Raw genomic sequence first — 67337 nt, 5'->3', positions numbered from 1 at the left:
TAATAACATGCTATCAGTAGGAATAACTTTTGCAAGACTCAATTTTCCATCCATAAAAATGAGAAATGTTATTTTTTTGCCTTGCAGTATGTGTCTTCCCATGTTAGCAATTCCCCCCTATCAAAAGGGAAAGTGGTCTGGTCCTCTAGCTGAGAGAGAGAGGGAAAGAAGGCTGCAGGAGGGCAGACAACTTCTAGGCTGTGTTCGAAATCGCCCCCTATACACTCATTCACGATTCCCTACATTAGTCCACTAATGTAGTCTACTTGACAGAGTGAATGAACACGAGTGAGTTAATTCGGAAACTGAATGCACCGGAAGGGCTGTTCATTAGGCACTCGATTCTCACAGTGCATTATGGGTATTCTCTAGCCGCTGAGCATACATCAGTTGTACACTCGTTATTGCGGTGCATCATGGGATTGAATGAGTGCACTTGATAATGTCCACTATGGTTCCGGACACCACTACAAATGAGTGTTCCCTCAAATAAGAAGCGTAAATGTTTGTGCATCCCTTTGCCTTAGTGTTTTAGTTTTGTTAAAATTATCGTTACTTTCGTACAAAGTGGGTACTGAAATTGTAAAAGATACCAGCTGATAGATGGCTGCATTCAAATGGTCCCATGCATATTCTTGTTTGCGCTTTGAAAGGAGTGCAAAACATAGGCTAACATTTACAAATTTCGATTTTTTTTTAAAGCAATTATTGCTTAATTAAAAATATTTGAAGGCCCCATTATAATGTTTAATGCATTATTTACTTGTAAATAAAAGTGAAAATAAAGCAGTCTTGGGTTTTTGGTGTGGTGAGGGGCCCACCCCTTGGTTCTGTGACCGGGGCCAACATCTTGGTGCTACATGCCTGGGTTTGTTGCATCAGGATTGGATCTGAACTCTCCAGGAAGGCAGATCTCCAGGAACAGGACTGGGCACCCCTGCCTTATGTCCACAAGGTCCACATTAGTGTCCTCAGTTGCTATATGTATTCATTCTCCTTGTTCTGTTCAGTCCGTGTCCTGTGTTTGCTATTGGTTTAAACACTTTTGTTGTTATCACCATCTCCTTCTTAGCACACTTTCTAAGCCACCCTGAATGGTTACAGAATAACCTGTCTACTCAAGAACAAGTAAAGAAAACAAACAATGGACTCCCTGAGAGCCAGAAGTTTTTGGGGTATTTGGCCTGGATGCTCTGGAACAGAAGCCTCTCCCTCACAGCCATTGAGCCCGAGGTACCCATGAAGCTCGTCCAGGAACCAGAGCCAGATAACACCAAAACCCCAGAGTCAACGCATGCAGGTCAGTCCATCTCAGGAGCAGACCTAGACCTGATAGATCTGTGGTCCGCGGATCCAGTTGCCACCCAATACCACCCTCAAGTCTTCATTTCTTTGCCGGTCCTGTCCGGAAATTATCTGCCGATATATCCCTACCTGTCTTCCTGGTCCCATCTCTATCGCTGGTCATGGCCAGTCCCCTGGATCCCTCGGCACCACTAGTGTTGTCCAGCTCCTTGGCTCGGCCCTGCTGCTCACTCCGTGCTTCTCATCTTCCTCACCTCAGGCTTCCCCTCCACCAGCTTGGCATGAGGCAGAGTCCCTGGCTGCACCTCGGGCCTCCAGCCCCATGTCTCCACCTCTGCTGTCAGCCCATCGCCATCTCCTCGGCTCACTGCTCCCTCGTCACCTCCGCGGCCTGTCTACCCTGAGACTCCGCTGGGCTCCCTCGTCACTCAAGGTCATCCTCCGGAGGTCGGCACCCAGCTTCTGCCATGGACTTCAGGGATTCCAGCTGTGCCTACAACCTGCAACCTTATGGCGTCATTGGGCTCCTCCGTTCCTCGGACCTTCCTGTCGTCCTTGCCCCATCTTCACCCGGTCATCCGAGTCCTCGTTGCTGTCTCAGTCCTGCGAACCAGCAGCTAAGCCTCAGGCTTCCAAGCCTTCGATGTCGCCCAGGTCTGTCAGCCTCTCTGCTCCTCCTTTCACCATGGTTCCGCCTCCACCGATCGGTCCCAGGGTTCTGTCCGCCCCCTCAGTTAGGACTCTGTCATGGATCCTGCCACCGTCAGCTCTACCTGTGGCCATCTACCCCAGGTTCCCCAGGTCACCAACTCCACACCTTCCACCAAAGCCTCCACCCTCTTTCCTCCTCCTAAACTTTATATCACATTGCAAGGTCACGCCTTCTGGAGGAGCAGGGGGGAGGGGAGGGCTTATATCACATGTGTGTTCAGTTTGGTTAATTTTCGGTCATGTCTACATTAGTTCTCATCAGTTGCTATGGTGTCTCATTAGTTCATCTCTGTCCAGCCATGCTTTTTTAGTGTCCTCAGTTGCTATGTGTATTTATACTCCCTGTTCTGTTCAGCCCATGTCAGTTATTGTTTGTGTGAACAGTGTCTTACTCTTCTGTGTTTGCTATCGGATTAAAGACTTTTGTTGTCATCAACATCTCCTTCATTGTGCACTTTCTAAGTCACCCTGAACTGTTACAAGAACGTACTTTTTTTAGCAGTTGTGAAGTAATTACTTGTTCAAAATAAGTACCTACTCAAGAGAGTATGCGATTTCGGATGCAGCCTCTTTGCTGGTCAAGACACAGTAGCAGCTATAGGAGTGTTCACACCATGTTGTAATTAGAGTAATACGAGATTAATTACAGCTCGAAAGATGGGAATTTTCTGAGAGCTCCTACCTGTACCATGTGACCGCTGCAGATTCATTTAGGCATTGATAGTGTTGCCATAGAAACACATAAGTGAACAGCTCTGAATAGAATGTGGCATGTCATCACGAAACTACAGTTACGTAATTATGACATGGCGTGAATGCAGCATAAAGTATATATCCTTTGAGTTATTCTTTAATCTGAATATCCTTCCTGCAGTATACTGTAATCGGCCTATCATTTTTCCTCATTTGATCTCCCACCTCATCTGTGGGTTTTGAGTTTCTTGACTTCGGGCTCCTCAGTGGGTGTTGTGTCTCCACAGAAACTTTAATCATTTAAAAGACACATTTTTTTTGAGTTTTGTTTTGTTGCCCGTTTTCTTTGGAGTCTTTGTACAGCTTATTTCTTTACCCACCTTTTTCAGTATGCTCTATGCAGGAACAACCAAAGTGCGGGTTGGAGCAAACAATCAAACTACTTCATACTGTGATGTGACTTTTACAGGCTGGAACGGGAGAACGAACTCACAAGTCTCACTCGAGAATTTAGGCACATTTTTAACAACAAATGCATTTATAGGAATGTGACAAATGTAATTAGTAGTGGCAAAATATGCTAATCTTTGAAGTTGATAAAATTAAAAAAATAAACATTTTTATAAACAAATTTATAAGTGGTAATATCATTTTAGGCTATCCATTACATTTACATTTTTACATTTGCATTTAGTCATTTAGCAGACGCTTTTCTCCAAAGCGACTTACAAATGAGAATAGTAGAATCAATCAAATCAATATGAGAACAACAGTATGTAAGTGCTGTGTGAAGTCACAGTTTTCGTTTTTTTTTTTTTTTTTTTAAATAAATAAATACACAAATAGATGGAAGAAGAATAGAAATCAAGGTAAGTGCTATTTTTACTGGGTTAAGTAATATATATTTTATATATTATATAAAAAATATATAAAAATAAGATAAGTGACGTTAGCATCGAAAAATGAAATGCCTGGTATGTAAAGAACAAGTGCACTGTAAACCCTAATGCTCAAAATACTTAATTCGTTTGAGTAGGACAAACTTAAATTAAACAAATTAGTTCAGTTAAATTAACAGTTATGAGTATTTAAAACTTTCTTTTACTTTTGAGTTCACAGCACTGACATATTTCAAGTAAACTAAACTGTTTTAGTTGCAGCAGATTTCTAATTCCCAGCATGCTTTGCATCAGACTGTCTAAATGTTGAAATAAAGTGTTATTTTGTGTGTTTTTGCATAAGATTAACATAGGGAGACATAAGTTAGTGTTTAATGTTGTGTTATGTTGGGATTGACAGGGGGTTCTGTTATGTTAGTTTTGTAGGGTTACCATTCTGGTGAAGAGTAGACCGTGTGGTTAGGTTGAGGATGGGATGCAAAAGTTTTAAGACCACATATACTGTATGTTGTTTGATTACATACATGCATGTATATATTGACAGTCTCTTTGATAATTATAATAGCATGTGTTTTTTGCTAACTAACATTTAACCAAGATTTGAATGTGATGTTTATGTAAATTAACTGTATGTACTTGAGTAGGGCGAGGCTGAGAACTGTGGGAGCGAAGGAATGCCAGTGATGTGATTGTTAATGAGAGACACCTGTGCACCACATTAGCATTGCTCCACTTCCATGGCTCTCGGCCCCGCCCCACTTGTCACAAAAAAATTAAGTTCTACTAACTTAAAAAAAATAAGTTAGTTAACTTAAATGTTTTGAGGTAATAAGTTTCCTCAAATGTTTTGAGTATTCTGAACTTATTGAGTTTTACAGTGTGGTAGGATATAGGCTAGCCTATAAAAACAAGTTAATATGTAGACATTTTAAAAGGAATAACTCGCCAATGGTTCACGAAACCGCTGAGAGTTGCGCACGTGCGTTCTCGTTAGCATGACTCTGTTAGTCCCTGCTGGTTGATCCTGTAATTACACCATTTGACAGCAAAAAAACATCTTTCTCCAGTGACAGCCACTCAAATAAAAACATTTTGCAAGCAATTCAAAATGCAAATTTTTGCAGATATAAATATGGAAGATTGGGAATTCCCAAAAAAATTGAGAAGACTTTTTTTTTTTTTTTTTTTTTTTTTTTTCTCTAGATCATAGATGGCACACAAAATCACATCTCAGCACATTTAATGAATCTCTATGCTTTTCTTAATTTTGCCATTTCATCTGATTATCAACATTTGTAAGATTTAGTCAGTCAAACCAATTTTGAAATTAATTGATTTTAATTTTGTGTATCTGGACGTACGTATATACATAGGTTTTGCTCTACTTATTAGATGAATGACTCTGTGAACTGGCACCGCAGTGTGTGCGCCGCTGAATACTGCGAGTGTGTCATGCTGTGTTGTAGTGCAATATTGGATTTCTGGCTGCAGTCTTGTTCATTTCTTCAGGTGTTCTGCTGACTCCGTGTTCCCTCAGGACACAAGCACACACATTTACACTCCCGTACGTTGAGTGAAAGCCGCCAGCGTCCATCACAGTTAAACAGCACATCTAATGAGCTGTGAAAAGCAATTGAGACAGAGCTGTGCTTTAAATCCATCCAGCTCTGGCTCATATCAGCACTCTCAGGCACATGGGCGATGCTGCATGCACTGCATTTAACAGCATTTCATTCAGACATTTAAAAGAAAAGCAACCTTGGCAGCAGACGTCCTTTAACGGAAGCTCTTCAGAAGTCAGAAGGAGAAGAACAGAACTAGTGGAGATGCTCTCAGTGCTCATATTCCGGCTTGTTTACTATATTTTTCTGACTGGGTTATTACTTCTTGTATGTTTGAATCATTGGCTTTCATACCATGTTTTCTTTCAGAGATTAAAGCACCAAGTGCCTGGAAGGACCATCTTACGTATAATGCATTATTTATTACGTGTCAAAGCAACAACGGTGACAATGAATATTTATAATTTTAGCCTAGTGAAACAACCTTCTAAACGTCAAAAGCCACAGCAGTGTTGACAGTACAGCACATGGTGGAACATGGCATAACATTGCAAAATAATTAATATCAAAGACGATTGCAATTGCATAATGCATTGCAATATGATTTAATTTCAAAGACAAATAGAATTGTAATAATTGTGACATGTTGTTGGTCACTGCATGCAGAACTGATCTGAAAAAAATTCTGAGACAAAAGCCTTATTTATGAAATCTAATTTTATTTATGTTTTTCAGAAAGGACAAGACTGTGGTCAACACATCACAATAAACACTGTTATATGCTGGCAGAGGAATGCAATGCAATATTTTTTTTTTATTCATGTGCCCTCATAATCTTTAATTAAAATAACTTTCCCTCCCTCTTGCGGTGACATCTCTTCTCTGATGATGTGTTTACTGGCGTGAGGGCGGGGCAACCTGTCACTCATGTGAGATCCACCAGTAGTAAACCACAACCATCCAATCAATTCTCCATGGAGAAAATCAAGCCCCGCCCTACATATTTTCTTGTTTGAGAAGCTGTTTCACAATATGGAAGAAAAGACTATCACAACTTCTGTTTCATGCTGACTTTAAAAATAGAAATGGCCAAAAATGATGAAATTAAAAAAACATGCACATTAAAATTGCAACAAAAAAAAAAAACTAATTTTCTAAAGGGTAGTCTTTAGCTCCGTTGTGTCCAATTCAGATTAATTTGGCTTTAAGTTATATATGAAATAATTTGAGTCATTAATTAAGTCTTCAGCTATGACATCATCTGCCTTGTGTCATTAATAAAGAACACACGCCTCATCTTCATTCTGCTCTTCATATCCTCTTATGACAGATGCTCTTGAGCAGCAATCACATATGCCTGTCAAAGCCTTCTGTAATAACTGTGTCACTTCTCAAGCATGTATAAATGTAGCATTTCAGCGACAGGCCATGAATACTTAGTTTATGAGCAACAGACTCTGAATAGGTTGACCTTTCCCTGCACCCAACAGAGAGGGAAAGAGAGCAGCTCACTCCTCTAATTGCTATCGTTCTGACAAAAGTCCCCCTCCCACAAGATATAGTCGAGTAATAGGACTTAAACTGTTCAGAAAATGCATGTTTATTTTGCTTCTTGCAGAATAGATCCTGTGTTTATTGCTTTTCATTTTTATTTAATGAGCAGGGTCATGACATTTTAAAAACAAATGCAAGACCCAGTGTCTCCTCAAAAAAAAAAAAAAAAAAAAAAAAAACTGGATGAGAAAATAATCGATATTACAAAACATACAAAAACAAACAATGCAAATAATACAAAATATGACATTAAAAGGTGTAAAAGTCACTCGTTTTTAAAAAGTAACAGTGTCCAACAGCGACACCCACAGGTGAAGTTACAACATCTCTCTTGCCTCCCTTGAACCCATTTACTTTAAACAGACCCCTAAAGCGTGCACTGGGTTTGTTGCGGGGTAACTGAAAATATTCTATCGCGCTATGATTGGTTATGATCAGTTATGATTGGTTTGAATGAATCCCGCCTCTTGTTTTCGTGTGTGTTTTCAAATCGGCCCGAATGAAGACAATGATGGCGTTAATGGGAAGACTAATTAATAAGCGAGTAAACAACTCAGCCACTAATATATCACTGCTAATGTCATGTCGAAATCAAACTTGAAATGCCCTGAAAACATGATGACTGTGGGGGTTTTAGTGAGCAATCAACTTGGGGAAATGAAAACTTCATCTTTGTGTCTGTGTCTGTGAACAGTGTGTACAAGCTTGATGACTGCTGAAAATAAATTGACTATTAAAAAGAAAAGCTGAACATTAGTTCACAAATAATCTATATGGTTTAAATTGTTACTGCCTTCAGTTATTACTTTAGAATAAAAAAAATAAAAATGCGTAAAAATACTCTAACATGATGAACATGATGGTCTGTTTATTTAATCAGGAAAAGTAACGGGGTCATAAATTTACTATATATATATATATACACATATAAATTTCAAGACTTTGCCTCAATATATATATATATATATATATATATATATATATATATATATATATATATATATATATATATATATATATATATATATATATATATATATATATTTATTATTATTATTATTATTATTATTATTATTATAAAAAAAATAGACCCTATACAGGTGAAATGAAAAGTGGTTGTGAAATGTTAGAAACAAATGAGAACAGCCACACAAACTTAGATGCAATTCTCATCACATCCCAGCACAGTAGGTGGCGGTATGAACTTAGTACTAGTTAAGTTGGTTCACAACCCACAGTAAATCCAGTAAAGAAGAAAAATTATAAAATATAAAATAGAGAACATAAAAAGCCTAAAATTAAGGTCAATAAAAATTAATAAATAACTAAAAATAGTCTTTACTTATTAATGTTGTGCTATTTATAGAAACATTGGTGTATTGACTGTTGTAATATTGTTGATTGAGGCCATAACCTTGATAACAGTGACAGCAGCTGCCATGTTGCTTTGAAATGTTCTATTCAGTCAAAAATTGAGATATTGTCTGTGAAGGAATGAAAATGTATTGTGAATAAACAGAAATTAAAGTTGTTTTAAAAACCTTATGCATGAGCTTACAAAATATGTATTCTAAACTATGATATATACAGTAAGTATACCTACAGTAGGTATGCTTTCTTTTTATTTAAAATAGCAGAATGAAAATAAAGTCCTTTCATACTTCTGGTGTGTCTGGCACAAATTGATTCATCCTGTATAACTTCTGAAATTCCTCATCAGGGACTAATGAGAAGATAAGCGTGCTAAACTCTGAGGAGGCACACAGAGAGGTATTAAACTCAAAGGCTTTTATCCGCGCTTCACTGTTCTAGTTTAATCAGCGCAGAGACTCGCGGCTGTATCAGATTGACTAAAAAGTAAACGTGTTGTAAAGCTCTTTTTGCTGCTTATTTACTTCAGTGTTCTTGTGGTTATAGGATGAGATGTCCTCACTCCTGAGGCCTCGGTTCCTTTCTAGGTTCAACTGATTCTTTTTTTTTCACCAAATTAAGTATATTTGTCAATTTTAAATTCAAATTGTGATTAGGTTTGTTAAATAAAGAGTGTTTCCGATTCAGAAGCATTATAAATGTTAAAATGTCATTAAAATCAACATGAAATCAAAATTGAAAGTAACAAAGCATAAAATATTAAAACAAAAGGCCTCATCAGACATCTTGTAAATGTGTTGTTTCATTTAGAAATGCTTATGAGTACAGCAGTAAAATGTGTCCCGGTAGACCCACGTACGTGATGAAAGATGGCAAAATCGTTGTCCAAAGATCCAAAACCTTTGGCCATTTTTGGTCCGCATGAGGAAAACAGCTTATAAATCTTACTAAGTGTTTTTTTGAAAATGTAAAAATTCAGAAACAATGTATAAAAGTCATTATGTCTATGGAATGTCCTCATATATCATAAAAACCCGCATGTGTGTGTGTGTGGGCGAGCTTTGTGGTTGAGGTTCAGATCGTTGCTGTGGTGAATAGATAATTTGACCTTGTTATCTTTTTGCATATCATTAAGAAAGATTAATTACATCTTTTATCCCTTCTCTTCTGGTCTTTCCTCTCCCCAATCAGAATTTAACAGAGAGCTTATATGTGACCTTAAAGACTGCCAATTTGCTAAAGTGTTTAATGAAGCGCTACAGTTCGGTTCTGGACGTAAAAATTCTTTTCATTTTCTCAATAGAGATAAAGATTTTAAGCACACAGTCTTTTGTGGTTCAGATGAAATGGTTAATCTCAGAGCAGGTTTGTTCATGGATTAGAACCTTTTTATTGAAGTTACAAAAATGTATCACATTTCCAATTATTCAAATGTATAAAAAAATGGTGCTACTGTATATAGTACTAAAAGTGGTTCTTTGGCTCGTAATCATAGGGGAACCACTTTAAGTGCTGTATAGCACCAAATCTTGGTGCTTCAGTGGTTCTACACCGGTTCTTTGGGATGACTGAGGTCCTATATAGCACCGCTACTAGGGCTGTGTATTGGCAAGAATCTGGCGATATGATACGTATCACGATATAGGGGTCACGATACGATATGTTGTGAGATATTGCGATACTGTAAGAAAGGCGATATATTTGCGATATTTCTTGTTTTTTTTTATTTTAGAAAGGGGATCTAATTTTAGAAAAAAAAAAAAAAACAGTCATAAAGAACACACCACCATATACATAAAACCTGAAAACAACTTTATTTTATTTAATCAATACAGTATCATTTGCATTTATATCACTAATCACTATTTTGTGCAATCTAAGGGAAAATAGTAAAGTGACTGCAGGATTTTTTAGCTGTATATGTTTTAAAGTTCACAGCAGTTTTTAATTTCTAAACTATAGTCAATTTTATACTGTAGCTGCTTGCTTTAAAGCAGTCCACTACCGTATACAGAACCCTGTATGATTCTTCAGCGGTTCTTTGGGGTGGTTAAGGTGCTATAGAGCACCACTGCTGTACAAAGGACCCGTTAAGAAGTTCTTTACGAGCCAAAGAACCACTCTTGGTGCTGTTTAGCACCTTTTTTGTTGAAAATGGTGCTAAACCTTTGTTTCTACCTTCAATTAAACTGCTAACAGTGATTGTAAATTAAATTGCCTAAATTATTACATTATTATTAGCTAACTGCATTCTCTAAATTGTAATGTTGACATGCATTCTCTGTAAAGCTGCTTTGAAACGATATGTAAAGCGCTATACAAATAAATGTGAATTGAATTGAACATATTATATGACGTAAGACGTTAGATGGATGTATTGACAGCATCTTAAACGTAAAGTATTTATGTGCACACATATTTATTTGTGGAAGTAAAATAATGACAAATGTATTTAAAACAAAAAAGCATGCTGAATTGCACTAACAGTACTTGCATTTTAATGCATTTTCTTTTCAGGGCGAATATGGTTTATACATTTTTTTTAACAATGAAAATGTGTGTGAAATATTTTTAAATTAAATAATTACAGCTTAAATAGACAACAATGCTGAAGCCCTTAAAATGCAAGCCCTGAAAATACAATGCAATAAAATGCAAGTACTGTTAATTTAATGGATTTTTTATTTTTTTTTAAATTCAACATGCTTTTTTGTTTAAAAAACTTTGTCATTATTTTGCTTCCGTAAATTTAGAAGTAAAAAAATCTTTATGAGAGCAACAATTGGTTTTGTGTCAGATGTTATCACAATTTGGCGATCTGATTGTTGAGATATGAGAGAAAACAAGTCTCGCAATGTTTATTATTATAAATGAACATATAGTTATTTGAGATATTTTTGAGCCCTAACTACTTCTCAACTGTATAGAAAACGTAATAAGTGGATGAATGTAGAGATTTTAGTCAAAATATACAGAAATTTTGAATACATAAATAATTACATTTGTATGCACAAATGTATAAAACATATGTGTGCTAGAATCCCTACATAAACTTACTGTATGATCTTCTCATTAGTAATCGTATGATATTCTGATCTTCAATGTATAAGTTTTTTTTTTTTTTTATCTCTTTGGTCATCCAACAGGTGAAAATTTGAAATGCTTTGAAATCTTTCTTTAATTGATTCAAAAGCAGAACATCAAAGTTGACACTCTATTGATTGTAAAAGATGCAGACTGAATGAGCAATTCAAGTCTTTGCTAAATTAAAAAAGAAATGTAGTAATGGCGACATCTAAATTTCTCTTAAATTAAACAAAGTTTTAAATGAAACAAAATGTTATGAATCCAGGTTGAAACTCAGGTGTGAGAGCAGAAGGTCAAAGAAAACATCTTCTCTTCTACCTGAAAGCTACACAAATTTTTATAACAGATTGTGTGACTCATTCATGCAGCCTTCATGCATTTCAAATGAAAAGCTCCTAAATTGAGCTGATTACCTGAGTGTTCCTGCATGCTGACGGGATCAGCACTTGGCATTTCAATTACTTCTCTAGTGGCAAATCATAATCAATTAAAGGTGCATTTAAATGGGCCACCAAAGCACCTGAGCTCTAAAGCAAAACAAAACTTGAGATTTGCCAAAGATTAGTCCTCCAGCATTGCCTCCGAGCGCAACAATTGGTTTAGTGTCAGATGTGATCACAATTTGCCAATGCCATTTCCTCCTACTGATTCTTGAGATGTAAGAGAAAACAAGTCCCGTTTCACCTACCATTTATTTTTGTGTAATTTAAAACATTTCCACTTTGGAATGAATCTGAGAAAACATAAAAATCAGTTTTCATCTTCTTTTTGTTCTGAGTATCAATACCACTTGGAATCTGACAGGTTTATAGTCTATGATTTTTGATAATTCTGCTTATTTTCTGTCAAAGCATGGTTTGTCAAAACTGTTCTGTAAATTGTTTGCGATTTTTAGATGCCTTCCATCATTTTGAAGTCACCATAAAATCAAAATGTACTTCTTATTTTATTATGGAATATTGCAGTATTTATTATAAATGTTTATTCCATGCACATTATCATATTTTTTAATTCATGTGCCCAGTAATCGTTAATCAAAATAACTTCCCCTCCCTCTTGCAGTGACATCTCTTCTCTTGTCTGATGATGTGTTTACTGGCATGTGGGCAGGGCAACCTGTCACTCACATCAGATCCACCAATAGCAAACCACAACCATCCAATCAATTCTCCATGGAGAAAATCAAGCCCTGCCCTATCCACCTGTTTCCGCGGGGCGCTACTGTAAAAGAGAACGTGGGTACAACTTCCGGTGAGGCGGCGGAAGTAACATACCAATGGTATTTTGTGTGCTAATTAGCGAAGAGGCTAAGTGGTTTTTGGATCATTGTTTACTTTGTAAAGTTGCAAATCTTTATGAGAGATGTCGTTACGGTGCTCAGGGACAACATCTCAGTTTACTACATTATTAGTTAATATCACAATACAATAAACAGTTTTCGTGCCCTTAATTGCTCTTTACTTTACTGACCTTCCACAAAAGTGCTGCTGCATGACTAGAGCATCCTGATCCTGCAATACCTGATGCACCAAAGCCTTATGATGTTATATTTCACTCCTAACGTATCGTGCGTGCCAGAGCCAGTCGCGTTTCCACTGTATGTGATGCTAAAGGCTTCTTATGCTAACCATTGCGATAATAATTACACACGTTTATGGAAAATATCAGAGACTGCTTGAGGAATGAAGACAATTCTTATGTGATTATAATCGTGTATTTATTTGGTTTAATGTTTAAAAAAAAGTCGAGATAAAATGTTGAGAATAAACTCATTAAATTACGAGAAAAAAAATCATTAGATTATGAGAACTAATTAGTTAAATTATGAGAAAAAAAGTCGTTAAATTTTGAGAAAAAAAGTCGAGATAAAATGTTGAGAATAAAGTCATTAAATTACGAGAAAAAAGTCAAAATAAAATGTTGAGAATAAACTCATTAAATTACGAGAAAAAACTCGTTAAATTCAGAGAAAAAATTCATTAGATTATGAGAACAAATTAGTTAAATTATGAGAAAAAAGTAATTAAATTAAAAAAAAAAAAGTCCAGATAAAATGTTGAGAATAAAGTCATAAAATTACGAGAAATAAGTCGTTACATTATAAGAACAAATACGTAATTTAACGAGTTTATTCTCAACATTTTATCTTGACTTTTTTCTTGAAATTTAACGAGTTTTTTCTCGTAATTGAATGAGTTTATTCTCAACATTTTATCTCAACTTTTTTCTCGAAATTTAATGAGTTTATTCTCAACATTTTATCTCGACTTTTTTCTTGAAATTTAACTAGTTTTTTCTCGTAATTGAATGAGTTTATTCTCAACATTTTATCTCGACTTTTTTCTCGAAATTTAATGAGTTTATTCTCAACATTTTATCTCAACTTTTTTCTCGAAATTTAATGAGTTTATTCTCAACATTTTATCTCAACTTTTTTCTCGAAATTTAATGAGTTTATTCTCAACATTTTATCTCAACTTTTTTCTCGAAATTTAATGAGTTTATTCTCAACATTTTATCTCGACTTTTTTCTTGAAATTTAACGAGTTTTTTCTCGTAATTGAATGAGTTTATTCTCAACATTTTATCTCGACTTTTTTCTCGAAATTTAATGAGTTTATTCTCAACATTTTATCTCGACTTTTTTCTTGAAATTTAACGAGTTTTTTCTCGTAATTGAATGAGTTTATTCTCAACATTTTATCTCAACTTTTTTCTCGAAATTTAATGAGTTTATTCTCAACATTTTATCTCAACTTTTTTCTCGAAATTTAATGAGTTTATTCTCAACATTTTATCTCGACTTTTTTCTTGAAATTTAACGAGTTTTTTCTCGTAATTGAATGAGTTTATTCTCAACATTTTATCTCGACTTTTTTCTCGAAATTTAATGAGTTTATTCTCAACATTTTATCTCAACTTTTTTCTCGAAATTTAATGAGTTTATTCTCAACATTTTATCTCAACTTTTTTCTCGAAATTTAATGAGTTTATTCTCAACATTTTATCTCGACTTTTTTCTTGAAATTTAACGAGTTTTTTCTCGTAATTGAATGAGTTTATTCTCAACATTTTATCTCGACTTTTTTCTCGAAATTTAATGAGTTTATTCTCAACATTTTATCTCAACTTTTTTCTCGAAATTTAATGAGTTTATTCTCAACATTTTATCTCAACTTTTTTCTCGAAATTTAATGAGTTTATTCTCAACATTTTATCTCGACTTTTTTCTTGAAATTTAACGAGTTTTTTCTCGTAATTGAATGAGTTTATTCTCAACATTTTATCTCGACTTTTTTCTCGAAATTTAATGAGTTTATTCTCAACATTTTATCTAAACTTTTTTCTCGAAATTTAATGAGTTTATTCTCAACATTTTATCTCAACTTTTTTCTCGTAATTGAATGAGTTTATTCTCAACATTTTATCTCAACTTTTTTCTCGAAATTTAATGAGTTTATTCTCAACATTTTATCTCAACTTTTTTCTCGAAATTTAATGAGTTTATTCTCAACATTTTATCTCGACTTTTTTCTTGAAATTTAACGAGTTTTTTCTCGTAATTGAATGAGTTTATTCTCAACATTTTATCTCGACTTTTTTCTCGAAATTTAATGAGTTTATTCTCAACATTTTATCTCGACTTTTTTCTTGAAATTTAACGAGTTTTTTCTCGTAATTGAATGAGTTTATTCTCAACATTTTATCTCGACTTTTTTCTCGAAATTTAATGAGTTTATTCTCGAAATTTAATCTTGAGATGGTTTTATTTTTTATTTTTTTTGCTTGGCCCTAATCCTCTTCCGAAGTATGTAGGCTATAGTAGTGCCATCAGCTGTTTAAAATCTGAGCTCAGAATCTATTCTCGAGAGAATCGCGATACATAATGAAATATCAGAATTGCTCCAGATTCTTCGTATCGTGAATCGGGATTCGATGTATTGTCCCAGACTAAATAAAAATAGAAAAAAATGCCAGATTAAAATTTCATGTTTTAAGGATGGGGTAAGCCATATTTCAAAAACACTGTTAGGAAGTTAGTGGACCGACACCAACAAGAAATGTGTAACCAATCAGCATTAGGGGGTGTATGACTGTCGAGGAGAGAGAACGAGCAAGAGGGAGATTTGGAAAAAGAAAAAAAAAGATGGCTCAAAACAAAAGAGCTCAAAAGAATATCTCTGTAATGAAGATTTATGACTGGGCAAACACTTTAGGACCCACGTTAATATTAGAAAAGCTTTCCAGTGCTAGAGAGAGCTAAGCGGGAAGACCTGAAAACAGATGTGAGTAACACTGGGTTTCAGTCTCATTGATTGTAAATGCAACATTTTGCATTTAATAAAGTTGACGAAAAATTAAAAAGAAAAATGGCTACTACATTTAATATACATCATATCGAGAATGTGTATACTTCAACATCGTCAGATTCTTAATTAGTGAGTTGAAAGGGATGTTTGTTGCTGTTTCTGTTTTGCTTCATATCAGTCTCTTATGAGGTATCATCATTTCAGTTCAGATGCTCCCTTAGAAGCCAGTCGTTTGGAACAGAGCTAATAAGACCTCTAAAATATATACTTGGTTATGACAGACGTCGCAGCATGCAGGAGGTGGATAAAGAGGTTCAAGGAAATTCAAGGTCCCTGCTGATTAGTGCGTGTGTTGGTGTGTGTGTATACATTTCTCAGCCTTTGGTGTATTATCTCATAGAAGCGATATACATTACATAATATTGAAGGTGCTTCTGTCCTTCCCCCTCAGAGACACACTAATGTATTAATAATGAAAGAATTACAATATGTAACCATAACGAATATGACATCAGATGAAAGATGAGAGCATTTTGGGGTGAAATTTGTTCCAGCATAGATTTCATAGTAACACACAGAGTAAGTAATAAATGTTGATATTTTTATATTATCATACTAATTTCTGAAATTTGATCAAACTGCTAATTCTTACTATGCATGCTTGTTTCTGCCATGAAATAAAAAAAGAAAAAGCTAATTGCAACTTTTATCAGTTTATATACCACAATCACAACTTTTTTTCTTAGAATTGTTTTTAGTGAGAATTGTGAAAAAAAAAAAAGAGAGAGTTAAAGAAACACCTGTAATATTTCTTTTGCGGCACCCTGATTTTCATCTTTAAAAAATGTTTGGTTGATATTTTCAGTGTATTTATGCATATAATGGGACATGAACATCTACTACTGCATAGATCCAGGATGTTTAGATTCTTGGCCTGGAAATGCAAATGGAAAAAGGACAAAGAATAATATTCCCAGAGTGTGTTGTCCTTTCATCTGTCAGTGTGATTATGCAATGCTGATTCCCGCCCGATAAGAACAAGACAGCCCCCTACTGTCCTTGATATTGAGAAGATCCAATTATACTTGTTCAGAGTTTCAAAAGCCCATGGTCTAATGCGTGAATCTTCTGGCACTTTGATAGGCTTCCCCTTGGAATGAGGTAACATGCATTGAGTCTGGCCTCTGTTAACACTGTTTAGTCAGCTGGAAAATTAAGAATATTGGTCAGAGACTTTGCCGGGTTGTTGGAGTTGAGCTGCTCTTCTGAAGGTCAGTTTACACTTTCATACATTCACTCCAGCTGAAAGCAGTACTTGTGTGTGTCCTCAAAATCAACCTGTGTGCCGTGTTAAAAGTAATCTGTTATTTAATTAATGTCATGTAATAGTTTAAGATGCAGTTTTATTATTTAAAGGTTCAGTGTGTACGTTTTAGTGGTGAGGTTGCGAATTGCAATACTGAGAAGCTATGGTGGCCAACACAGGACAAAGAAGTCGTTGTCTGAGACAGCAGAGAATAGCCAGCCAAGCAAATACACTCTGTAGAGCAGTTTGTCCATTTAGGGCTACTGTAGAAATGTGCAAAATGTCGGTGTTGATGGCCTCATGGGCAGCGCGCCGACATGAAGCGCCAATGCTCTTCGGGCGAACCAAGTTCGAGGCCCGGCTCGTGGTCCTTTCCCGTTCCCGTCCCCCTCTTTCTCTCCCACTTCGCTTCTTGTCTAATCACTGTCCTATCATAATAAAGGCACAAATGCCAAAAATAAATCTTTAAAAAGAAGTGTGCAAGATGGCGATATAACATGTTAAGGGGACCCGTAATGTATGTAGATAGAAATGGCTCATTCTAAGGTAATAAAAACATAACGGTTCATTATGAAAGGTCTTTATGCACCACTGAAAACATAGTTATGTATATTATATTGCTTTTCTGTCAATAGATCCTCATAAAATGTATACATTGCACCTTTAAGCTATCTGTATGTTGATTCAAAACCAATCCTCACAACACTGCAACACTGCCTCAACCAATGGCGTGAGTGTAGGGCGGGGCTATTTCTTTGGCTGACCAATGGGATAGAGGGGGAGTGTTCAAGAAATGCAAATATTTGCATTTCCATTTGGTGATACTTATTACATAATTCAGCTTTAGCTTTAAGGCAGGAATACACCAAGACGACGGTCGGCTGTCGGGCAGTTTTTCTTCGTCGGCCGACTACGTTTTCTCAGTGTGTTGCACACCCTCGGCTTTTTTCCGGCCGATTCGAAATGTTGAATCGCCGTCGAAGCTCGTCGGTCCGTCTGATCATTCTGATTGGCTGTTCAGATACTGCCACCTGCTGGTACGGAAAGGCATTTCATCTCACGCAGGCGCAGAACTGACGTGCTACTTGGCCGTCGGCTGTTTAGCGTTGGTTTGGTGTGCCAACCCCGCAGCCTGCTTTCGTCGCCACTAGTTCGTCGCCGTCGGCTTGGTGTGTTCTGGCCTTTAGAGGTTCTAAAATTGTGGGACACCACAAAAATCGATAAATAAATACTTTTATATGACAAAAAGGTTTTGTATTGTGTTTGGTCACCCTTGATATCCAATGTAAAACCTGAACCAAAACCAGTTGAGAACCACTGACATATTATGCTATCAGTATTTCTTTTTGAATTATTAATATTTTAAAGGGCCTCATTGGTCTCTCTCCTCTCATCTGCAGACTGCAGAGGTCTCAAACATATAATTCATATTAACGGTCACATTACACAGTGAAGTGATGTCATAGCGCATCATACCCTTATGAGCACTACAAGTCATTTCTGTGCATGCTTTTTATGTGTATGAATGCTCTCTGAAGTCCTCCACATTTGTGACAGTCGGCAAAATCCATACCTAACCCAGAGCAGCCGTATGCTAACAAGAGTTTAGAGCAATGCTGAGTGAACAGTAGTACGATATTGATTTGTCAGGAGCAATGAAATTGACTTCACTAGGTGGCAAGAGTTGCGTCTGACATTGATGTTAGTGGTGCAAACATAAACCATTGGCCAGAGTTCCCTGAAGGTTCATGCAAGGTTCAACTAATAATCTAATGAAAACATTTCAGCCTAGGTATAGGATTTCCATATTAATGCTATTATCAGAAATTGTTATGCATGATATGCATGGCATCTGATGTTTATGAATTCATGTTGTCTTAGAGACACCACCATAATTTAACAGCAACATTATTTTTATGGCCAAGTGTCAATGCTATAAATCAAACTGTGGTTTGTTTTATGAAGGAACAGTAAATAAGCACCAAATAGCACAGCAAATTAAGCCATAGGCAAGGTCAGTATGGTTATACTTAGAATATAGATATGTAGAAATTATGCATTGCAATTTATATGTTGGTCTATACTATAGAAATCCTTTAAGTAAATGCAGTTTTAAAGGGTTAGTTTGCCCAAAAATTACTCACCCTCATGTCGTTCCACACCCGTAAGACCTTCGTTCATCTTCGGAACACAAATTAAGATATTTTTGATCAAATCCGATGGCTCAGTGAGGCCTGCATAGACAGCAAGATAATTCACACTTTCAATGCCCAGAAAGCTACTAAAGACATATTTAAAACAGTTCATGTGACTACAGTGGTTCAACCTTAATATTGTGAAGTGATGAAAATACTTTTTGTGCGCCAAAAAACAAAATAACAACTTTATTCAGCAATATCTAGTGATGGGCGATTTCAAAACACTGCTTCATGAAGCTTTACAAATCTTTTGTTACGAATCAGTGGATCCTAGCGCATATCAAACTGCCAAAGTCACGCAATTTCAGTAAACGAAGAACTGTTTTTTTTTTTAACTGTTTTAAGTCTTTAGTAGCTTTCTGGGCATCTGAAAGTGTTAATTATCTTGCTGGCAATGGAGGCCTCACTGAGCCATCTGATTTCATCAAAAATATCTTAATTTGTGTTCTGAAGATGAACGAAGGTCTTACGGGTGTAGAATGACATGAACGTGAGTAATTAATGACAGAATTTTAATTTTTGGGTAAACTAGCCCTTTAAGGTTTTTTGTTTGTTTGTTTTACTTATTTAGTTATTGTTTTTAATATCAGGTCTACCAATAATGTCCATATATTGATGCACATTCAGTAGGTAAATTCATTTTTAATGCAGTTTTCTACCAAATTAGTTCTTGTTTTTAATATAAATGGGTCCATTTTTTATTTATTGAGTCTCTGCAGAATAGCACACAAACAGCAACAGCTAATCAAGTTTAATTAAATGCATTTTTTGTGTTATTTGCATAATTTTTTTATGTCTTTGTACATAACAGTGTTCATCCATCTACCTTTGCAATGCAAAATGTTGTTGTTGAGTCCAAATCTCAGCTATCTTTATCGTTATCGACCATAAAAAATATTAAATGTCGGTATTTCATTTCATTTTATTTATTTTTTTTTATTTTATTTATTTATTTATTTTTTTAAATTCTGTTTCATGCATTTTTTTTAAGTTTATTCAATGGCAGATTTTCACTGTGACAACTTACCCCGTATAGTGTGTTTAAATTGACTGACAACTATCCCCATTCTCCCCTATTTTATTTGGCAGATCGAGGCTCCAAGGATGCGCTTCACAACTTCTTTACTTTGCATTAGTTTTCTTTTCCATTTTAACATGTATGCGTCCCCAGTCACCACGAATCGAACATGCATAGGTCTGTCAGAAGAGCGAGAGAGAGCAGCGTTATCCTAATGCAGTGTTTGCGATCTGCCCGACGCGTTTCCCGCATGGCTGAGCCACTGACGCGTCACGTTGCGCGTTCTATTAAATGTATAATTCGATTTCATTCCCGTTGTCAATTCCTCAATCTGTATCCACGCGCTCGCAAATGTTCTTAAGGTGAAATTACGTCATTCTAGGTGGAAACAAAGACGAGTTGAGCTCTCTGAGCTCCATCAGATGGAGAGAGAGCAGCTCCCTCGCCAAACTCCCCCTGCAATCCGGATGGGATACAGATGAAGAGAGGCCATTCCATAGCATTCCCAATGGTCAGGAGGACGCGGGGATATGATGTTGATGCATGTGCCGTGCAACTGCAAAGAAATGTCTGTGGATTAATAATGCACTTCTGAGTTAAACGTCCCTGTCCAGTTTTTTTTTTTTTTTTTTTTTTCACTGTCGATCCAGAGGACAGCAGATGGGACCGTTGAATAGGTGTGTTTGCTTTTTATTCTTCTTGATAATTTGTTATAAATCTAAAATATTGTATTTTCAAAATGTTGTGGGATGTTTTTAGACCCCCTTCTTTCAGCATAGTCTTGTGATTGTGAATGTCCATGTGTTCATTTATGCCGCTTTTTTACCATCGATTTTTACGAGGTTTGGAGACAGGGTTTTTTATACATGCATACTTGCACTGCAAATTGATATACAGTCCTATTATGTAACTGAAACTGCATGGTTGCATGTGTAAAACAACAGTTTCTTTATGCACTGGATAATGAATTTAATTCAGTAGTTCAGGTTACCATTACAAATAATTACCTGTTTCTTTTCTTTTATAATCAAGACTGGAGGGACCAGTGCAGTGGGGCACAAACACATAGGTAAGAAAAATGACAAATGTGATTTCTTTCATATCTCAGTTGTTTCTCCTCGACAGCAATGAGGTCAAATGGAGAGCAAATGGAGACATTTGCTTTAAAAAAGTATAATGTTCTCCTGTGAAAGATAATTTCATGTCTTCTGTAGAGTTTCAGAACAGATATCAACAATATCTGAAACTGTGCTCATTTTGCTAATGGTACCAAAGTCTGTGAATCTCAATATGAACTCAAATGTTTCTCATCAAATTTTCTCAAGATCAGTTGATCTGAGCTATTAAATCATTATGGTTTTTAATTAGAAACTCTATATAGTACTATTTCTGTACGTAAACTGAACATTGCATATGCATTTTTTAAATGTATGTATTTTCCAGAATTGTTTTGATGACAGTAACTTGAGCTGGCATAGACTGTACATGGTTACCCAGCATGATTTGAGTTGCAAAGAGCATCTTGTATTTTAATTAAAGCATGCAAATCTGATCTTTTGCATAAGAGAGTCACATAATTAATTTCACAAATGTACTTATTTGAATGCAGAATTAAAAATTGTGCACAATCTTAAGTATTTCATATTAATTTTGTCTCTTTTTTTTTTTTTCAAAATCCTTGAATGTGGTCTCAGACTTTTTGAACTCTCAGTAAAAGTTTGAAAATTAGTAACTGAAATCCCCATATTGATCAATCAGAATTCTGACTATGTCCCTGATGGTTATGGTCCTGCATCCTGATATTATTTTTATGGTAGTTTGGCAGATGGCTCACATTTCTTCAGTCACTAATCATTCATCTGTCCCCTGCAGGCTGTCCTTTCTTCACAAAATCAAGAATCAAAACAGCAATGGATGCCATGCCAGAGTATTCCCTCTTTCTTGTGAGGATTTTGGAGGAGTTGGATACCAAGTACAGTACAGTTTCGTACCAAGACCTTTGCAAGTCCTTGTGTGCCAGGTTTGACTTGGTCCATTTGGCTAAGCTGAGGAGTTTGCTATTCTACACAGCATGTTTGGATCCAGCTTTCCCTGCAACCTTATTCAAAGACAAGATGAGGTGCTCGGTGGAGGACCAACAGTCCAAGAAGCTCATGGTTGCTGCAGACATTGTCACCATGTTTAATCTTATCCAGATGAATGGAGGAATGGCCAAAGACAAGCTGCCAATGGGTCCGAGACCCAAGTTTCACAAGAACCAATCCTTTGAGTCCTGTCGATCTGACACAGATGTGTATAAATTCAACGACAATGACAGGGCGTACAACCTCTTGGACACCAGGGGTCATCACATCTCACGCAAGTCACCCTGCCCAAAGTCTGACTGCAACAACTGCCAGCAGTTTATACCAACCTCAGACCCCAACTTCCTCTTGGGAGTCACCAAGGATTTGAAATGTAGGGCAGCATCTCTAGATAAACTACAGCATCTGCCACAGTACGCCAGCGTCAGTCCTCCTCCGTGCGAGATGCAGAGCACTTACTTCCCCATGGACATCGACAGCGAGTCTACAACGGACCAGGAATCTCTCCATGTCAACCCAGGGATAGAGCCTTTCACCGTGCACTCGTGTGTGAAAAAGCGGAATATCTTCAAAGAGGATTTTCACAACCTTGTTGCCTTTTCGCCCCATGTGATCACCACGGAGTGCAGAGCGAATCCCAAAGCTGGTGGCAATTACCACCACAGGAGGGAGCTGAGCAAGCCTCCCACTTTCTTCAATCACAGTTTTGAGCTGCCGTACAGCAACCCATACTTTGAACCCATCAGCTCACCCATCCAGAACAAAGGGCGGGTGAAGCATGAGAGCCTGGACGACTTGCAAGCATCCACCTACTTTGGACCTACAACAGTTTCTGAATGCGTGAGCAGCAGGAGGACTTCTAGCAAGCATGGCAAACAACCAGCCTGGCCTGTCAAGAGTTTGAGTCTCAATACCGAAGAAGGTCCTGACTTTGAGAGGTCCTTCTTGAACGGCAAAGTGGCAAAGGACAATCATCGTCATAACATGGAAAACGACCAACACTTTCAGTGTGCAAAAGACAAGCCCACTGCCTCTCCCTCAGGTTTCTCCAAGAAGTCAAATGGAACCAAAACAAAAGACATGGCTTCTGTGGCTTGCGGACCGAGTGTTGAGAAAAGAGAGGGTGGGAAGAGGTACAAGGACAAGAGCATCAACTGTCCATCATTTCAGTCCAGTAATGTGGACAATGGCATGAGTGTTGGGACCCAGACGGAACAATCCGAACCTAGGAAAGTGAAAGATTACCCTGCTCACAACAAATATGGAGAGAGGCCTCCATTCAAACACTCAGACGAAGACTCAGAGATTGTCAGCGACGATATCAGCGATATCTTTCGCTTTCTGGATGACATGAGTGTGTGTGGATCTCTTGGAGTTGTGCAGTCATCGTGCTACAACAGCAACGGCTCGCTGTCTCAGGTGACTAAATCAGATGGGGACAGCTCACCTGAACACAACACTATCAAGCTGGGCAAAACCAGCATCAAACTTGACCGCCTCTTCCAGTCACTGGAGAGCTCTGATGATGAGCTCAAAGAAAGCGTCTGCAAACTGGTACTCAGGATTGGAGAGATTGAGAAGAAGCTTGAGTCTCTTTCGGGTGTGCGAGGAGAGATCTCTCAGGTCCTCTCGAAGCTTACTAAGCTGGATGAGAAGATTCAAGAACCGGAGGCTAATGGGAAATCAAGTGATAATGGTGTGGTGGAGCAGATTAAGACTGATGCGAACCTCTCACCTCACGTTTTCCAGTGTCACACCACTGGACACAACATGAAGGTGGAAAAAAGTCCAGAATGGCCGGAGGCTGATGGGAGCGAAAGCTTGAGGGTAAAAGCTTTAAAGAAAAGTGTATTCACACGCAGGTCGTCCAGATCGCTAACCGAGGAGAACAGCGCCACTGAGTCCAAAGTGGCCAGCATCACCAACTCACCTCGAGACTGGAGGACTGTTTCTTACTCCAGTCACACAGGGGAAGAAGGGAAAGAAAGAGACCGGCACAGTGAAGGCAAGGACAGACATAGGAAATCCAGAGAGGTAACAAACCTGAATACAATTTTTACGATTGCATTGCCATTGTGTTGACCCACCAAGTCACTTGATTGGTGCATCTCTTTTTAATCACTTAGTCAAACCGATTGGCAAAAGAGATTAATGAGATCTTGAGAGTCATCAGTTTAAATCCGAATTGGTCAGACTGACATGACTCACTTGCTCATGTTGTCTTGAATTGAAATGAGCTCAGAACTGCTACTGCATTACATGTGCTTTTTGAAATCATGATGGTTTTCTGAACAAAGTGCTTTGAAAAGTGTTGTAGTGCCTTAAAATGACTTGAGTATAAATGTAAATTTGTAATTTTAGTGAGACCGATCAGTCTATACTTTGTTCTAATGCTAAAATCAGGGTTTGGTGCCCACCTTTGCAAAAACTAAATAGTGTAAGGTTTAGTGTCATTTAATGCTGGGTGACATTTTTAGCAAATCTACATTATATCCGATAATTACTGAGATGTAGCAGAGCTTGGTTATTGTGCAAAGACAAAAATTGTATCCAGCATTGGGATTGAGTCAGTCGAATTCTGGAAGTCTGGAAGTATGTTACATTAACTAATTAATATTCATGAGCCAGACAGATAAGGTTGTCATATCACTCCTATACCCTTGCATGGTTTTGCATTGGTTGACACCCCTAGGTAGTTATGCTCAATTACACTCCATCACTTCCCAAAATACATGCAGGCATGTTGTTATAGAAGCAAGCTTGCTTTAATACCGTATCTCCAACAGTACAGCCATGGTCTCTTGCGGTGCAATTATCACACAATTTACCCATTCTATCCTACAACTAGCTGTACTTTCTGCCCAGACGGGGACACAGCCTGAGCACAGGACACTGTAGAGAATCAGACAAATAATTTTAATTCAATCCCCTCAGAGGAACAGGGATTTCATGGCAAATTAGTCCTGTAAAGTATTTGCCAGCTCTTGAGTTAATATGTTTACACATCTGAGCTGAAGCTTCAGTACTGCAGCATTTTAATGTAAACAAGCTCAAGGATTCCATGAATGCTGCAAGGAAGATGAATAAGTTTGATCGAAACCTCTCTTTGTACACCACTTTAAGAATGTAGAAGGGCTTGAGGTGTCGAAAAAAGCAACAGCGAACAAAAAAATCAGGTTTTGGTGATTTATCTCTGAAAACATATGCATGGGATGGCACAAAAAAATGAACTGAATGGAAATCATGACCTAAGTCTTAAGTAGGCAAGTTGGATGCAGTCTGCTCTGCTCTGTGTGGGTAATGGAGTATGGGCTTCCATTCCTGATCACATTCATTCCTGCAGGAGGAAAACTGGAATGAGGCCATGCTTTTACAGGTTTATCAGTAGTGAACTGGGTTATGCTATATTATGCTGTTATGGTTCTATCTTGGTCTTTTATGTATTTCTTCTGTTTTGTGTGATTTGTAATGATATGGTATGTTATGGTATGGTTCTATCTTATTCTGTTTTGCTGTATTTGTTGTGCACCTTGTTCTCTTCTGGTTCTTTCTCATTTTTGTTTCATTTTATTTATTTATTTTCCTATTTCTTATGGTATGTCATTAGTTTGTGTTTTTTATCTTCTGTTTTGTTCTATTTTATGGTTTTGTTTTGTGCTGTTTATTCTGTTCTGTTCTATTCTGTTCTGTTCTATTTTTGTTGTTTATTCTATTCTATACTATTCTAATCAAATTCTTATTCTGTTCTGTTTTACAGTATAATTGTCTGTTTTAATTTTCTGTTACATTAAGTTTGCTCTATTCTATTCTATTCTATTCTATTCTATTCTATTCTATTCTATTCTATTCTATTCTATTCTATTCTGTTCTGTTCTGTTTTACAGTATAATTGCCTGTCTTTTTAAATTTTATTTTCTGTTCCATTTGGTCTATTCTATTCTATTCTATTCTATTCTATTCTATTCTATTCTATTCTATTCTATTCTATTCTATTCTACTCTACTCTACTCTAATCTACTCTTATTTTATTCTTATTCTTTTCTGCTTTACAGTATAATTGCCTGTTTTTTTATTTTATTTTGTTTCATTACGTTTACTTCTTTTTTCTATTCTATTCTATTCTATTCTATTCAATTCTAATTCTAATTCTGTCCTGTTTTACAGTATAATTGCTTGTCTTTTTAAATTTTATTTTCTGTTCCATTTAGTTTTTATTTTTCTATTCTATTCTATTCTATTCTATTCTACTCTTATTCTATTCTTATTCTATTCTGTTTTACAGTATAATTGCCTGTCTGTTTTTTATTTTATTTTCTGTTTCATTATGTTTACTTCTTTTTTTCTATTCTATTCTATTCTATTCTATTCTACTCTTATTCTATGCTTATTCTGTTCTGTTTTATAGTATAATTGCCTGTCTGTTTTTTATTTTATTTTCTGTTTCATAAAGTTTACTTTTTTCTATTCTATTCTATTCTATTCTATTCTATTCTATTCTATTCTATTCTATTCTATTCTATTCTACTCTTATTCTATTCTTATTCTGTTCTGTTTTACAGTGTAATTGCCTGTCTGTTTTTTATTTTATTTTCTGTTTCATAAAGTTTACTTTTTTCTATTCTATTCTATTCTATTCTATTCTACTCTTATTCTATTCTTATTCTCTTCTGTTTTACAGTGTAATTGCCTTTCTGTTTTTTATTTTATTTTCTGTTTCATTATGTTTACTTCTTTTTTCTATTCTATTCTATTCTATTCTATTCTATTCTATTCTACTCTTATTCTATTCTTATTCTGTTCTGTTTTACAGTATAATTGCCAGTTTTTTATTTAATTTTCTGTTCCATTAAGTTTACTTTTTTCTATTCTATACTATTCTATTCTATTCTAATTTATTTATTCTCTTCTGTTCTTTTCTGTGTTGTCTTTTTGTTTATATCTTTTTATATAGATTTTGTTCTGTTACTTTCTGTTCTGTTCCGATTCTATTCTATTCCATTCTTCTCTTCTTTTCTTTTCTTTTCTTTTCTTTTCTTTTCTTTTCTCTTCTCTTCTCTTCTCTTCTCTTCTCTTCTCTTCTCTTCTCTTCTCTTTTCTTTTCTTTTCTTTTCTTTTCTTTTCTTCTCTGCTCTACTCTTATTCTATTCTTATTCTGTTCTGCTTTACAGTATAATTGCCTGTTTTTTATTTTATTTTGTTTCATTACGTTTACTTTTTTTCTATTCTATTCTATTCAATTCTAATTCTAATTCTGTCCTGTTTTACAGTATAATTGCTTGTCTTTTTAAATTTTATTTTCTGTTCCATTTAGTTTTTATTTTTCTATTCTATTCTATTCTATTCTATTCTATTCTATTCTATTCTATTCTATTCTACTCTACTCTTATTCTATTCTTATTCTATTCTGTTTTACAGTATAATTGCCTGTCTGTTTTTTATTTTATTTTCTGTTTCATTGTTTACTTCTTTTTTCTATTCTATTCTATTGTATTCTATTCTACTCTTATTCTATTCAATTCTACTCATATTCTATTCTTATTCTCTTCTGTTTTACAGTGTAATTGCCTGTCTGTTTTTTATTTTATTTTTTGTTTCATTATGTTTACTTCTTTTTTTCTATTCTATTCTATTCTATTCTATTCTATTCTATTCTATTCTATTCTACTCTTATTCTATTCTTATTCTGTTGTTTTACAGTATAATTGCCTGTCTGTTTTTTTTATTTAATTTTCTGTTCCATTAAGTTTACTTTTTTCTATTCTATTCTATTCTATTCTAATTTCTTTATTCTCTTCTGTTATTTTCTGTGTTGTCTTTTTGTTTATATCTTTTTATATAGATTTTGTTCTGTTACTTTCTGTTCTGTTCTGTTCTGTTCTGATTCTATTCTATTCCATTCTTCTCTTCTCTTCTCTTCTCTTCTCTTCTCTTCTCTTCTCTTCTCTTCTCTTCTCTTCTCTTCTCTTCTCTTCTCTTCTCTTCTCAGATCAGATCAGATCAGATTTCACAATGTATGCTACACTTACCCTTCTTTAGTCTTGGGAATATTTTCATGTTTTCTTAGTTTTCCTCTTCTGCCTCTAGCTCTTGTCTTCTTGGATTATTGCCCTTGTTAGAAGCCTGCCAGTTCCTGTATCGTCCCTTCTGATCTTTTTGGGGAACTCACGGGTGCCAAAAGTCCCTGGCTTTCTGTGACGATCCAAGCTGTAGTTAATTTTAGTGAATGGTCGCACAGGGAACTGGTGGTTAATTAAACCTCATTCACATTAATGAGAACACATAACAACCTTGTGCATTTCGCCATTCTGTGGCCATTCTGCCTTTTGACTTCTCCTTTATTTAAAGGTGAAGTGTGTAATTTATTCAATTATTTTCTCCTATACGACTTAAATATACTAACCCCCGGTTTCGCAGACAAGGCTTAAGGTAGTCCTGGACTAAAATGCATGTTTGAGCTGTTTTAACTGAAAGTAACTTCCACTGATATATCTTAAAATATGTCAGCGTCATTGTTTTGTCTCAAGATGCATACCAGTGATGATTTTTTGTGTGCCACTATCTGTTAGCTAGAGCTTCTCGAACAGCCAGACAGCAGCACCGTCTTGACCAATGGCGTGAGTTTGAGGCAGAGCTATGTGTCTGTCTGACCAATAATGGATGGGAATTGCAATTCTGTTTTATGACAATGGTGCCGCAGAATACGCACTTCACATTGAAGGTAACACCTGGATGTTTTATTGTTGGTCAGTGTACAGTTTTGTTTTTTTAGTCTTTCATTTAGAAGCATTACTTGTGTTCAAATCAGGGCTGTCAATGGGGTTCCCAGAAACAGTTAGTCTAGCAAACATCTATTCAGCTGTGGATGTTTTGGTAAATGTTTTTTCTGGGTTAATGAGAGTCTTATAGCATGCATCCTGTCACTCTCTTTTATTTTCTTTCTGTCTGTATCATCCTGTCTTTAATTGACATAAAGTTGTTACGCCAGCCTTTTAGCACGACTTCTTTATAAGAGAGCGCAGCCAACGAACCCAACAGCTCTGTACAGTCTGTTAGAAGATTCGAGAGAGCTGTCATTTCCAGACAGGCACTTAGCACAACATCCGTTCCTTCTCACAAAGTGCCCTTGATAAAGGGCAATGCAAACTTTTTTTTTCTTCAAGCCCAAACAAAAGTGCCAGCTAGCCAAGCGATAAGCTCATGTCAGTAGTGGCCAAGCTAAAAGCACGCTTTAAATATTTGCCTTGCGGAATATAAACAACCAATGCTTTTAGTCGCTTCGTTTGAAGTCTATCTTCACTGAGGTTTTAATTAAGACTGTGTCTGTCCATTCAACTTAAATTTTGTCTGAACAAAGTATGTACTAAAGAGAAGTGCCCTGAATAGGCTGATGGGTTTAGATGACAAAATTAAGGGATGGATATTTACAAATGTGAGGGGTCTTTCCTGTGCTAATTTCACCAGCACAACATTAGGTTGTTGTGGTTGCCAAGATGTTGATAACTGGTTGCCTATAGAGTGCAACAGTTCTGGAAGTAAAAGTTTCTCCGAAAGGAAATTATTTTGAATGATAACTTTTAGACCTACTGTGAGCTACGAGCGTTGTTAATCCATTGTATTTGCTTCTGCTGAAGTTGTCAGCCTGCATTATTTCAACTTATTTTTAAAATAATCATGTTTAACAGTGGAATTCCTGGTGAAAAACTACATTACCCATTATGCTGTATGGAAAATTACACCAATCAGAGAGCTGAAAAAACCAACATGCTCCAAAATAACTCTTTAGCTCCGCCTCCCATGAAGCGCTGTGAATTATGTAAACGAGCCGATCTCTCTACACTCTCAAAATATTTCTCCATCATTTTTAATTTGATCATACTGTTCACAGTGCTTCAAGGGATTGTAGTTCTTTCCCTCACTAAAGCTGATAAGTACACAGTCTTGTACCCCTTGTCATTTTGTCCAGTTTTCAAAAACATTTTGCTTCAAATCAAATTTTGTAGTGTTATGATTCACCTCGCAGCTGATTGGCTTGGTTCACGGCTTATAATTCTTTAATGACGACTTTTTTAAAATCTTGATTGGAAAAATGAATTTAAAAAATACTTACAGAAACAGCACTGCTGAAAAAGGGGGCGGGAACTTGCACTCTATAAGACTTTCTGATTGGTTTAGCACAGTGTTATTTAATATTATTTATATACTAATATATTAATATTTTGAATTTGCTTTTACTTTTTTATTTTTAGTTTTCATTTTAATTTTTGTCATTTTGTTATGTTTATATTTCTATTTAGCTTTAATTTATTTAATTACATTTTTGCAATTTTAGTAACTTAAACATATTTTACTTAATTTAATTACCAAAAATTATTTTGAATAGGTAACAGCACTGGTTTAGCGTGTTTCAGTATGGTTGCTAGGTGGCTGTTAACTGCGAAAAAGTATAAGAAAAGTAGCAGCATATCTCTCCCAAACACACCGCACGATATGAGGGATCATGTCTGTCTTAATGGTTACAGAATGTGCCAGAGTGTCATAGTTAGTTTAGGGGGTTGTTTAAATCACTAATCCCAAGTATAAGCAACTGTAATAAAGATTCTTGCTTTACAACAACACTTATGATCGTGTCTCAGTGAGATTACACTTCATAAATTCAAAGCAGCAGTAAAAGCTTTTTAATTTATTGCAATGCCATGATACATTGTTTTATAACTTGTAATTTCACTGGTTATATAAATACATATGATATCCACTATTCAGTGAGTCACAGTCCTTCTGTATGACATTGAGTCTGACCTACTGAACGTATTATTTCACTGCTGCTGTTTTCTTGGCGAGTAATAACCTATATACCTCGTATGAATATCAGAAAGACAATATTTTTCCTCCTCTCAGTTGGCCTTCCCTCATTTGCATCTGTGGTTGTTTGATTAGTCTTTCCCTGCTGGAAGCAGGATGTGGCTCAACATTACACTCTACAGCGCTCACTCCTGTGGCTCTTTTTAATTTTCACCTTAGCTCAGGCCAGACAACACCTTGCCTTAAATTTTAACAGAAAACGAAGAACAATTAAGAACATGGGTGTGGGTTTTTATTTTACAAAATGTACAGAGACAGGGAAATGACAGGGCAGAACAGAATGCTGCAATTATATAGAAATGACTTAGATCAAATGGTGGGTTATGGAGTGTGTAGTTACTGAAACATTGATAACAAAAACTATAATTCTAAATGTTTTTTTAATGATTTAGATAAAATAGTTCTTAACTGGTGGGAATTAACTCAAATAGATCACAGTCTGTCTTAATAGTTTTAAAATGGAAGAGAGAAGATTTTTCTTATTTTTTCCAGGCAAACTGACCTGCATTACCCGCAGTTAATTGTAAATGTCAGTGTTTATGGGCATGTTTAGACATGGGCAATTGTGAAGTCTGGGACCTGATACAAAAAACATGTAGGCTGTGAAACTACAAAATGCTTCAAAGCATCAAGCAAGGTGTATAATAATAATTGGCTAGATTGAAAACTCAATTTGGTGGAATAAAAAGAATGTCAGTTTCAAAACAAAAATTTACAAATCAGTGCCGGGTAAAAACACTCTCTCAAATCCACACATGACGATTTGCTAGTGCAGATTTAATAAACAATTTGTGTACGTACTATTCAGAAAAGTGCAACCATAATTGTGCATTTATGAATTGTTCTTTGCATTTGTGATTCTCATTTTGTGAATGTAAATTTGGTTGAGCATTTACAAATCTACGGAAGAGGATTAGGGCCAAGCAATAATAAAAAAATAAAACCATATCGGGATTAAAGTTGTTAAATTTCGAGAAAAAACATTCAAAATAGAATCTTGAGAATAAACTCATTAAATTACGAAAAAAAAAGTTGTGAAATTACGAGAACAAATTAGTTAAATTATGAGAAAAATGTCGTTAAATTTCAAGAAAAAAGTCGAGATAAAATGTTGAGAATAAACATTAAATTATGAGAAAAAACGTATTAAATTTTCGAGAAAAAAGTCAAGATAAAATGTTGAGAATAAACTTAAACATTAAATTATGACTTTATTCTCAACATTTTATCTCGACTTTTTTCTCGAAATTTAACAAAATTTTTCTCGTAATTTAATGAGTTTATTCTCAACATTTTATCTCGACTTTTTTCTTGAAATTTAACAAATTTTTTCTCGAAATTTAACAACTTTAATCTCGAGATGGTGTCTTCCGTACAAATCATATTTAATTTGCAAAAATATATACTGTTTTAAGGATGAGAATTGGTGTACAAATTTATTATTCATATTTTGCCAATACATTAATTTTAGCTCCACAATGTAATGCTTACATTTCAAAATATATCCCCCTTTCAATTTACTTTTTGAAAGGACAAGTTTTTTTTTTTTTTAACTTCTGGTATATTGTTCATTATTATAGAAAGGGAAAACATGAGGTAAACGGGTATTTCTGTGTTTATTTACTAATACAAAAAGGAATTTAGACAGCCCAAAACCAACATTCTTATGAAAAAAATTAATAAATGAAAAAGAAAACAGAAAGTTTCTAGATTTGTGCTGATTATTTTTTTGGAAAAATGTATACATATATGTATGGTAAAAGCTGCATCAGCTGTTCATTTTTCATTATTTTTACACACTACTGTCCCCGTTTTGTAGAATAACACAGTTCATGATAATCAAATCTTTTCACATTGTAAGCTAAAGCACTTTGGTTTCCCTCCGGACAGGAATAAGCTCCTGACTCAGATATTATTCTTTATAATAGTCTAAAGACTGAGACAATCACACATTTCCTACTCCCCAAACAAGACCGCAGTCGTTCCTGATAAGCACAACACTTAGTTTCCAGCTTGTACTGTATATATTGCTAGTTAGACTCATGCAGTGCCAGCATGCTTTTTGCTGAGACTTATAGCTGATTCAGTGTTTGCATCTGCCTCTGGTGTTCAGATGCTCTTTTTTTCCCCCCTTCTAATCAAATAAATTTGAATTGCTGATAAAATGATTTTTGAATGATACATATAGTTTACTAAGGGTTTGTTCAATAATAATAGTGTTGCTTGCCTTTGCAAACACCACAGTCAAAACATGAATGTGGATGAATTTTATATTCAGACATTTTGAAATACACGTAGTTTTGATTAGCACAGATTTGCCAGCCATTTCTGTTACATTTGTATCATTGAAGAACATTTAATTGAGCAGTATTTCTCAATAGAGAGTTAAAATGCTCCTCTTTGTTGTCTTATGTGTTCAGTATTATCAGTCTTAAAAAGATTTCTAACATCATTATCAGCAGCAGAAGAGATAACACTGCAATTATTTTCTTGCTTAGTATTTTATCTTGTTTTCTAGAAAATATCTAAATATTCTTAAATCAAGATGCATTTACTTGAAGCAAAATGACTTTAGATATTAAGTCTTACTTTCTGAAAAATTAAGTGAGTTTAATATTAAAATAAGAAAAATGTTTGCCAATGGAGAAAGAAAAATAACAAAATGAGATTATTTTGTCTTACCTTATTATTATTATTATTATTATTATTTTAGAAAACAAGACTTAACGGGTTAGTTCACCCAAAAAATTAAAATTCTGTCATCATTTATTTACCCCCATGTTGTTCAAAACCCGTAAGACTTTCATTCATCTTCGTAACACAAATGCAGGTCTTTTTGGTGAAATCTGAGAGATTTCTGTCTCTCTATTGACAGCTACACAACTGGCAATTTGACAATTCAAAAATTTCATAAAGAGAAACGTCTCGGTTACAAAGGTAACCCTCGTTCCCTGAAGGAGGGAACGGAGACGTACGTCGGACAGACCGACGAATAGGAATCTCGCTAGAGAGGCCAATCTACTTCGAGTGTAACTAAACGAGCCAATGCACATTGGCATGCAATCATATGCATCAGCTGCTCGCCTCGCAGCGCGGGTATATAATGAGCAGCAGGTGCGTTGCATCTTCAGGTTTTCGCTGAGGAGCCGAACCGGATAGGCGGCAGCATCAGCGGGGTACAGCGACTGTGGCGACGGGACGTACGTCTCCGTTCCCTCCTTCAGGGAACGAGGGTTACCTTTGTAACCGAGACGTTCCCCATCAGTCGGTCACCGTGGACGTACGTCGGACAGACCGACGAATAGGAATCCCTACCAAAGCGCCACAGGAGCTGCCCCCTTCCAGCGCTCTGTTGCAAGCCACCTGAACCCCCTTGCCCGAGGATGGTGGGACAGGGCTAACACAGAGAGAGTCGATCACTGCTGTTCCCCAAAACCCATTCAGTGAGACTATTGGATAACGCTGGGAAAGCGTACCCTTCGCTGGGAAAGGAACGCTGCGGAAGCCACATCCTTCCCCGAAGGAGTTATGTGGAGAAGTACATATGGACTAACCCTGTAGGGCTGTGCTACATATGGAAGAGCTGGGGTGACTCCAACCCGATGAAGGGTAGGTTCTCCCAGAGGGAAAGACACGGGCTTCGTTTAGGAGCAACCGTGGAACCAACCATATGGGATCCCCGTAGGGTCACACATATGGAACCCAGCCTAAACCCGGTTCTCAAGGATACAACGGAGTATAGGCCTGGCGCCAGACGCTCCGCCACGTCGGCTGCCGAAGGGATATCGGAGGACTCGACAGGGTCTGCCTTGTAGGGACTCTCTGGAGAAAAGAAGCGCATGTAGCGCAGCAAGCCGACACTAAGCCGGGGCCTCTCCGTGCCTCTGACCTGTGGCGAGAACATGGGAGGAGACCGGCTCGACACGAAGGCTATAGTATCTAGCGAACGTGTTGTGTCGCCCAGCCCGCAGCTCTACAAATGTCTGTCAGCGAGGCGCCACGAGCCAGCGCCCAGGAGGATGCGACACCTCTCGTGGAGTGAGCATGCAACCTGAGCGGGCAGGGCACACCCTGAGCTTGGTAAGCCAGGGCGATGGCATCCACTATCCAGTGGGCCATCCTCTGCTTGGAGACAGCCTTTCCCTTCTGCTGGCCTCCATAACAGACAAGAGCTGGTCTGAGGTCCTGAGGCTTTAGGTTCTGTCTATGTACAGTCGCAAAGCGCGGACTGGACAGAGTAAAGCCAGGGCTGGGTCTGCCTCCTCCGAGGGCAGCGCTTGCAGGCTCACCACCTGGTCCCTGAAGGGAGTGGTAGGAACCTTGGGCACATAGCCAGGCCGGGGTCTTAGTACCACGTGGCTATCACCCGGCCCGAACTCCAGGCACGATTCGTCGACCGAAAATGACTGCAGGTCCCCTACCCTCTTGATGGAGGCCAATGCCACCAGCAGCAAAGTCTTCATAGACAGAATCTTTAAGTCTGCTGACAGCAAAGGCTCAAAGGGAGCAATCTGAAGTGCTCTCAGCACCAGAGTGAGGTCCCAAGAGGGTATGGAGAGGGGACGAGAAGGATTTAACCGTCTCGCCCCCTAAGGAACCTGATGACCAGGTCGTGCTGACCAACAGATTTGCCATCTAAGTGGTCGTGGTAAGCGGATATAGCAGCAGTATGGACTTTTGAGGGTGGAGGGGGACAGCCTACGCTCCAACCCTACTGCAAGAAGGAAAGCACGACTCTGATCGAGCATCTTCGGGGGTCTTCCCGGCGAGAAGAGCACCACTCGACGAACAGGTTCCACTTTGGAGGCGTAAGCACGTCTCGTAGACAGTGCACGTGCCGAAGTGATGGTGTTAAGTACCTCAGGGGGTAAGTCACCTAGAACCTCCGCATCCCGTCCAAGGGACCAGACATGGAGTTTCCAGAGGTCTGGACGCGGGTGCCAAAGAGTGCCCCGTCTCTGAGAAAGAAGGTCTTTCCTCAGAGGGATGGGCCAGGGAGGGGCTGTCGCGAGGAGTGAGAGTTCTGGGAACCAGGTCCGGTTGGGCCAGTAAGGCGCAACTAACAAGACCTGCTCCTCGTCCTCCCTGACTTTGCACAGGGTCTGTGCAAGTAGGCTCACTGGGGGAAACGCATATTTGCGCAGGCCCCGGGGCCAGCTGTGAGCCAGTGCATCTGTCCCGAGTGTCCCCTCGGTCAGAGAGTAAAACAACTGGCAGTGGGAGGTTTCTGGTGAGGCAAACAGGTCTACCTGAGCCTTTCCGAATTCTCTCCAGATCAGCTGAACCACCTGGGGGTGGAGTCGCCACTCTCCTGGCAGCGCAGCTCGTGATAGCTCGTCGGCCACACGGTTGAGCACACCGGAGACATGAATGGCGCGAAGCGACCTCAGATGCTTCCGACTCCACAGGAGGAGATGGCGGGCGAGTTGTGACATGCGACGGGAGCGTAGACCACCTTGACGGTTGATGTACGCAACGGTCGCAGTGTTGTCCATACGGACCAGTACATGCTTGCCCTGAAGCAGGCCTTTGAGGCGGCTCAGAGCAAGGCGTACTGCCAGCAACTCGAGGCAATTGATGTGCCAATGCAGATGGGGTCCCGTCCAAACCCCTGAGACTGCATGCCCGTATTACGTGGCACCCCAGCCGGTGGCAGAAGCATCTGTGAACACCACAGCATGCCGGGACACCTGTTCTAGGGGCACTCCTGCCCGAAGAAACAAGGGGTCCGACCACGGACTGAAGGTTCGGCGGCACTCCTGAGTGATTGGCACCCGGAATGTGCCGCGCTGCCACGCCCATCTCGGGACTCGGCCGTGAAGCCAGTGCTGAAGCGGTCTCATATGAAGCAGACCGAGCGGTGTTACAGCCGCAGCAGCCGCCATATGCCCCAGGAGCCTCTGAAAGAACTTCAGTGGGACCGCTGTCCTGCCATTGAATGTATTCAGGCAGTTCAACACTGACCAAGCACGTTCCTCTGTGAGGCGTGCTATCTGCTCGACCGAATCCAACTCCATACCGAGAAAAGAGATCCTCTGCACCGGGGCGAGTTTGCTCTTTTCCCAGTTGACCTGAAGCCCCAACTGGCTGAGGTGTCTGAGCACCAAATCCCTGAGTTTGCACAACTGATCCCGGGACTGTGCTAGAATGAGCCAGTCGTCGAGATAGTTGAGAATGCGAACACCCCGTTCTCTCATGGGAACAAGGGCTCCCTCCACGACTTTCGTGAAGACGCGGGGAGACAGGGCCAGCCCGAAGGGTAGGACTCTGTACTGATATGCTCGACCTTCGAACGCGAATCTCAGGAATGGCCTGTGTCGCGGAAGAATTGAAACATGGAAGTACGCGTCCTTCAGGTCAATCGCTGCAAACCAATCTCGGGGACGGATGCACTCGAAAATGCGTTTCTGCGTGAGCATTTTGAATGGTAGCTTGTGGAGGCTCCGATTCAAAACTCGCAGGTCCAAGATCGGTCGTAACCCGCCGCTTTTCCTGGGTACAATGAAGTAGGGGCTGTAGAACCCCGACCTCAAATCGGCTGGAGGGACCGGCTCTATCGTGTCCTTCGCCAGTAGGACTGCGATCTCCGCACGCAGGACAGGGGCATCGGCATCTTTCACTGTAGTGAAGAGGACGTCCCTGAACTTGGGGGGGGGGGAGCCGGGCGAACTGAATCGCAAAGCCGACCCTGATGGTCCGAAGGAGCCAGCGAGACGGACTGGGGAGCGCTAACCCGGCTCGCAGAGACCGTACAAGCAGGACCAAAGGGACCACCGGTGTACCCGCAGCAGGGCAGCGAGGTGGAACACAGGGACGCGGCTCGGGGGGCTCTCTTTGTGAGGCGGCCCGAAGCGGCGTCACAGTGTGCTAGGCAACACTTACCTGGCTCCACGGATGGACAGAGGGAGCAGTCGAGGCTTTGGCTGCCCGCTGCTCGCTGCTGTCCGCTGGCGACAGAAGAGGGGGATGAGAGTGGTGAGGTTTTTCTCCTCCCACTGCTCTCCAAACCCTCTTCAGACCTGGAAATGGAGGAACTGCTCTTTAAAATTTGGGTACCGCTGCCTCTTGGGTCAGTGGCGGAACAGAAACAAACCCAATAAAGGATTTACCACCTGGCCCTCCTCCAGGGGTGGAAGAGCAGCCCCACCCATCTCTGGGTCGCCCGTCTCAGGGGTGATTCTCACCAACCAGTTAAACAGCTGCAGAGACGGGAGGCGTCATCTCCCCGCAATGGACACAGCAGAGCCTGCTGGGCCGGAGTTTCTTGCAGGGGACGACACCCTTGGCGACGAGCAGACTGAGGGGCGGCCCAAGAGGAACTCAATGGTTTGTCATGGGAAGCTCCCCTATCCGCTACTAACTGAGGAGAACCGCTGGGCTCAGTCCTCGACAGTGTCACCGAAAGGCCACCTCGTAAGATGGGAGCATTGAGAAAGCATTTAGCTTGACAACCTCTCACACCTCACAAGGTAAGCCAGGGGGCACTTCTGGACCACGGAGGTGGACATCGTCTGGCTGAGGGCCTGCGCCGTGACTTTGATCACGGTTAGTCAACAAGCGCAGCTCAACCCCAGCACAGAACTACCCTCATGCAAAAAGAGTGCCTTGGCCTCACATGCAGGGTGGGTGTGGTCTGTGTACAGCCACCCCATCCAAGAGGGTAGTGAGAGAGGAAAAACTTATGCAGATTGGCACCTTTGGCATTCCATATTTATGGCACCAATATACCCCCATACTGCCAAGTTTTCCATGCACATCTGGAAGACCCAGGAAAGCATGGCTGTAAACTCTGAATCTGAGTCAGCATAAGCACACACCATTACAGTGGGCAGCGTCACCCTCATTTCCAGAGCATAACAGCACTCTCTCCGATGCTGCAATCGACGTCTGTCCCTCAGCTGGAGCTCTGAATGAAATGCTAGGTTCCCCTATGAAAAGGACCAGCAATCCAATCCAGAAACTGCACAGCTTGCAATGCGCTAGAGAGGGAGGGGCCCTAGGGGGTTGGTTCCCCGAAGGAACCCCTCAACCTCATGTCACCCAAGCCATATCAGCAAAGTAGACCTCTTCTGGTGCACCAGAGAGGGCGCTACAATGGAGATTACGCAAGGGAACCGCGCATCTAGAGCGCCGAGCGAGCGCTGGGTTGCCGTGACAACCCGCGCTGCAGCCCGGCAGCTCGACGGCACACGACACGCAGAGGAGCGAGAGGTTTGCTCTCGCTGATCTCCGCGGTCTCCCAGAGTGTCGGGCAGAGCCGCGGCTGTGCTTTTACACACAAGCGGCAGCTGGCCAACAACAGAGGGGACTCAAGCTTCCCGGAGAAAGAAGAGTCACGACCGGCGTGTCGACGTGATCATGTTCTCATATGAAAACATGAACACCCACGAACATCATTTCAGCACGCGCCCAGACATGCGAAACGGTGATCGTGGCCGTCAGTGAGGACAGGAACGATCGCATCCAGAAACACAAGTAGGATGTCGTCTTTAAAAAGACGCGAATCTACTTGTGTAAGCTCTTTCAGGGACTTTACTCTTTTAGAAGTGCTGAAGCACGCAGGGGAACGGCCACCGCAACACAGACAGGGATTGTGTGCAGCCTGTCATGTGCTTTCTCTCTCTTTGAAGGCGCTCACTCTTACCAGCCATAAAAACGGCTTTTCAGCGCTCAAAAGCGCACCGTACCAGCCGTGAGAACAGCCTTCTGACGCTGTCAAACAGCTATTTGCTCAAAAACGGCAAACGAAACAGAAAAAGAGAGGACGTCGACCCCGCTGCTGTGCTGTTCGCCCGCACTCGGAAAAAAAGAGAAGTTCAACCAAAAGCTTGACTCGTCTTCTAGCAGACACTCGCTTGCAGAGAACAGGAACAACACCGTTCGGCTCCGAAGCGAAAAGCTGAAGATGCAACGCACCTGCTGCTCATTATATACCCGCGCTGCGAGGCGAGCAGCTGATGCATATGATTGCATGCCAATGTGCATTGGCTCGTTTAGTTACACTCGAAGTAGATTGGCCTCTCTAGCGAAATTCCTATTCGTCGGTCTGTCCGACGTACGTCGAACGTGACCGACTGAATGGGAACTAATCCATATGAACTGAGCAGTTAAGTCCAAACTTTGTCAAGAGGCACAATCACTTTACATGATGAACAGTTTAAATTTAGTCTTTTGTTCACGTATAAACATTGATCAGCAAACATAGACAGAAGCTCAACAAAACCTGCTTGACAACAGAACAAACCTCTTGCAGGTTCTTTCAGAAGCTCAAACGTGCTGCGTAACACGAGAATGATCAAGAATGAAATTGGTTCTCGCATGTCAAGCGAATATGGTTGAACTTCTGTTAACCACAACTGATGTGTGCGTTGATGAATGTTCATATGTGAATAAAAGCCTAAATTAAATGCTTAATCATATAAAGTGATCGAGTCAATCCATATTGATTCATTTTATGATCGTTTTATTACCATTTTGAAGTGTCAAAGTAGTAGTTGTGTAGTTGCATTAAAAAAAATATCTTGATTTGTGTTCCGAAGATGAACAGAAGTCTTATGTGTTTGGAACGACATAATTAATGAGTAATTAATGAGTAATTAATGACAGAATATTCATTTTTGGATGAACTAACCCTTTAATATCGTGCATCATTTTGATTCTCAAGTAAAAATGTATGTTGATTTAAGAATGTTTCGAAATTCGTACTGGAAAACAAGACAAAAATACTGAAGGGAATAATTTCTTCCTCCTCCATGACCTTTCCTCCCATTTCTCCCCTACAGACAGATCGACAGTATGATGCCCACCAGGCCCACCGCTCCTCAAAGCCGCACAAGGACTCCTACCTGGTGGAGCAGGTGTTCAGCCCACACCACTTCCCTCCCGCGGTCAAATCTCATGTGAAGGGCAGTCCTCTCTATACGGACCTGCGCCTGACGGGCCTTGCCGACGCCAAGCGTTCCCAGCCCTCCTGGACCATTGAAGAGTACAAACGAAACTCAGGAGACAAGAACAAGCTCAGTGCCTTGGACCTGCAGGTGAGAGCTGACCTCAGGGGTTTTGCACTGTGATTGCAACCTTGCCAATTTTGTTGATTTTTCACTGTTTTTTGAGGCTTTGCTGTGTGTGGCGGTCTGTGGGATTAGCTTCAAAGGCTGAGGCACATGGGAATGGAGGCTTCGATTTTATTCAATCAATGCTTCTCTGCCACATGCCGGCGGTGTGTGTCTTAAGGTCGTCAGTGCAGTAGGTGACCTTGTGTGCTGTGAAATATTGATGATCCTTATTTAAATCACTCCACGCTGACAGTCAGGGACTCAATGCAATTACTGCATGCCAACATGAAATGCTGTTCGCAACCGAATTCTGGAATCTTCTGTGTGAAACTGGATGTTCAGTAGAATGGACTTGATTGAATTGTGAAAAGGTAGTGTTTTCTCAATAAAGATATTTTATAAATAAAAAAACACTAGTTAAAAAAACAATATAGTGCAAATTGGGTGTACATATGGCATTATCACTGATATACTGGTAAATTACTGAATTGTTTTTTTTTTTTGATAGATTCATTCACAAAATCATTCACAAATCATTCACAAATTGGACTGAATCAGTCTGAGAGCTTCAACAGTTCACTGACTCACTTATCCGAGAATCGCTAAAAATAAGGAAGTTTGTTTACAATTTTACAATGTAATTAAAACATAACTTTTTTTTTTTTTTTTTTAGGTGGATTATGTTATGGAGATATAGTATTGTTTAATACGTAGTTTTCATGTGACATAACAGACTTATAGGAACGCCCACCTGGAGGGCAAAACAAGCCTTTCCTCCATTACCTGCCAGTCATTTTTACCTGGTTGGTACTAAGTACTAATGTAGTAAGACAGTGATATTAAAAGACCAAATTCAGTATACACCTTATTAATGATGCATACTATGTACAGGCACGCAAATGACCCCAATTATAAATGCAACATACAGTTTCTCATTAAGCGTTTTTCCACAAAAGAACCTAAAAAGTACCTGGAAACCATACTAGTAAAGTGCAGATACTTTACAGTGAAATTGACTACATTACAAGTTAAAAAACACCAATTCCAATACGACTTGAGAAAAATTCTTAGAGTATCTGATTTTAAAAGTATTTTACTCATACTGTAGTATGCATCACTGAATATTTCTGTGGGTCACTGAAAATATTTATTGTGTCGGTGCCGATAGCTTAGTGGTTAATGCAAATGCATTAACGGCGACCTGAGTTAAATTCCCATCTCGAGATCCTTTGCCGATCCTGCCATCCTCTCTGTGACCAATGCTTTCCTGTCTGCTCTCTACTGTCCTCTCTGAATAAGTGCACAAAAGGCCCATAAATATAACTTAAAAGAAAAGAAAATATTTATAGTACAAATATTAAATGTTTAGCTACTGGCATCTTATTACACACTCTTAAATATTACACTGTAAAATTTGCACTCATCTTTAGTGAACAGTAAGCCCCGCCGCCTTTACTCTTTCGCCATAAATCGATGCATACGGCCGTCTGTCCAAAGCTAGTTATTTTAGTTTTTAAAGTTTTAAATATGGATATTTTTCTTACACAAATGCACTGCTTCGCTTCAGAAGGCCTTTATTAAGCCGTGTGGTTATCTTTTATGATGGATGGATGCACTTTTCTGGGCTTCAAAATCTCATCCTCTACTTACTGCCATTATAAAGCTTGGAAGAGCCAGGACATTATTTAAAAGTGCCCTAGAATGTTTTTTCACAAGATGTAATATAAGTCTAAGGTGTCCCCTGAATGTGTCTGTGAAGTTTCAGCTCAAAATACCCCATAGATTTCTTTAAATTAATTTTTTAATTGCCTATTTTGGGGCATCATTAAATATGCGCCGATTCAGGCTGCGGCCCCTTTAAACCGTCACGCTCCCTGCCCCCCTCTCGACTATAAAACAGTGCATAAACAAAGTTCACACAGCTAATATAACCCCTCAAATGGATCTTTACAAAATCTTCATCATGCATGCTGCTTGCATGTGTCGGATCATGTGAGTATAGTATTTATTTGGATGTTTACATTTGATTCTGAATGAGTTTGATAGTGCTCCGTGGCTAAAGCTAACATTACACACTGTTGGAGAGATTTATAAAGAATGAATGTTTATGAATTATACAGACTGCAAGTGTTTAATAATGAAAATAGCGACGGCTCTGTGAATATAGTAATAAACGATAGTAACTTTAACCATATTTAACAGTACATTAGCAACATGCTAACAAAACATTTAGAAAGACAATTTACAAATATCACTAAAAATATCATGATATCATGGATCATGTCAGTTATTATTGCTCCATCTGCCATTTTTTGCTGTTGTTCTTGCTTGCTTACCTAGTCTGATGATTCAGCTGTGCACAGATCCAGATGTGTAATGCCTTGAACATGACTGGCATATGCAAATATTGAGGGTGTACATATTAATGATCGCGACTGTTGCATCACAGTCGGTGTTATGTTGAAATTCGCCTGTTTTTCGGAGGTCTTTTAAACAAATGAGATTTATATAAGAAGGAGGAAACAATGGAGTTTGAGACTCACTGTATGTCATTTCCATGTACTGAACTCTTGTTAAATTCAATTTTCAATTCTAGGGCACCTTTAAAAAAAAACTCTGATTGTGTTCATCAGAAAGAAGAAAGTCATATACACCTAGGATGGCTTGAGGGTGAATAAACCATGAGGTAATGTTCATTTTTGGGTGAACCTTTTCAAGTTAAGCATTGTAGAATATCCCACTGTTTTTAGCATTTTAGAGAGAATGAGAGGCGTGTAATATGCCGTGATGAGACATAAAGGAATCATGTTCATGTGGGTTGACATGAACAAAAGATTCAGAAAAATGAATCATACTGTACTTCCCATAAAAGAAAAAAGTTACATACTAGAATAAACAAAAAAAAGTGGTAGAAAGTTGAAAGTTTATTACATTTTTTGTGCTTTGATAAAAGGTTGACCAGGGCTGCGTTTCCCAAAAGCATCGTAAGCCTAAGTTGATCGTAAAAACGATCGTACGAGTGATCTTAATATTAAGGTCTGTTTCCCAAAAGCATCGTAACTTAAGTTGCACTTGAAAATGATCGTAGATCTACGAGTGCTCAGGAGTAATCGTTAAGCCCTAAGTGCATCGTAAGAAGACAGAGTTATGAGGTCACCTACAGGACAACCGGCAGAATACACCTTTATTCAAGTGCAATGTGTATAACATAGCTAAGGTTTTGACTGTATTCCTCTTAAATCCTCTTTGTTGTTTAATATGAAAAGAAAACGGAAGAAAATAAAAAAATAAAAATACACATGATGTCATAAATAGTGCTGATAAAACATGTCTGCAATAAAAAAATTGTCTGTACACCTGTAGAAATTGGCTAGATGAAGTACATAATTTGTACTACTGTCACCCTATATACCCTTTATATAGGCTTTATATAGGCCTACCACCCATGGCCTAAAGCTCTATGAAATACTATAGGAGTTCTTCCAAATGTTTCTGAAGTGACTGACTTTTTTCAACTATAAACTAAATTTTAAAACATAAACAAGTTTAGATATTAACTTCAAAAACACTGAATCACAGTTTGATTGATTTCACACACACACACACACATATACACATATATATATACATATATATATATATATATATATATATATATATATATATATATATATATATATATATATATATATATATATATATATATATATATATATATATAAACTATAATTTATTTAAGTAAAATATAGACACTATAGTTAATTTATGTAAGTGAGAATGACAAAATAAATTAAACTGTGACATATTATGCCCAAAAATTCTTCATACAGTGGACTACCAGTAAAATTGATACAAATTTGGAACCAAAAATTATTCAGACACTTTGACCTGACCATGTTTTGCTAAAGTGTTATTTGAGATCTTGTCATATTTTACTACCATTAAAAAAAAAAAAACTATAGTGAATAATCTGTAATAATGAATGAAATGTTCAAGGTGTCTGAATAAATTGTGGTTTGACTGTGTGTGTGTATATATATGAAGACTTCAGATGCAAAAGCCTCTAAGTGCCATCTGAAATTTTCTTATAAAATGAACAGTTTTATCAAGCTTGTAGGCCTATGTTTATGTTCAGTTATTTCACATTAATGGAAAAGAAAATGACCTATTAATTGCCATTAAAGTGAAATTACTGAACCTAAACATACAAGCTTGATAAAAATGATAATTTTAGAAGAACATTTCAGACGGCACTTATAGGCTTTTGCATCTGAAGTCTTCACATATATATATATATATATATATATATATATATATATATATATATATATATATATATATATATATATATATATATATATATAGCTTAAAGAAATCGTCTGAAAATTACATCTTTGTTTAGCTCTACCTCCTCCAGAAGAACATTAATTTAATCTTTTTGAAAGGTATCTTTATTTATTTATTTATTTTAAACCACATCAGGTGACGATTATTAGGTTAAACGTTAAAGGATACGATTTTATAAGGTAATATTCAGCACTTGAGAAACGGACAGCGACTCTTAAGTAGCACGTAGAGCGCGTTCTCGCGCGTTCATGTTAAGGGCATTTTTGGGAAACGCACGTGGAATTGCAGCGAGCGTTCGTAACCTCGCACTTAGAAAGCGCTCTTAAGAGCTAAGATACATCGTTATTGGGAAACCCAGCCCAGGAACATGTATTAAGAAAGTAAAAAGGGTCCATTTTTATTCATGTTGACTTTAAAACCTTCTGTTGTGCGCTTGATTTAGATTAAGGCTTATGGTTGTCTGTTTCAGACGATGTTTATCTATCTTTGCTATCTCCAGAGATAATCGCATGCTATTGATAGAGGAGGGCTCACGATAAAAAGGCTTTAGTGTAGGAGACGGCACTCAGCAAGCTTCTTTCATACAATACCGTAATCTATGCTCTATTTTATTGACTCTCTCCAAAGGGATATTGGTTTTGAATGGACAAAAGCAAATGATGGCTTTAAAACTATGTAGCTGTTCTTGTTCTGTGTGTGTGAGAACAAAATAAAAAAGATAACAGAAAAGGAAATGCTGACCTCTTCAGTGGCTTGTGCAACGTCTGCAGCAGGATGTGAAATGTGCCCTACATCTTTGCATCAAATCTGTTACATGTTCAACCCAGTGCATGGAAAATTGGCTAGAACCAGGGGTGGTGTTTCTCTCTTTTTGCCCATTTGCAAGGGCTGTAGGTTTTCTGAAGGCCTGCTTACCCAACCATAGCATGAGAGGAGCAGAAAACAGACAGAAAATGTCAAAAAGACAGAACACAGCTCGAGCAATGCTTAGTGACCCAGCACAGCATATTCGAACCTTGACAAAACAAAGCTTTGTGGATTTGTGCAGCAAGGATGCAATTGAACGAAAAATTTAACATTAGGTAATTAAAATGATTTGCATTCATTTCTTTTTATCTGGCCTTCATTTTTTTTATCTTGTCACCTGAAATTATTTAAATTTGTTTTGTTTGCTACAATATGTTTTTTTTTTTGTGCAATATGTTTGCCACATATTGTATATTGTTATAAGCATTACAAAAACATTTATCAATTACATTTTTGTCATCTGATTTCAAATTGTATCTGAATCTGACCTGCAATTAAAAAAAAACCCAATAATAATAATATTTACCTATTAGGTTGCTTTCACACTAACATTTTTGGTGTGCTCACCTCCCGGGTTTGATTTAAGTCCGAGTTCGGTTTGTTTGGATGATGTGAGCACAGTTTTCCCAAACTCAGGTGTGCACCCGGGAACAGTTCCCGAGTCCTCATAAAAAGGGTGGTCTGGGGTACGGTTCATGTCAAGTCCAGTACGGTTTGCTGGTGGTGTGAATGCAATCACACTGAATTGCGGGAGTGAACCGCTATTGACGTATGACGTATGTGTTTGATAAAACTGTTGCTGAAATTTGAATACTTTCGTAGTATATAGTAGGGGTGTAACGGTACATTTATTTGTCTCGAACCTTACAGTATGGACGTCACTGTTCGGTTCATGCAGTTAGATGACGAATACACTCAGTCACAGGTGATCCACACTCCCTTCCAGAAGGGCCCCGCGATTTAATACAATACTGTTTGCTAACCAACACAACGGGAAAAAGAGCAGAAGAAGAACAGCATACACGAACGAGCGCTTAACAACATAGTCCACTGGGTAGTGTGTGCGCTTCAAATTCATCTTTCTGCGCTCATGGACAATCATCTGTGCGTGAAACGGAGCGGAAAATTAAGTATATGAGGGTTGGGCTTGAATGTTTAAATATAGTCTAAGTGGAGCAAACTGTAATGCACAAGTTATATTTTTCATTATTCTATTTATTTTGTACTTTTATAACACAAGATGCTTGTCAGTTTTTGTGACCAAATACCTTTTCTATTTTATAAAAAAATACGACCTATGCAAGAGTGCATTCTGTTTACTGCTTAGTGCTTAATAAACTATAGGAGGATTTACAGTACCAACTAGGGGACTAAATGTCGCTAGGTGGAACATTGTGGGTTTATTAGCATGCATATAACTAGGATATTGGCTGTTTATTTGTACTTATAAAGAACATATTAATGCCTTATTCTGCATGACCATATTTTACATTCCTTATTCCTTCCCAATATGTAAACTTAACATCTACATTACTAATTATTAATAAGCAGTAATTAGGGGTTTATTGAGGCAACGGTCATAGTTAATAATTAGTTAATAATGAGAACTGGACCCTAAACCAAAGAATGACCATTTTACCTATTGTACCGAACCGTGACCTCAAAACCAGCATACGTACGGAACCGTGACTTCTGTGTACTGTTAAAAACCCCTTTTGGTATGTGAAAAACAGTAGCCGAAAAGTCCCTGGGTGATCTGCTGTACTACTTCAGGCAAGATTCTGAAGTGTGCATTCGATGGACACTTTACTATCCCATGAGGCCACAGAAGAGTGGATGAATTTCATTCATTCTACCCACATTCATACTATATAGAACATAGTTTTTTAATGGTCGAAAAGTAAATTTAAATTCAAATGTAGTACCTATTCAGACAGTATGCGATTTTGGATGCAGCGTTTGTGTTTTTGTGTGTTCTCACTCACTTTCCTGACTGATGCACAGCAAGCAGAGAGAATGTATATCTCATTTCGGCTTGCCTTGTAGCAGAAATGTAATCCCACAGTTTTTAGAACAGTACATTCGTGGCAGATAGAGGCAAGTGCCGTTATGTCCAAAGTCTGCTCGCGCTTTGAAAACAAAACCAATGCTATGCATTTTGCCACCTCCTGCGTCGTCATTACCAAGCAATGGGTAAACAGCTGCTGCTTTGATGATGCAAACGCACTGTGTCATGTGTGTAACACATGGACCATCAATTGAAAACCAGTGCAGTCTGAACACAAAAAAAGCATCCTGGAACGGTCCATTAGGTGACTTGAAATAGAAGTTCTGTTGCCATAGCAATTACCAAGAGGGAGATTTATAAGACAATTAATAACGTGTTTCTCACAGGAGAGTTGTGTTAAGCATTCGTCTTTAAAAATGCATTATTTCCAAACTAACATTAGTGTTTATTCCCTGGAACTTTACAAGCCAGCTCTGTTACGGTTTAATTAGTCTCTAGATCACTGATTTTGTTTTGAGAAAATAGACAATGTTAACTTAATATTTAATATTAACGTTTAATGTTAATTTTAATGTTGAGGCTTGAATTTATTATCTATATAATGTATATTTTAATAAGCTTGTGAAATTTTTTTTTCTGTCTATAATGATTTAATATAAAAAATGGAACTAAAATGATTTTTAGTAAATGATCAGGTTGCAATTACACATTAGCAGTCGATTATAAGATACAAACTCGATTCCAAAAAAACTGCAATGTTTCAAATTTCAATATTTTATTCAGAATACAACATAGATGACATATCAAATGTTTAAACTGAGAAAATGTATCATTTTAAGGGAAAAATAAGTTGATTTTAAATTTCATGGCATCGACACATCTCGAAAAAGTTGGGACAAGGCCATGTTTACCACTGTGTGGCATCCCCTCTTCTTTTTATAACAGTCTGCAAACGTCTGGGGACTGAGGAGACAAGTTGCTCAAGTTTAGGAATAGGAATGTTGTCCCATTCTTGTCTAATACAGGCTTCTAGTTGCTCAACTGTCTTAGGTCTTCTTTGTCGCATCTTCCTCTTTATGATGCGCCAAATGTTTTCTATGGGTGAAAGATCTGGACTGCAGGCTGGCCATTTCAGTACCCGGATCCTTCTTCTACGCAGCCATGATGTTGTAATTGATGCAGTATGTGGTCTGGCATTGTCATGTTGGAAAATGCAAGGTCTTCCCTGAAAGACACGACGTCTGGATGGGAGCATATGTTGTTCTAGAACTTGGATATACCTTTCAGCATTGATGGTGCCTTTCCAGATGTGTAAGCTGCCCATGCCACACGCACTCATGCAACCCCATACCATCAGAGATGCAGGCTTCTGAACTGAGCGCTGATAACAACTTGGGTTGTCCTTGTCCTCTTTAGTCCGGATGACATGGCGTCCCAGTTTTCTACAAAGAACTTCAAATTTTGATTCGTCTGACCACAGAACAGTTTTCCACTTTGCCACAGTCCATTTTAAATGAGCCTTGGCCCAGAGAAAACGCCTGCGCTTCTGGATCATGTTTAGATATGGCTTCTTTTTTGACCTATAGAGTTTTAGCCGGCAACGGTGAATGGCACGGTGGATTGTGTTCACCGACAATGTTTTCTGGAAGTATTCCTGAGCTCATGTTGTGATTTCCATTACAGTAGCATTCCTGTATGTGATGCAGTGCCGTCTAAGGGCCCGAAGATCACGGGCATCTAGTATGGTTTTCCAGCCTTGACCCTTACGCACAGAGATTCTCTGAATCTTTGGATGATATTATGCACTGTAGATGATGATAACTTCAAACTCTTTGCAATTTTTCTCTGAGAAACTCCTTTCTGATATTGCTTCACTATTTTCCGCTGCAGCTTTGGGGGAATTGGTGATCCTCTGCCCATCTTGACTTCTGAGAGAAACTGCCACTCTGAGAGGCTCTTTTTATACCCAATCATGTTGCCAATTGACCTAATAAGTTGCAAATTGGTCGTCCAGCTGTTCCTTATATGTACATTTACCTTTTCCAGCCTCTTATTGGTACCTGTCCCAACTTTTTTGGAATGTGTACAATAGCTTACAATGTGTACAATATTTGGCATGACATTATTTGGCATGACATTTCAAAATGTCTCATTTTCAACATTTGATATGTTATCTATATTCTATTGTGAATAAAATATAAGTCTATGAGATTTGTAAATTATTGCATTCCTTTTTTTATTCACAATTTGTACAGTGTCCCAACTTTTTTGGAATCGGGTTTGTACAAAAAACAGCAAATTTGGTCACCTTTAAAACTCACGATTGCCATTTCCCTTCAATATGAAATTGTGAAGGTTTTTTTCACAGGAGAAAATCGGATTATCTTTCTTGCTCACTGCTGGTATTGATACAAGATTACTCTGAGCTTATTGGAGACAGTGACGGCTAATACTTTCAGTGTGCATGAAGTTAAATACATGCTCAGTGTAGCGGAGGAAAGTGTCATCAGTGACAGCGTCCTCCTGCCAGTCATTTCTGAAATTAATGATATCTGATATTCAGAAGCAATCCACATGTGTAAAATGGCAACATTTAACACGCTTTGGGTGCAAAAGTCCCTGGAGAACAGTTATTAGGGGCAGTAAAAATGGCATCATCGTCACAGCGGTGGCAGAGCATGTACTCTTGACATTAGATGGATGTCTTATAATGCCATATTGCTTAGACTAATCTTTCAGTCCAAGCTGGTCTTAGCTGGTTGGTCTCCCAGTCTGACCTGGTGAAATGTGCCCAAAACTAACCAGCAGACCATCCTGGCCAAGGTGGAAGATCAGCTTTTGCTGGTTCAAAACTTTTTTCTTCTTTTTTTTCTACATGGTCATGTCTCAGTGTATATTATGGGTATTTTTTATAAATACTTGTAGAAATGATTGATATTACAGGTAATTATTTATTTAAAAAAATATTAAGTAACATTATTATTTATTTAATTTATATATTTGTATTATAATATATATTTAAATATCTAATATATTTATATCTAATATATTTCTAAACCTTGGAACCTAAATCTTAAAAATATTATTTTTTGAGACTGTCCTCCAAAAAAAAAAAAAAAAAACGACCCTATAGGTCATTTTTAAACCACCTTATGACCTATGTTTATGTTTTAAAGTCATGCGCCCTCTAGCTGGCGTAAAAATAATGACAGTGTCGTGTTACGTCTGTCGTTATGAAATGACGTATGACTGTTGTTACCAATCAAAATGCATGTTCATTTAAATGCAATGTATAGTCTTTTTATACCATTTGTCCTATTTCCATTTAGCAAAAATAATTTATTTATTAAGAACTACACCCACCCCACCCCTAAACCTACCCTTAGTGATTTATAGTGCAGATACATATACTGAGCAGACGCGTTCCTTGGGATTGAACCCACGATCGCATGATTGCATATTGTTATATATTGTAATGCTCTGCCAATTGAGCTACGCAAAACCAGAAATATGACGCAGATAAAAGGGAACAATGCATTGAAATGAAAGTGTCCTGTTGTCGATAGTGGCGCAACTTTAGTAAACGCTCCTATGGGTCGTATATATAGGCATATTGGTTAGAACATGTTGTATTTTTTGCGGAGGAATTTTAATTTACTTAAAGGATTAGTTCACTTTCAAATTAAAATTACCCCAAGCTTTACTCACCCTCAGGCCATCCTTGGTGTATATGACTTTCTTCTTTCTGATGAACACAATCGGAGATATATTATCCTGACGCATCTGAGCTTTATAATGCCAGTAAATGAGACCAATCAGTATGAAGCTCAAGAAAGTGCATCCATCCACATCCATCGATCATAAACATACTCCACACGGCTCCAGGGGGTTCTTCTAAAGTCGTTCTGAACAGAAGCAATGCGTTTGTGTAAAAAAAAAAACAAATAAACATATTTAACAAGATATGAAGTAAAATATCTAGCTTCCACCAGACCGCCTTCTGAATTCAACTTACGAAGAAAGTGTAAAACTCTCACAGTTCAAAATGCTTACACTACATCCTATGCCTTCCTAAATATTTTACTTCATAACTTGTTAAATATGGATTTTCTTTTTTTTTTTACACAAATGCATCGCTTCAATTCAAGAGGCCTTTATTAGCTGGAACCATGTGGAGTGTGTTTATGATGGATGGATGTGAATGGAGGCACTTTCTTCAGCTTCATACTCGTTGGTCTCGTTCACTGCCATTATAAAGCTCGGATGTGTCAGGATATTTATTAATATATCTCTGATTGTGTTCATCAGAAAGAAGAAAGTCATGTATACCTAGAATGGCTTGAGGGTGAGTAAATCAAGGGGTAATTTTCATTTGAAAGTGAACTAATCCTTTAATTTTACTTTATTACATTCAAATTTGAATTGCAATGCTGCATCCTGTTTACTACCTCAATTCAGCTCTGAATGCCATACAACCTGGCTAGCAACACCCTAGCAACTTACCTTGCAACTATAACACTCTAAAATCACATTGCAATGTAATGACAACCACCCAAAACACCCTAGCATCATGATGGTGAGTTATGCACAGACAAGCACCACTCATGTTTTCTTCAGAAAATGTTGTTTTGCCCCCTTCAGCTGGTTTGACTATTTTTGTCTGACTGTTTCCATTTTCCTTGCTGTCATACTTGAACATCTCTTTCTCACCCTGAACCGGGCGCTGTATCACCCTTTCCACCTCACTCGCTCACCATATATTCAATTAAAATGGCAATTTGATGAAAAATTCCATCTCGACAGAATGTGTTGCTTCAGTAATCTGTCTGCAGTTAGTGTGCCGAGTGGACAAGAGCTCCATTCATCTTCCACGGTCATCATTTCACAGCCGAAACCTCAGCACAATCACGGTCTGCTCCGCACAGATGCTTCCTTTGCAGAACCTCTCACTTTTTCTGTTCCCCTGCAGGTCCAGGAGTCACTCAACCCCAACAATCTGGAGTACTGGATGGAGGACATCTACACGCCGGGCTACGATTCGCTGCTGAAGCGCAAGGAGGCGGAGTTTCGCAGAGCAAAGGCGTGTAAAATTGGAGCGCTGATCGCTGCGGCCGCCTGCACTGTGATACTGGTCATCGTAGTGCCCATTTGCACCATGAAGTCTTGAGGTTTCTATCTGTTTTTTTTGTTTTTTTTTCTGTCAGATGGTGTTTGTATCACTGTATTCTTTACTGGCGTTGCACAGACGCTGGGACAAACATGGGACTTAATTTGTGGAGGTCTGTAATTATGTCTGATTTCAGCCACCGGCCTTAGACTTTCTTGGAATGTCAATCGAAATATATCACAACAAAGAGTTAAGGATTGCAATTTGACGTTTGTCTTTTTTATTTACAGTAGTCAATATTTATAACTTGAATAAATTATTTGTTATGTAGTAGATGGCCTTGCTTAAAGGCTCAGAGATGCACCCTTGTTTTATAGTCAAATATATAATATACCGATACGTTTTATGTATGTTTTTTTTCCTGGTATTGCAATAGAAACTAAAGGGAAAGCTTTATGTTTAAGCGCATTCTATTTTTTACTTTACTATGATTATGAGAATTTTAACGAGAGTTATTTTTCGATGACTACACCGACAGAATGTTTTAAAGAATGAGTTGGATTTATCTTTGGAAATCACTCGAATGTTTGGGCTTGTGCAATGCCTTTTTATAAGGAATATATATATTCAGATAGCTCAAATATAATTCATGTTTGCATTCAATGAAACCACATCTGAACTGAATAGTTCACCCAAAAATTGAAAATAATGACAGATTTCTAAAAATTTTTGGTGAATTATTCCTTAATGTGAGGGGTTTTGATTGTGAAGACAGTGCATTTACTCTATTAATGATGTTTATTCATATTGACATATGACTTTATTTCCTTCGGATTTGCTCTGTATTAATGTGCCAATACAGCACTTCAAAATCAACTATTTCACATAGCTGCTTTCTCTTTGATTGTCATAATTTTTTGCCTTGTTATATCATAACTAATTGTAATATACTTGAATAGCCAAATCACTTTCAACTAGCTCAGTTTTTCTCTGAAAGTCGAATGTTTTTCTTGCACTTATTTATCAGACAGGTGTTTTAAGCATTGACAATTGGACCTGACAACAAAAACTGTAAACTTCCCTTAATGATGTTCACTTTTGAAACTTTTTACACTCGTAGTAATACTTCTGAGAAGTCAAGATGTAAGACCATGAGTGAAAACTGCCTGTTAGTCAGAAACAATATTTCCGCTTTTACACTCAGATGCTGTTCCAAAACTAATGAGCTGCCTTGCTTGTCTACCGCCTACATAGGCAACTACCTTCAAAGGCAGCAACCTGAAATAGAACCTTAGTGACTGATCTAGTTCATCTGTAAATGCTACATAACTATGTAATCAGCTCACTAATTTTTGGAACAAATCCTGAACAAAAACAGAAAAAAAATTGTGCCAACTGATATGTGCAGGTTTTTCTTTTATCACAAATCTGTGAATGTCATAAAGATAGAGTGCTGCAGGAATGATTTCTAAAACCCAGAAATGAGTTTACATTTTTTTGCACTTCTGGTTCCATCATCTTGAAGTCAATAGGTTTTTTGAATGGGTTTTTGGTTAAAGGCCTGAAATAAGGTCTGTAGTTAACAGAAGATCAAAATATTTTCAATTTTTTTTTCTACGACATAAAATACATCTGTAATACCGCACTTGTGTTTCACAAGCTTTCATGTGTCTTGAAAAGGGTGGTTTATAATAAGTGGTTAACCTATAGAGGTTATCAGGACAATTAAGCATCATCATGCCGAACAGGTAAACTCATCTACTCACTAGTCCTCTTTTACAGCCTCATTTGTGTTTATAATCAAGCTCTTGCAAATTCTTCTAACTCAAACTTTCCCATTTTTAAGACTGGAAGAGTTGTTGGAAGCTTAATGATGGTGACGTAACGTAAGTCTTGCGAATGTGGTGTAGTTCGTTTATGGCCTAAGTTTAGCTTTTTATTTCTGATGATTGTATTTATTCTTCAAAATTTCCTCAAAGTTGTGTTCAAGATTTTCTTGAACAACATGTGTAGAATCATAAACTTTTGTTTGTCATGGAGCTTATTTTCTGTAGTAATCCAAAAGCCAATGGGAAAATACTAACTTCTGTGTTGGCACACAAAATACATCATCACTGCAGCGCTCTATGACTTCTGTATGCTAATAGTATAACGGTGCATTTCTTGTACCCCTTCAAAAATCAATGGTCTGTCTTTATAGCCTGTTGAAATAGGGTCCATGAAATTTAAAGGTGGAGTGTGTAATTTTTTTTTTCTGTTACTATACTTTTATCCTATATTAAGTAGAACCAGAAGTAAACAGTTCGTAGATTGATTGCACTGAAAAGTGCAAAAGGGGTCATGGGAGTGTTTGGGAAACCTGTTTGGTACCACTAGTGCCATAGAAATTACACACTTCATCTATAAGAGAAATTTAATTTGCACATAAGAATGACGTTAATAGAAAAATGCATTCTACGTGTGGGAATTTACAACTAATACTTTTGATCTTATGATTGTTTGAGAGTACTGCAACAACATTGGTTTTGACAATGAACAGACTTCAAAATATACACATTTATATCCCTATTACCACTGTAGTTTTGCAATGTTATACTCAGAGACTTATGTGGGTAATTCACCAAATAATGATGCTTCTGTCATTTATTTACTCCCCTCATGCCAAACCCATATGCTGATATTTTAATTCTGAAGTGATATGATAGCATTGTTTAGGGAGCAGGCCTCAGGCTATGACTGTAACCTTGACTCCCTGACAAGGGAACGAGATACTGTGTCATGGTATTGATGCTTTGGGAACACTTGCGTCATTGCATCTGAAGCACGTGTGTGAAATCAGGTACTCTTGCAGGCCACAGTCTCAAGGCATCTCGGAGGATACGTGTGACCAGCAGGTTTCTTCCCAGGGATTCACCACCCAAAGACACATAGTAAGTAGCTATGGCTGTCACATGCACCTTCAGAGTGGAAGAAGATAACCCTGATAAAAACTGATCTTGCAGGAACTCCAGCACTGTATCAACCAGGCAGTTAACTGGATCCCACTGTCGATTTCTGCACCACTTCAAGGCATACAGCTTCCTCGTGGAGGGAGCTCTGGAGTGAATTATGGTCTCAACAACCCCAGTTGAGAGACTGGATTGTAGGAGTTGGGCCCCCTCAGAGACCAAACCCACAGCTTCCACAACTCTGTGTGGGGGTAAAGGATTGAGCCCCCTGTCTGAGACAGAAGGTCCCTCCTGACCAGAATCAAGAAGAGACACATTTGAAAGTCATTTGAAAGTGAAGTGACATGTGGCCAAGTATGGTGACCCATACTCGGAATTTGTGCTGCATTTAACCCATCCAAGTGCACACACACACCGTGAACACACACCCGGAGCAGTGGGCAGCCATTTGATGCGGCGCTCGGGGAGCAGTTTAGGGTACGGTGCCTTGCTCAAGGGTCTCACCTCAGTCATGGTATTGAGGGTGGAGAGAGCGCTGGATATTCACTCCCCTCACCGACAATCCCTGCCGGACCTGAGACTCGAACCCATGAGCTTTGGGTTACAAGTCCGACTCTCTATACATTAGGCCAGGACTGCCCCAAGGTCACAGAACCACACTTGGGCTGGCCAGAATGGGACTACTAGTAACAGATGGACCCTGTCCCGGCAGACTCTCTCCAGAACTCCAGGCAGCAGACCAATTGAGGGAAAAGCATACAGATGTAGCCTCTGCCATGTGTGTACCATGGCATCCAACCCCAGCAGGATGTCTGCTACCTGACAGGATGTCTGCAACCCTGATTTTGGTACCCAGGAATGTAGACTGCTCTTAGGGAGAGTCTTCCCTGAGACCACAGGAGGATCTGATGTGCCGGTTTGTAAAAGTGGGCACAACCGCAGACCCCCTGATGATTTATATAAGAGACCACCAATGTGTTGTCTGTCTGAACAAGCACATTATGGCCCCTTAGGTCTGGGAGGAAATTCCTTAATTCTAGAAAGACCTTCATCATCTCAGTCTGCAGGACCCATTGTGACACATTTGACAGAAGTTCCCACATTGCCAAATGGTCTACTAAGGGAACGAATCTCTCGAGACTGGCCTCTGGTGTAATCTGAATAGTCACCATTGCGCCCTGAAGCGAATCAGCAGTGAACAACTGAACTGACTGCTCTAATATCCTCCTTGGAGGATGCAAGCATTCCAGTGGCAGCTTCTTTGCCGAAGCCTTCTATTTGAGAATGACAGTTCTCAGATCATTCTTTTGCTTAGGAAGCTTCATCTGAGAGTGCCGTCCCGACCCTATATGAGGAGCTAGTCAACGGCTGGGACTGCTCCCACCCAGCAGCTCCAGAGACCTGAGGGAGGTAACGTTTGAATGCTTCCACCTGCTTTTTTGCCTCCTGAAACCTCTCGATGACCGGATTCATTGCGTCACCAAAGAGGCCAGGAGGAGAGAGTGGAGGGTCCATGAGAAATCGTTCTCTTTAGTATCAGAAAAATGTATCCAGAGATGCCTCTCCATGGCCACAAGGGCTGCCATAGAACGACAAATGGCTCTAGCCATCTCTTTGGTGGCCCGGAAAGACAAATCCGTGGCGCATCACACCTGTTTAACCATGTTTTTTATGCAGAAGTTAATGACGGTCATTCCAGGTTCCATTCCATGATGCAGCATGAGTTCAAATGAATCAAAGATTATCAAAATCTCTCTTTTGTGTTCCAGGAAGAAAAAAAAAAACAGCATATGGGTTTGGAACAGCATGATGGTAAGTAAATAATGACTTGAATTGTCATGTTTGGGTTAACTATTCCTTTAATTGACCTGATCAGTAATTAGGGCATTTGAATGTGACCTTTTCTTTGATTGGCTGAATGTCCGGTGACCTCACCTTCGACAAAGGAACTGTGTGTAGTAGCACGCTGTAGAACCCTGTAAATAATTTCAGGTTCAAAGCGCATTGTGTGAATCAAGTGTAACTGGAGTCATATTCTAATAAATCTCTTACTGTTCAGACTGTTGAATGTGCATCGATCCATTTTTTTGTATTTTATATTATTTTATATATGTATTTTCATATTTACATATCTCTATTCCTCGGGAAATGCTCTCTGAAATCATACTATGACAGGTATCTAAATATGGAAAGTATAATGATGGTATTTTCCTGGGAATGTTGAGGCAACAGTGACATCTATAAATATCTTGAAATTTTCTAGGTGTGAGGAGCTTGTCAAACACTCGTCATGTTACTGTTATTGTGATTAAACTTGCGTTCGTAGGCTCTGTTGGAAAACCACATGAGCTGCAATGTTTTAAGGCAGCATAAAGGCATAATTTCAAGGCTATTGGTGGATCTCATGTGAGTGACAGGTTGTCCCGCCCTTGCGCCAGTAAACACTTCATCAGAAAAGAAAAGAGATATCGCTGCAAGATTGAGAGGAAGTTATTTTGATTAAAGATTACAAGGCACATGAATTAAGAAAAAAAAAGAGGTGCACGGAAAAATCATTTATAATATACACTGCAATATTTTGATGAATCAGTTGCAGGAAAATGAGAACATGTAATAGAAAAATAAATTGGGACAGATTTTATGTCATGTTGACTTTAAGTATGATTACGACTACTGCAGCTGGTCTCAGGTTCTGTCAGCATGATATCTACTTCATGCTGGCCTGCTGAGTGGAGCTTATAAGAAATTTGGCACAGGCTGGTGTGTGTAGCTGGCACTGACCTGGCACTGGGGACATTATCAAGAGCAGATCTTAACTAGAGTGCCAGAACCCGCAGAGACTAGAAAACACTTTTCAGAGGGACTCTGTAATGAGGAGCACATATGAAAGATATTTTAGAGTGAATTTTAAAGATTGATTGCCATGGTTTCCTGAAAGTGCAAAGTACAGCAAGTTCTGTAAATTCTGGTTATTAGTGATTGGTGATGCTGTGTGGTTTCAAGTTCAGCTTTCTAGATTTCAAGGCCAGTATCACAAATGCTAATATAATACTTTGTCAAACACTCACCATTGTGATATGGCATTATAAACGCAAGTCAGCATTGCATGTATCCATTGGCAATCCCATAATGTATGTAATGTAATGTAAAGGGGTACTTCGCCACTGGCAAAATGGGCCTTCAATATGGATTTATCGATTTATGGTAAATGATTATGGAAGGATAATTCAGCAAGGATCCATTAAATTGATCAAAAATGACAGTAAAGACATTTATAATGTGACAACAGATTTAGATTTAAAGGTGCCCTAGATTCAAAAATTGAATTTACCTCGGTATAGTTAAATAACAAGAGTTCAGTACATGGAAAAGACATACAGTGAGTCTCAAACTCCATTGTTTCCTCCTTCTTACATAAATCTCGTTTGTTTAAAAGACCTCCGAAGAACAGGCGAATCTGAACATAACACCGACTGTTACGTAACAGTCGGGGTGTACGCCCACAATATTTGCATATGCCAGCCCATGATCGAGGCATTACACAAGGGCAGCCAGTATTAACGTCTGGATGAAAGGCATTAGACAAGGCTACAACAAACAACAGACTAGGTAAGCAAGGAAGGACAATAGCAAAAAATGGCAGATGGAGCAATAATAACTGACATGATTCATGATAACATGATATTTTTAGCGATATTTGTAAATTGTCTTTCTAAATGTTTCGTTAGCATGTTGCTAATGTACTGTTAAATGTGGTTAAAGTTACCATCGTTTCTTACTGTATTCACGGAGACAAGAGCTGTCGCTATTTTCATTATTAAACACTTGCAGTCTGTATAATTCATAAACACAACTTCATTCTTTATAAATCTCTCCAACAGTGTAGCATTAGCCACGGAGCATAGCCTCAAACTCATTCAAAATCAAATGTAAACATCAAAATAAACACTGTACTTACGCAATTAGACATGCTGCATGACGAACACTTTGTAAAGATCCATTTTGAGGGTTATATTAGCTGTTTGAACTTTTTTTTATGTTGTTTAAGGTAAGCGCGAGCTCTTGGGGCGTGGAGCACAGGATTTAAAGGGCCACACACCCTGAATCGGCTCATTTATAATTATGCCCCAAAATAGGCAGTTAAAAAAATTTATAAAAAAAAATCTATGGTGTATTTTGAGCTGAAACTTCACAGACACATTCAGGGGACACCTTAGACTTATATTACATCTTTTAAAAAAAAAGTTCTAGGGCACATTTAAATGTTTTTCTTTTGAACTTTCTATTCATCAAAGAATCCAGAAAACAATGTATCACGGTTTCCACAAATGTACCAATATAATACTTGTATTAAATGGATTGTTTTTTATTTCTGAGTATAAAATGGGAAATTATAGTTATTTCATGTAAAATCGTTGATGTTAAAATATTCATATGTGTGCACTATATCCCTAGGCCATTCTTAACATATTAATATATCACAATATATTTGGAACCAAACCTTCCAAAAATCTTATAAGATTCAAATAAGATCTTTCTGTAACTGGAAACTCCAGGCTTTGTTTTTTATTCTCATTTGAGTCTCAGAGCCCATATTTGAGATTGTGTAATCTTTTTGTATTGTATTGAAATGTCATGCTGCTAAAAGGAAATCATCTACAAAGGTATTTTATCACATTGATATTCATAATATTCCTGTTGTGAACTACCGTATGTTGTACAAAATCCAGTTTTGTTCTGTCCTTATAGGACAATTCCTATTAGGATTCTGTAGTAAGACTTTTAGATTTAGATTTTAAGTTTTAAATTATATACAGTACATTAGTTTACCCTAAAAGGAAAAATCTAAGATGCCATTACATGCAATCACATCAGGTTTGATGTGTCTAATGTGTCTGAGCTAGGCTTATTACATAGTTTATTTACTAATAACGACTAGTAACGACGTAAGTTACTGTTATTGTTGCTTTTATGTTGGTTTTATTGTGCTTGAGACACACAGTCCCCTTTCCACTTCATTATTTGGAAAAGAACAGTGTGAACATTCTTCAAAAATTCATGAATGTTCCACAGAAGTAAGACAACATCAGGGTGTGTTGCATTTTTCACCGCTCCTTTAATCCTGGTTTCAAAGAAATCTGGTGTCTTGCACGGCAATGCAAATCTTTTTTTTTTTTTTTTTTTTTTTAAATGCAGATCAAAGTTACACAAGTGTAAATTGATGTTTCAGCACTGGACAATCCGGCAGATTGGATGCCTGCTTTGTATTTTTTTTCTGTCTGATAGCAGACGAGAACTGCACAGCTAAGCAGGGAAGGTTTTCTCAAGCATAACAAAAGCATCTTGTCAGAAACAGCAGCTGCGAAACGGAGACACGAGCAATCTAGCAGACTGAATCTGTGTACTGCAGAAACTAACGCCACATGACAAACAAACGCTTTCGCTTTGGTCCCTTGTTCAACATGATTCAGCTATTTTGTGATATATTCCTGCTTTTGAATAAAATCGAACCTGTAAACAGCTGCTTTCTATAAATATTTCAGTAGTTCCTGGATATAAAAAGACAAAAGAAGACCCATTTAAGATCATAGCACTAGAATGAGAGCACCAGTTACATGATTTTCATTGGCCAACAGCTCACACATAAATATGACAATAATAAACAAAATGTATGATAAACTGAACTTAAGAATCTCTTCCAAATTTAACGAAATCTGAAATAATGAGGTTTCATAAAACCTGACAAAAACATGTCCAGTTGATATCAAACAAACAAACATTTATTTTATGTCTTTTTTTCCTGCCAATGAACACATTAAATCCTCCCATAAATTGAAAATGCAATAAATTTCATTCTCAGGAAAGGCATGAACTGATGTATAATTTCAATGCAAAGTAAGTTGCTTTGGATAAAAGCATCTGCCAAATGCATAAATATATAGAGAAATAGATTTTATTCATCCACTTTTAACCAATTAGACACATTTAACTGTGACCCACACACTTTTTGTGTGATTCAAGCGATTCTGACTCTGTAAAAGAGGGTTCAGTAGTTTGCAAGGTCATGACACCCTTTGTTCTTTGTTTCCCACTCAGCCAGACTTTATTCATATCAATATATCCATTTACAATCCCACTGAAGCATATCTCTGGGACTGGTGTATTACAGTATATAAATCCTTATCAATGCTGGACAGATTCATCACATGCTAAAGCACTGACCGTGTCAGACGCAGCCCAGCTCTCAGCTTCATTACATCGCGACTGCTGCTGGTTCTTGCTGGAAAGGTCTTGACCAAGTACAAAGTGACTGTACAACTCTGAAATGCCGTACAATTATGAGCAAAAACGTTTCCAACTGAAGCAGTTGTCCTTATTTCCAGCAGTCTAATTATAGGTGTCTTTTTCTAAAAGTTTTGGCAGTTTGGAAAGGAACAAAATGGCAGATTTAAGGTGAAGCAAGTTGGAGTTTGTGATAGGAATGGTGGTTTTACGAAATGTAATGATTCTGGTTCCAGTTATATTAACGATTCTTTTTGTAATTTGTGTGCTTTTTTATTTTTAAACCTTTTAAAGATTAAGCAAGTTATTGCATTAAAGGATAACAATCATTTAGTATTATTTTGTATTATTATTTTGAATAACATACACAGATTAATCATGAACAGTTTAAAAAAAATGTATATTAAGAAAAATTTGATTTTATGATTTAAAATGCACATTACAGTAAATCGATATTCGTTTTATTGTTCATTTATCTGTAAACTATCAGTTAATTTGATATACATAATGTCTTGAAGATCAACTAATCACGAATCGCTCCGATTATTCAGTGAGTGAGTCATTATATAAGTGGTTAACTTAGTCTTTTTGACTGATTTGTTAAAATTAACTGGTATCTGTGCCATTGTATTGGATAATGAATTTGCCCACTAATAGCACAGGCTTATCTTGGTTATGATATGAATATGTATAATAATTAAATGTAGTCACCTAATTACCTTGGCCAAATTCTCATTTATACATAAAGTGGATATGGCAGCTAAAATAAAGAAGCCTCTGTAACACTTATTATGTGTCTGGCCTTTGACCGTAGGTTTAATGAGATGCAAAAAGATCTGCTCCTCGGGAGCTCATACAGCCTACAGTAGATTGGGGTATTCAGTTAAAGAAAATGTCTCAAAATATCCTTCCCAGAAAGGTCTGAACAGTCATGACTTATACTGTTTCATGAGTCAATATGTATAGAAAATTAAATTAAATAAGTAATTTGAGGAAAGTTTTTCATTGCATTGTAAGAGTCACATTTGAACCTTGATTGACTTAATTGTCAGGGTATGTATATAAGAAACGGGACACATTTGTATTGTATTTTTATTATTTATCTGGAATGAAAAATGATCTGCAAATGACAGAGCAGATCACAGATTTGAATAACTATGTTACCTTGAAAATACAATAAATTGTAAATCATGGTTTCATTCTCAGGAAATGCATGAACCGATGTTCTGTCTTGACAGCTCTTGGAGTGTTTAGCATGGTAATGGATATGATAATGTTAATATGTTGGGTACTGGCGGAATAGATCTGCCACATTGCTGTTGGTTATTGCTGCTGCTGCTGCTGCAGAGCAAGTACAGGACTTGCTACTGCCAATACATACATGACATGCTGCTGTGAGCAAGTAAGACATGCTGCTGCTGTACAATATAGAGTACATGAATTACCCATAGCAGATCTATACAGGTGGAGCTGGGGAAGATGGAGGGTTTCTGAAAACGTACTGCAAACTGCTACAGCATATGCTGACCAAGTAGGTTGAGCATGCAAGCTCATTGGCTGCTGATACAGCAGGAACCAATCAACTGTGCTCTATAATGAAAAATGTGATTGCAAGCACCTTGAGTTAAGGACCCATCAGCCTGCATCATCTAGAGTTTCGTGACAGAATTTTGTGTCATCTTCAATGCAAAGTACTGTAAGTCACTTTGGATAAAATTGTCTGTCAAATGCATAACTCTAAATGTAAATCCTAAAATTTCTCCTGCTGCTTTGTTTGATGTAAAATCTATACAGTTTAGAAAAATACTTCATTTAATTTTTTCATAAAAACATGTAGGATTACATCGAATCTGTGGTCTGCATCTCAGTAATGATCTTATCGTTAATACTTCTCACCATTTATTCTGAGGGTATGACCGATTGTTTTCCATATATCCATTTTCTTTAAGTATCCTTGAAAAGGGTGTTTGACTTGTCAAACAGCGGTAGATTTTTCTGGACCTCTGTGATTAACTTCTCCACAATGTTGTCTGCCATTTTAAATGTGCGAGCCCTTAAATTTGAATGGATTCTGATTGGCTGTCAGTGTTTTATTGTTTAACAGCTGGGAAAAAATTGTTCTGAAAGTGATCCCAACGATATCGTTCCTCTGTATCGTTATCGTTATAGTTGTGTGTGGACTTGTTTATATTTAGAACGATTTTTAGAACTATATCTTTATCAGTATCTTTACAGCTATTGTCCTTGGTGTGAACGGACCTTAAAGGTGCCCTAGAATTAAAAATTGAATTTACCTTGGCATAGTTGAATAAAAAGAGTTCAGTACATGGAAATGACATACAGTGAGTCTCAAACTCCATTGTTTCCTCCTTCTTATGTAAATCTAATTTGTTTAAAAGACCTCTGAAGAACAGGCGAATCTCAACATAACAGCGACTGTTACGTAACAGTCAGGATCATTAATATGTACACCCCCAATATTTGCATATGCCAGCTCATGTTCAAGGCTTTAGACAAGGGCAGGACATCTGGATCTGCACAGCTGAATCAACAGACTAGGTAAGCAAGCAAGAACAACAGCGAAAAATGGCAGATGGAGCAATAATAACTGACATGATCCATGATATCGTGATATTTTTAGTGATATTTGTGAATTGTCTTTCTAAATGTTTCGTTAGCATGTTGCTAATGTACTGTTAAATGTGGTTAAAGTTACCATCATTTCTTACTGTATTCACGGAGACAAGAGCCGTCACTATTTTCATTATTAAACACTTCCAGTCTGTATACTTCATAAACACAACTTCATTCTTTATAAATCTCTCCAACAGTGTAGCATTAGCCTTTAGCCACGGAGCACCATCAAACTCATTCAGAATCAAATGTAAACACCCAAATAAATTCCGTACTTACTTGATTAGACATGCTGCATAATGAACACTTTGTAAAGATCCATTTTGAGGGTTATATTAGCTGTGTGAACTTTGTTTATACAATGATAGAGTCGAGAGCTCGGGAGGGGGCGGAGAGTGCGAGCAATTAAAGGGGCCGCAGCCTGAATCGACTCATTTCTAATTATGCCTCAAAATAGGCAGTTAAAAAAATTAATAAAAAAAAAATAATCTATGGTGTATTTTGAGCTGAAACTTCACAGACACATTCAGGGGACACCTTAGACTTATATTACATCTTGTAAAAAAACGTTCAATGGCACCTTTAAGAGACCAGTAAAAATGGACAGAATAAATAAAATGTGCTCACCAGTTGGTTGTAATATTATTACAATGAAAAATAATGAGGTGTGCCATGCTACTGTCCTGTTTAAGTTAACATTATAACAAATAATTACTTGTGATGTATTTGATGTCAGCAGGTCGAGATGCGCTCAGGAGGACTTTTGTAAATCGAAAAGCATTTCCTTAGCTTTTTGTGTTGCACAAGATAAGATGTTCCAGATTTTGGGATGCCGTCGTGCTGTTAGATGAATCAGCACAGCTACTGAGAAACTGAGTGAAGAAACAAACAACACAGGAAATGAGTATCTGCAGCAAAAGTAGAGAAAGGAAAATAAACATCACTTACAAAAAGGGTTCATCTGTAATGGTTGCCTTGAACACCTTAGTCATCTGAAAATGCCACAATGTTTGAACAAATATTACTGAACAGTACTTTTCTATTGCATCCAAAAATGAAAATGGTTGAACCCTTTGTACCAGGAATCGTGGGTGATGGTTTCTCCTCTGTCCTTTTCTGTTATTTATATATATATATATATATATATATATATATATATATATATATATATATATATATTAAATAAGCTTTTATTTTTATATTTTCAGTTTTCATTTTAGTTTTAGTAATTTTGCTTTATGTGTTTGTAATTTTTATTAGTTTTTATTAGTTTTATTAGTAATTTTACTACTTCATCTTACATATTTTTATTCTGATTTTTTTTAATATTAAGTTTTTCATCCAATATTTGTTTTATTTTATTCTTTATTTTGATTACTGAAAATTATTTTTAATTGTTTCAAATTTAGTTTTAGATAATGATAACAACACTGTATACTATCATTGATTAATTTTATTAATATTATAATATTTATACTTAATGAATAGTTTATATATATATATAATTATATATATATATATATATATATATATATATATATAATTATATATAATTATATATATATATAAACTATTCATTAAGTATAAATATTAATATATATATATATATATATAATATATATATATATAATATTATTATTATAGTTTTTATTTGAGTTTTTATTTAAGTGTTTCTTTATTTATTTATTTATTTTTTTAAACCAGTGACCATTTCTTTTACTGAGGCTTTTTAAAGTATGAAATAATTACAGATTTTTCCTGGTCTGCTGTCTTTTATGTCACAGCTCATGATGGTTACTAGCGAAGGGTTTAGGATTTTCAGCCAATCAACTTTGTCATGATGTCATTTTCCTGTGATAAGTCACATGGCATTTATGACTCAGGTCATTGGCTCACAGTTGGCTAAAAGTTCCATGTCCAAACTGAGGGCCTGTGAGCATAGACGGCACCATGCAGGTCAGACTGCTCACAGTTCGGACACTGACCGTTTGATGTACATTTCACACAAAAACGCCAAGCACTGGCTGAAATCACCGGTTCCAATCTGATTGCCAGCTGGGAACAAAGTTGTGTTAAGGATGATACAGTGAGCATGGAGGATGAACGAATCTGCCAAAGTTTGCAAGGTTAGTGCCATCAAGTCTCTGAAAGTCTTTTGAAAGTGTTTTGTTTGAAGCACTTAGCAGTAAGTA

The 67337-nt window shown here is 37.8% G+C and overlaps 1 protein-coding gene and 1 long non-coding RNA gene across 2 annotated transcripts in view; both read left to right on the top strand.

Moving 5' to 3' along the window:
• The first annotated feature begins 21924 nt into the window (after nt 1–21924).
• minar1 (membrane integral NOTCH2 associated receptor 1) lies at nt 21925–53341 on the top strand. Its single transcript, XM_067401321.1, has 3 exons — nt 21925–24132; nt 40740–40994; nt 53144–53341. Exons 1-3 carry the CDS (start codon nt 21925–21927, stop codon nt 53339–53341), a joined length of 2661 nt encoding a protein of 886 aa, XP_067257422.1.
• Nucleotides 53342–67083: 13742 nt separating this feature from the next.
• The window catches only part of LOC137030283 (uncharacterized), a 73528-nt gene continuing 73274 nt past the window's right edge, over nt 67084–67337 (top strand). Inside the window, exon 1 of the long non-coding RNA XR_010896397.1 lies at nt 67084–67271. This is a non-coding gene — a long non-coding RNA (uncharacterized lncRNA). The remainder of the gene's footprint in view (nt 67272–67337) is intronic.

The sequence above is a fragment of the Chanodichthys erythropterus genome, chromosome 11 (assembly GCF_024489055.1).
Source record: "Chanodichthys erythropterus isolate Z2021 chromosome 11, ASM2448905v1, whole genome shotgun sequence".
Taxonomy (NCBI): Eukaryota; Metazoa; Chordata; class Actinopteri; order Cypriniformes; family Xenocyprididae; genus Chanodichthys; species Chanodichthys erythropterus.
The sequence above is the reverse complement of the archived record's forward strand: the minus strand, read 5'-3'. Positions and strand labels throughout refer to the sequence as shown.

What these genes read in the sequence shown, in the direction of transcription:
- minar1 (XM_067401321.1), top strand. Translation starts at nt 21,925, where the DNA reads ATGGATGCCATGCCAGAGTATTCCCTCTTTCTTGTGAGGATTTTGGAG. An exon ending in GACATAGGAAATCCAGAGAG is followed by an intron (nt 24,133 to 40,739) that starts GTAACAAACCTG and finishes TCTCCCCTACAG; the next exon opens with ACAGATCGACAGTATGATGC. An exon ending in TCAGTGCCTTGGACCTGCAG is followed by an intron (nt 40,995 to 53,143) that starts GTGAGAGCTGAC and finishes GTTCCCCTGCAG; the next exon opens with GTCCAGGAGTCACTCAACCC.